Consider the following 72,089-nt stretch of genomic DNA (forward strand, 5'->3'; position numbering starts at 1 on the left):
TCTTATGTTGCTAATGAAAGAAATTGTTAAAAGATCATATTAGAGGAGAGGATATACAAAGAAAAGGAAATTATGGGAAAGAAGATCATTCCGCAATATTTGGTGTGTTTTATTGTTTATTTAACTTTTTGGTGCCTTTATCTACCCGTGTACGTGCTAGAATCCCTAAGTTTTCAACTTTAAAACTTATAAATTTTAAATTTCTGTATATATTTTAGACTTTTTTTTATTGAAAAATTGATTGACTTAGTAATTTTCTATTTTTTTTAATTCTTTAGAATCAAGACTAAATTGATAGAATATGTAAAGTTGAGGGCTATATTTGTTGATGTTTTTAGATTAAGACTAGATTGATAGAATCTGTAAACACTGGAGGGAAAAATGTGTTATTATGCAAATGAAAAGGCCACATCAATGTTTGGTTAATGACTCAATGAATGAGTGACAAAAATACTAAATGTTGATAACATTGGTGATTAAATAAGAATTTTTTAAAGTTAGATGACCACAATAAAAACATGCTAATAATTGAATGAGTTTTGGTGTAGTTTTCCCTTTTCTTTTCTTTTTATGAAAAGGTGCCTATGAATCACTCATTGGATTGGAGAGTATAAAAGCATTGTTTTTAGAATTGGATTGAATTGGCTCATTGGACTAGTTTGATAAAAAATCGATCGTAGTATCGGTCCATAATAAGGATTAATCGAATTCGTTGAACCGACTGGTCAAACCAGTTGAATTGGTTTTCGATATATTTTTAAATATTTCAAAAAATACTTGAGTTTTTAATAATTTATTCAATTGAACTAAACAAATTGATCGAACTAGTTAAATCGAAAATTGGTGGATTAATCGAAACAACCATGGGTCTAATTTTGAAAATCTTGGTAAAAACTGTGCTCCACATTCATTGATGGAATTAATATCAAGAAAGCTAGTAATGTAACACCCCAAACCCGGTCTAGAAGTTTAAGCCGAATTTGGACGAGTTACACCAACGTGTGGAAAACTAATTTCTTTTCGAAATTCTAACTTTGAAAACTAGAAATTCATTTTAGTCGACTTAGGTGGTTTTGTACTTTCGTGTTAGAAATTGACGGATACTGACGAGATTATCAAAAGAAAAGTAAGGTAAGTCCAAAAGCAAATTACAAACCCAAAACATCAAATCATAGTTATATCAATACAAGACAATCTAAGCTTCCGTACGCCGTTTGGTCCTAAGTCAGATGTCTACCTGAACAGATAAAAGTAGGACAAAGGGTGAGCTGCCAAGCACCGCGTATAACTGAACTCAAATACAATTAAATAGATATTAATGTATAAATCAAAGTAACGCAAGAACTAAATAACAATTTTATAACTAGTATGGAACAGATCTAGAGTATCACGAATATTTCAGTGACAGTAGTACAACAAAACCGAACAAAAGCGAACGGATCAGAACAAAACCAAATAGAGCAGAGCAAAACAGAACAGAGCAAAGCAGAGGATGTGTTATGCATATGTTGTATTTTTCAAATGGCTCAGAATGTAGATTTATCAGAAAACATCCTACCCAAACTCTGCTACACACCAAAATAGAGTTCCCCCAGAACTTGTCCAACCCAATCACACCAACAGATAGCTGTGGATGTTGCCACCAGAATTTTACAGTTAAGACTGCCAGATTGGTTACATATGGTTAAACCACTATAGTACAGCTAAGCTGTTGGAACAGAATTGTGGATAAACCATTAGATAATGCATACCATTAACTGCTAGAAACTTCCTCCTTTCACATCAACCCAAATTCCATGCAACGTGTCATGACAAACATATGCAGAACTAGAGTGATGAGCATGTAAGTCATGTTATCTTTCAAAAACAGAACTAGGAGACATGAGAGTCCATGTTTTGTAAAACAGATTTATCAAACCCCAACAGACCATATCAGATTTGCCATGAAGTCACAGGCACAGTTATAAATTAGAATCAATAACAATCAGTCTAACCTATTCAGATATTGTGTATTCCTCATCAACAAAGTAACGTAAAGGGTTATAAATCAGAATCAGTAACAATCAATCTAACATAATCAGATGTCACATATTCTTCATTAATAGAGTAACGTAGAGGCGTACCAACAAACTTAACATAATATAGATTGTACTTGGATAATTCGCACATATCAAACAATAGCACATTACGTTCTGGCAGATCCTACTTACTTAGGTTCAAACATAGCAAATATACGTATAGATCACAAGTTGTTTGTAACACCCCTAACCCATATCCGTCGTCAAATTAAGGTTTCAGAGCATTACCATACAAACAAAAACATTTAAACTTAGTATTATTCAATAATATACTCACACTGTAAACCAATCATGTACATACATATCGTCCCTAATTTGAGCCCTCGAGGCCCTAAAAATAACTTAAAAAGCAATTCGGGACTAATTTGAAACAATTTGGAATGTTGAGGAAAAAGTCACAAAAATTTAGAAACAGGGGTCACATGGTTGAGAGACACGCTTGTGTCTCAGGTCGTGTAAGTATCGAACTACGGACACATGATCGTGTCCCAGCCCGTATAACTCTCTGAGTAGGGTCACACGGCCAAGTCATATGCCCGTGTGCCAGGTAGTGTAACTCTTTGAGTTGGCCCACACGTCCGTGTGCCAGGCCGTGTAACTCACTGACTTGCAACCTAAGAAATCACCAGATTACACACGGCCATGTGTCCCACACGGCTGAGTCACATGCTCGTGTCTCAGGTTGTGTGGACCTAAATTTACCTAAAATCAAACCATTTCCAAAACCATTTCATACATGACTTTTCCACCAAGCTATACACACTTTATATGAGCCCAAACATCTTCAAAACACACATTAATATACCACTTCAAAGTCCCAAATCAATCAACCAATATGCCATACAAGGCACCTCAATATATATACCAAAATATAACATACCACACAAGCCAAATTTACCATATTTCTATCATCATAACCTAGTTCAATACTTACCAAAATATACCACATACTTGACAATATACATGCCAGGTTATACACACTTTATATGAGCCCAAACATCTTCAAAACACACATTAATAGTTTGATCCATTTACATTATAAGTAACATAATAATATTCAATTTGAATAACATAAACAGGATAAATTTTCATACGACCTTACCTCGACAACTAGAGAGTAGAAATGAAGTCGAGCTAATCTAAGACTTTTGCTTTTCCCCGATCTAGGTTCGTACGTAGTTTATCTTGATCTAAATAGATAATTATATTCAATTAAGTAATTCAATTAACCTCAATCATTCAATTCAATCCATAATTCAAATTATGCATAATTATCATTTCGCCTGTAACATTTTACCTTTTCACAATTTAGTCCTTAAGCTTATAACTTAAAATCTAACCATTTTAATCAAATTCCATGTTAAACAAACATGCAAGGGACCTTGAAACTATTCATATTTATCATCTTTTCATAATAAAACCTTATAATTTATACTTTTAACAATTCAATCCCTAATCCCAAAATTCATCAAAAATCACTTAACAAAACTTGTTTATTTTTCAACAAGAGTTCATAATCTAACATTTAACATCAAAACCATTTAAGAATCATTCATGGAATAACCCTCAACCCTTAATAGTTTTACAAATTAACCTCGGGCTTGCTAGATTAATCTAAAACGAACTTAAAACATAAAAATCATTAAAAACTAACCTAAAAAATACTAACATACAAGAACAATGTTAGCCGAACCTTCAAAGCAATTAGAAAGATGATACCATCTTTACTTTGTTTTAGTTTTATTTTATTTATCAAATTACTAAATTAACCTTTGGTATTAACATTATAATTCACTTAAACTATGTCTATATTTGTCCACTAACCATAAGAATGGTACAATTACCATTTAAGTCCATTTACTTTAAAGTTTCATAGCCATTTGTCCCTTTTAACTAATAGAACTCAACTTTTTACACCTTTTATAATTTAGTCTTTTTTACTAATTAACCGTTCAAACGTCAAAATTTCTTAATGAAACTTTTGTACAACCTTAATAATATCCCGTGGACACTAAAATAATAAAAATAATAATTTACTCATTGAATTTGTGTTCCCGAAACTATTATTCCGATATCACAGAAAAATGGCCACTGTCTTGAAACCACTGGCCCGTGTGAACCCTGCACAATTCATAACCACACATGGTCTGGGAACATGCCCGTTTGCCTCCAATTTTTGTGAACAGTAAGTTACACGGCCTGGCATGCGGCCGTACGAGCCATATAGCCTGGCACACGGCTATGTTGCATCGATAATCCTATTTTTTAATGACTAAAATTTGAAGAAAAAGGGGTTTTCGATACCTACTTATACAGACTCAATGCAGGAGCAACAAGGATGAATTCCCATCTCTAAACGACAAGTAATTGCCTAATAAATGATTAATCCGCTGTCAAATCGCTAAGAAATAACATTCCAAAATTGAATTTACGTTAAAGAACTTTCACCAAAACTTTAAATCGAACTTATCGACCAGCGAATTAACTAGAAGGAGAAGTCATACCCTGTATAGTACTGGTGTAACGTAACATAACAAAAAGAACGATCACTTGAAAGTAAGAACCAAAATGAAGAAACTGAAGAACGAAACAAAATGACAGAAAACGTAGTAGAGAAGAAAAGAAAAAAATGAAAATAAAAGCACTAGAGGTTTCTGGAAGGTTTTAAATAACCAATCGAAACTAACTACCTTATAACAGAATTCAAAATTGAACCATCCTCGATTGCTTTTGCCAAGATTTGAACACAAGACCAAAGATTATACAGAAGCTTAACCATTGAACCATCAGGCTCATTCTTGACATAAATTGACTGAACTTAACTTATAAGCCAAATGTTCAAGGGTAAGGGTTTAAGCAAAATAAAAAAAATTCCAGAAACAGGATCCGAACCTAGAACCTCAGAAACATACACAGAATACTTGACCACTAAACCGAATCAATTTCCTTGTCAAAATTTCCAAGATCTAAACTCATAATCGAGGGATGACCACTCTTGGTTTCAAAACCCCTTTTCTTCTAACCCAATTTTTAGGATGTTACAAGTAATCAATACAACCAAGTGGTTGTTTCCACCAGATAAAGAAGTGTTTTACACTTGAGATACAAAATATGCAACATGATGGACTAGATTATATTTTGTCCTTTGTAATACTTGGTTCAAGTAGATAGTAGTAAAACTGTTCATTTACCATGTTACTCTTGTCATTTACTAAGTTTCTCAAGCTACATAAGTGTTTTTGAAACAATAAGTTAATACACTGATAAATTTTTAGTTCAAAATGTTACAATTGAACTATGGTTCCCTAAAATAATTTGTTGGCTTCGTCCTTAGTTCGTTACCTACAAGAAACTTAATAAGAAGAGTATCACTTTCTACCTTAAAATAGGCTACATGAATTTTTAAGAGCCATTTAATTCCATGAAGTATATGCCTCTAACCTCATATTTCACCCAAATCCCTAACTACAATAAAGTTACCTCTAATGTTGCCACACCCTAAAATTGGGCCTAAAAGTTTTTAGGGTAAATTAGGAATATTGGCTTGGTATAGGTTTAGAAATTTTGAAGTGTGGTAACCCAAAATTTCCCATATATTTTAAAGTAAATAAACTAAGTTTTAAAAATCAACCTATATTTTCCCCTTTCACCCTATCTTTTCCTTGCACCAATGCATCTACATCGCGACCACAAGAATAAGAACGCCACAATTTTGCGAGTCAATGTTATGACCATCAAGGTTCTCGCGTCGCGACAGAAGTCACCATCTGCCATCTCCTTCAATCCTTGAACAATCAACAATGCACCTTTGATTAAGTGACATCGCGACGTTCTAGTTCTCCAACTCCTCAACCATCATAGTGAGTTGAGTCACAACCTTGTGCAGATTGACATCACAATGTTGTTCATGCACTCTCCTTTAACACTCAAATAGTAAGTTAAGTCCCAAATTCAACCATTAAAACATCACAACTTTGTCCTAGTTGACCGAGAAGCTTCCAAGTCTATATTTTTCACCTACGTCCTAGCTCTTCTAAATAAGTAATGAAGCACCAAATAAGTTCCTTTTGATTCATAACGCTATGATAACACCAGAAATACTAAAAATGACACTAAAACAAAATTTCATACTAAATTCAAAGCATTTAACTACTAACACCTAGTAGACCTAATTTCACTAAAAAACAAGCTCAAAGGAGCATGAAAATGACTTAATTGTACATATCAAATTATGGCACATCACCTTTCATCTTGTTATGACATAAAACTGCAAAACATGTCCTAGTTTATGTAACATCCCAAACTCGGCCTAAACATTAGGCCGAATCTGGTGATGTCACATTGTAACACCCCTTACCCGTATTCTATGCTGGAATAGGGAACGAGGCATTACCAGAATAAATATACTTATAAACATATTAAACCGAGTTATAAAATTCATTCAAATTAAAAACTTCAAATTTTTAACATGCTTTTATAAATCTTCACGTTATAACTTCAAAAAACTATATTTGTAACAAATAGGGCTTCTAAGACCCAATACATACTCATGCAATTCAATACTTCATTTCCATTTCACTTAATTGATGATTCTCATGTTCACGATTCAATTCAATTTCTCAATCCAATATACATTTCAATACCACAATAATTCATTTAATTCAAATCAAATCATTTGCAATTTCCATTTAATTCACGTACAGTTCAATTTCATTAAGTTCAATACTAATACATATTTATCGTTTAACTTAACGTCCCTTTTTGCGTCATTTTACACTTCAAGCATGAACTTAGTATTTCATTTCCTTTCCACTCCAGTTTCCTATGCATATACACAAGATATAAACATTACACTCAACCATAGTCGCAAGCTAGTGCATTTAATTCATATACCATTCATGGCCTTCATACCAAATCATATACCAAATATATCATACATACATACTATGAAACTTTATTTTCCAATATGAGCTTAAACCATGATCAATAATATACAAATGTAAGCATCATTTCTATTTCCACGTTTATCGATTATAGTCGATCATATAACCAATTATACATAAATCATTCATATATATATTTAATTGTCCCCCTCCTCCTCTCTATTCCACATCCTTAGTGTACTTAACACTCTTAGAAATAACATTTTCTATAGTTTCTTTATTCACCCTTATGTATATTCAAAGCTATCTATCCGAGTAGTATCACTAAATTATTTTTATCTAGAGCTACAGAACTCCAAATTAAGAACCATTAATTTTCCCTGAAACTAGACTCACATATCCTCTTACCATAAAATTTTCAAAATTTTTGGTTTAGCCAAATAATACAGTTTATTCTTTAAATTTTACCCTGTTACGCAATCTAATAGTTCTGACCACTCTTCACTAAAAATGAATTATCTCATTGTACAGAATTCAAATGGTATTTCTATTTATTTCTTTTGAAAATAGACTCATTAAGAATTCTAAGAATATAAATTATAACTCATAATTATTTTTTACAATTTTTAATTATTTTCCAAAGTTAGAATAGGGGATTCCAAAATCAATCCGACCCTGCCTCACTAAAATTCAAATATCTCAAAATATATAACTCTTTTGCTTGCAATGTTTCTTTTATGTAAAAATAGACTCATTAAGATTTCATTTCATATCTTATTCACTCTCTGATTCAATTTCCACCATTTTTTTGATTTTTCAAAGGCACACTATTGTTACTATCCAAAACTGTTTTGTTGCTAATTTTACTTTTTCATAATTTCACTTTTTCACTTTTAATCATTATTCAATTCAATTCCACACATATATTCATCATTCAATCACACTTAATCGACATGATCTCATTTATTTTCACTTAGTCAATTTCTCGATGAACACTTCGGAATAATAACAGATACACGGTGGATTCAGCACACAACAACCACCCTTTGTAATCAATGATATTCGGTGGGATCAGCACATAGCAACCACCTTATAATTAATGATACCAGTTCACATACTAGCCTGCACATAGTACTACACACGTGATCGAAGCTATCCGGTACGCATAGTAGCATGCACATAGTACTACACATGCGACCTATCATTCTGGTACACGTAGTAGCCTGCACATAGTACTACACACGTGACCATCACTTTCACTTTCACATAGTGGCCTACACACAGTCCGTGCCACACAAGTGATCATTTCTGTCACTTCATTTGTATCCCTGTTTATTCCGAAGGTTCAACTGGGAATTTCTCACTTTTTCTCACTTTTCTTTTTCACTAATCAAAGTCAATTATTTGTCTTTCTTGACTTATAATGACACATTTAACTTATTTAACACTCACATTCATCAAAACAGTCGTTGACTCGAACTTTGGAAAAATTACGATTACGCCCCTAAACTTTTGCATATTTACACTTTTCCCCAAAGCTCGGAAATTAAACTTCATCTCTTATTCTTATGTTTTTTGACATGCTGAACATTTTTCCCTTCTATGGCAACACCAAATTCCCACTCTAACACTTACTTATGAACATTAGGTATTTTTACCGATTATGTCGTTTTACTCGTTTTCACTTAAAATCGCTTAGTAAAAGTTGTTTAACATAATTTCTAGCTACATATTCTACCATAAAACATCAAAATAAACACATTTCACCTATGGGTATTTTTCCAAATATAAACCCTAGGTTAAATTATTGCTAGAATAAGCTAAATCCAGTTACCGGGACTCCAAAAACATAAAGAACATTAAAATGGGATCAGAACGGACTTACAATCGAGCTTGGAAGCTTGAAAACCCTAAACATGGCTTCCCTTTTGCTAATTTCAGCCATGAGGTTGAAGATGATGATTTTTGGCCTATTTTGTCTTTTTAATACTTTTTAATTACCATATAACCAAAATGCCCCTAACTTAAAAATTTCCTATTTCACTTATCTCATGTCCATTTTTGTCCACAATTTAACCAATGGTCTAATTACTATTTAAGGACCTCCAATTTAAAATTTCATAACAATTGGACAATTCTAACATGTAGAACTCAACTTTTTCACTTTTTACAATTTACTCCTTTTGGCTAAATTGAGTGCCCAAACGTCGAAACTTTCGAACAAAATTTTTACGAAATTATTTTGTGAAATCGTAGACCATAAAAACATAATAAAAATAAATTTTTTCTCGTCGAATATGTGGTCTCGAAACCACTGTTCTGACTAGCCCCAAATTCGAGCTATTATAGTTTATGTGACACTACCTCTTAAATATGGCTTTACAATTATCAAACTAGTTATGACAAATAAGGTTGAACATTAAATCAAAGAAAGTTTCTTTGACTTTATACTAAAACGAAAAAACATGGATTGCCTCCTCTACATCTTACCCACAAAGGTCATAAACAAGGATAACATAGAGTTTCTTTTCAATAAGTTATCTATTATAAGTACTAAGTTGTAGAGTAAATGCTACCAAAAGAACCCAAATCTTACAAGAAAGCTTTACTTTCTGTCAAGATTTTAACACTCAAACAATCAAGGTGTGACCTTCAGTATCATTCAAACCTCTCACCTTGAGTTTCTTTGAATGAGCCACCCTGCAGGTTGACTTCACTCTACATGTGACCACTTGCGCGCATGAGCAAAAAACAAAAAATTTTATAAAAGAATTTTAAAAGTGCAGTTTTAACTGCAAGCCTATAGTGTCAGTTGTAATATTTATAGTGTCCAATGGAACACCAGAGTATTCCAAGGGTCGAACCCAAATGAGTCACCAGTTAAGTCATTTCTACACTACGAACATATAATTAAAAGAAACTAGCTGACTAATCAGTAACCAATTATATTATGTCAAGTCATACAATAGGTTAATTACTCTAATTAATTATATAGGAACGAAAAAGGAGTAAAATGTAACTCTAGAAAAGTATGAATCTAAAAAATACGATAATAGACAACGGTTGGTTGACTTCCATGTGGTTGGTTAACCTTTGAATTAGGGATCTAAATTGCTAATACTCCTAAGTAGGTTCAATTGTAGCGATTTAGAAAAATTAGTCTAATTTCTCTCTCGACCTCACCGAACTAACTCAGGACCATCAAATTGGTGCTCGATAAGATCTCCTCTCCGTCTCACTTATCTTAATTTTCTTTTAGGGCGTCAATCCTAAGTTTTGAATTCTATTAAATTTTTCCAGATTTTATGATTTAACCCCTAAACCCAAAAATCAATTTTCCCACATTTCCATCAACCAACCACCTATGATTTAGCTACTCATGCTTGTCTTTAAACACATTAGCAATAGATAATCAATCACAAATTGCATTAACTTAACCACAAAGGAAGAGAATAAAAATCTACGCTTTCTTTCAAAAGCTTGGAGAAGACAACAATGACAACAAATTAGATGAACAAAAACACTAAAAAAATTATTTACAACTGGTGAAATAAAACAAAGTTGAATAAGATTAAATCAAAGGATTAAAGTGTAACTACAACAAAAGTTGAAGTACTAAAAGATAATTCACACCTAGCTATAATAAACTTAACTAACTAACGAACTAACTTAGCATTAAACTAGAAAAGAAAGAGTTTGAATCCTAAAAAGATGAGAAAAAGACTAAACCTTAAGTTAAAAATATGAATATTTTAAAAGGTCTCTATTCTTTTTTAGCCAAAAGAAGGCTTTTTAATTTGATTACAACCCAAAAAAAGTTGGGGGACATGTTGGTCAAGGACTACCCCTATAGTCATTTTTTGTCTCCTTCGATAGTATTATCGCGACACCCATGTTCCAGTATCACGATATCCTTGTCTGTCTTGAAATGAGGGTCTTTTGGGAGCTTGGCTATCGTGATACCCTATGGCCGGTATCGCGATACCACTATCAGGTGGTGTTCTCATGCTGTTCGGGCCACCGTGGACTCCTTGCATCACTCACCAACCTTGTTAGATTCCCAAGGTGCCAATTGGCCATCTTGAGTCTCAAAATAGCACAAAAATGCCTTAATAACTTATTAATGCAAATAACTAAAACTAACAAAAAACACGACAAAGACCTCTAAATTGCTCGAAAACAAGCTTGTTAAGTGTAATATGGAGCCTAATTTGACATATCAAATTACGAAAGATAAAACTCCCCCACACTTAATTATTTTCTAGTCCTTAAGCAAACACACAAACATGCATAAAAGATGACTTTTTAACAATGAATAGATTTAACAATCAATGAATGGATATGTATAGTGCAATAAGCTCTTCTACTATACAAATTAAGAATGATAGATTTTAAATTCAAAAATTTGAGAGCAAATAAATTTAGTTCACAAGTTACAAGTTAAACAAAAATAGAGGCAATATATCGAAAGTCATTTTCCATATTATTCCATCAAAATAAGATATGTAGCTATGATGTATTTATAAATGAAAGAATCTAACTTATTCATTTCTTATTGAGTCTCACAAGATTTTGGTTTCATAATGCTAACGTCACATAGATTTTTTTGGGTTGGAATGATTGCGAAGAAAAGATCAGCTCAAATTGGTTCTAGCACTATGAACAGTATAGCACATGACATTGTTTCCGATTCCCCCATACGTAATCATTAAGATTAGCATATTATTTCTCCTCTCTCTCTCTCTCTCTATTGCCTCTATTTTTTCTCCAACAATGTGGAAGAAACGTTTCGATATTGGCTAGTATAAACAACTTAGCGAGTACTTGTGCACTATAAACTCTAATTTATATAGAGTTTTTATAGATGTTTTTGGCGCCTTTTGACTTAAAAAATAATGTTAATCCTGGGTATTTGATAGTTAATTGGGTGAATTTTGTTCATGTTATGATAATGGGCATTATTTAATAAAATACACAATTTTATGGTTTTTGTATTAATTTTAGGCATAATTTAATTAATTCATGCTACATATTAATATTATCTATCTTTGTTGCGGCGGGGCCATGAAGTTGATCATGCATGAGGCTCATTTTAATTCTTGCATGGACATGCGATTATTTCTACCCTAGTTGGACGGCAAAAACATGCATATTAGGTCATGAAGATGTCTCTTTGATCCACTTAAAGATGGTTTACATGGTGGGCAAGTCTGACAACTATTGGGGTATAAAACCGTCTAAACAAGGAGGAGAGAAGCCCAATTCAGCAAGGGTATATGAACAGCCCAAAATCAGCTTTTAGGAGATTTAATTGGAGGTCCCTACACTTGGAAATGAATTAAAAATCAACACATCATTTTCACCCTTGAAACTATCCACCATTTTGCTTGATTCAAGCATGATTTTATGCAAGAATCAAGCAACTAAATAATCCCCTATCTCCATAATTTATGGCCAGCCATGGGAAAGAGAAACCTAAGGGATTTTAAGCTATTTTTAGCAACCCTTTTAACCATCCATCCGCTATAAATACCAACCCTCACTTCTCATCCCTCATCTCTCACTTAACATTCATTCTTCATTTCTAATTCTCATCTCATTTCCTTCCTTTCACGCATAGCCATCCCCATTTTCCCTCTCCATTAATTAGTAAATCCTTGATAAAATACTCTCTTGGTGGCCACCATGAGTAGCACTTTGTGAAGGAGCAACACGAGGATTGAAGGAAGTCACTACGATTAGATTGTAGAGGACTGGCATAGCAATCAGAGTTTATTCTTCCTTATCATTGTTTACTTTTAAATTTAATCGTGCTCACAATTTGTTTTGTGATTTTTCACATCAATTAAATAAATTTCATTTAAATCATGTTTATGATGTTCTGTGCCTTAGTCATTCATGCTTTTAATTAAACTCAAGCATGTACTTCATTCATGAAAATATAATTGAATGCATTAGAATTAGTTGATCAATCCTAACCAGGTGGCGATTAATGGACGCAATAATGAAAAAGTGCATGCTTAATATAGATCCTAACAAAATTAAATTAAAGGTTCGTAATAACTCGAGAGAGCTCTATTACCTGGCATATCTTTTAAGTTTGTGTGATTAAATTGTTTCAAACATACCCCGTCCCTGTTACTTCACATAAATTCTAAGAAACCCTTTGTTAAATTCCATAGTATGCATGTTTTTCTAAGTAAAACATTGCGAAAAGACTTTAAACTGGTTTCAAGCTCATGAAAGATCTAGTTACCATGGAATATTTTTTGGAACATTGTTAAGCATGGTGAAAATGAATTAAGTTGAATGATGTGATTATTCTAGCCTATTCATGCTATTGATTGTTGAAGTTTGTGAATTTGCTGCTAAAACCATCTCATTCATTCTATTGCATACATTGCATTTAGATAATTTGGATTAGGGATCACTTTGCATTTAGTTAATTTAATTTAATTTAACAATCAACCACCTCCAAAATATTGTGTTCTCTTACCCATTGTTAGTATTAATTATACAATTAATTAAGCAACATACATAGCCCTTGTGGAGATAATAACTCTTTTACTTACTCATTACTTGAAACGACTATGTACACTTGCACAAACCACGCATTACATGCACTATGATATTGAAAAGCTAATTTTTATGCTTCTTAATTGATTTCTCATTTTGAGCATATTTTTAAATTTTCTCTTTTCACTCACAATGTTTTTAGCCCTAACCATGCTTTTTATTTGCCTGCTTTGCTTTTAACCCTCACAATGCTTTTATTCGCTCAGATTTTTTAACTTACGCACAGTTTTGGTAGAGTCTATACATGTCATATCGAATCATCTCTTTACTATTCACTCAATTCATTTTTAAGAACTCCGAAATGTTTCTACCTAACCCTCAATGTCCGTGGCTTGACATCCACTTATAGTTAATTTCAAGATTAAGGACTATGAAGGGTTTAGTTTTGAACTCAATTTAGGCTCGAAGTCTAGAAAGAAGTAGGATCATTAATAAAAGATAATTAAGGGCTCAAGTCACGAGAACTAGGCTACACAAACAATACCTTAAGTCATCCCTTAACTTTGCAACGATCACGAAACCAAATATACTTCTACTTATTTCCATGAATAATGTTAAATCATAATGCATGTATCCCCACATTTATCTTCATACTTATTCATCATTTGGGAAAAACAATTCACATATATTTTTTACTACCTCTATTCTATTAGGCAATGTAATTAATTGGACTAAAAAAATTATTCTCAAAGAATAGAATTCATCAAGCATCATTCAAAATTTGTACACTTAAAGAATTTTTTGCACAATAACATACTACAATTCACCAATTATCAATCAAATCATGTTCAAGTACCATGCAAAAACAAGAAAATCAAAGGAATAAAAGAAAGAAGGTTACTTGACTAAAAATAAGATAATGTGCATCCCTTACACACTTAAAACACACATTGCTCTTAATGTGTAAGCCTAAAATAAAGAAAGCAGTTTAGTGGACTTCTCTAGTGGCATGATTGCTCAATGTGGTATGGTTGGGTCATCCACCTTCATATTAATGCTCAAAGTTGTAGTGTAGTTCTCAGGTGAGTAGTTGTATAGAAAATAAACAAAGAAACAAAAGAAAAAAAATGCAAATAATAGAAGAAAGCAAAAACTAAAACAAGTCTGAATCCATTCAAAATAATTCAATGTATAATTATTACATGTCGCATAAAAATAAATGAAAATACAAAGACATGCCCTAGTCATCATCTTTCGAATCCATATCCATTGCAACTATCCCCTTCTCTTTTCCTTTGACAACAATCCTCTTGCAAGTGTGTTGAGGTGGTCGGTATCACGAGTCTTCCTCGCTTGGGCTACGAAAAACTATTCATTTGGTTAAGGGGCGCCCGAGAGCAAAAATCGCTTCAAAATCACCTAGGTCATTGGGTTGCTCATCATTTTCTTTTTCCATTCCTTCGTCTTTTCTCCCTCCTTTTTCTTGAATGGGTGCAGCTCCCTAGTTCATCAGGCAACACGAGTCCGCCAGCCCATGCTTCACTCTATAATGGTCGATGTATGGTTTAATGATTTCCATCATTAGTGTATTATATTTCATCGCCTATAGAAGTTCATCTTGCTGTGATTGTGTGCCATCCAAAGCCTTTATCGAAATAGGCTTCTTCGGAAAGGTGCTTGGCACTCCTATCTTGTGTTTGAAACAATGGGTCCACTCCTAAATTTGCTGTCGTTGTAGCTCTTGGAATTGTTGGAGCGTCAAATCACACCTGCCTTACGGCATAAATCCACCTTCACACTAGAGTTGGCTTAGATTGGGATCAGGTTCGTTTTTTTTGCTTCAATGGCATTTTGTAACGTATCTTGACTTAATCAAGCAACAATGTTAAGGGAAAAATTCTAACCATCTAGCCCACAACAATGCAAAAGTATTTATCAACAAGTCCACAACTATTCCCCAGCTTGCAACAAACTATTAGGCAAGAATAACAAAAATTTTCAAGAATCAACAAAACTTGGAAATTTTAACCTTGGTTGTTGTTGTTAAAGGAAAATGGGTTAGTTGTGTTGTGTTTTCATCGTCCCTAAGCACACAGAAGAGAGCTGAAAGAAGAATGAAGAAAACATCCAAAAAACAAAAGAGATTACCAACGGATAAAGAGATTATGAACAAAATTTAAAGAAAAATTAATGGTGAAGAAGTTGTAAGGGATTTATGGTTTAGAATTGAATGAAATTTGGGAATTTTAAAGGGTTTTAGAGGTTTAACCTTAAAAATGCGCGGGTCACGATACCCAAAACGGGTTATTTCTGAAACCCAACAGGGTATTGCAGTACTGAGGGTTGGGTATCGTGATATGCCTATAATTTTGGACCCCCAATTTTGAAACTATTTTGGGTAAATTGATGCTAAGGGTCCAATATTGCGATACCATTATGTATTGGCCAAAATTTTAATTTTTGAAATTGCCCGAGATATCACGATACAACGGGAGCCGTTTTGCGATACCCAAAATATTTTTTGCCTCCCATTGAAACTATCAAGGTATTGTAATATCCATCATTGGGTATCGCGATACCATTGTATAGTTCTCAAAATTTTCCAAATTAGTCATCCTAACTCCCTTTAAGCACAAAACAGGACTGTTAAAGCCCTAAAATTCAACATAAAAGGAATATCAAGCCCAACTAAATAGGAAAATTAAATGGACTCTATTCTCAAACGCGAAAATTATTTACAAATAAAATTTGGGAAAGGGTTAAACATCATTGATGACTTGACACACCTTTTCAGGGCCAACGTCATCATCCACCTCTTGATCACTTGTCTCGCCATGGCATGCTTCAAAATTGGGATATTGGACCTTCTTGAATGTGTTATTTGTGCCTCCTAAATACAACTTCACTCACTGCCCATTTACCAAGAATAATTGGCCATCCTTGGTTACCAGTTCAACGACTCCATTATCTAACACCTGAGTAATTGTGTACGATCTCGACCAGTGAGATCTTAATTTTCTGAGGAATAATTTCAGGCGAGAATTGAACAACAACATTTGTTGACCCAGCACGAAATCCTTTTGTTTGATCATTGCATCATGATGAATTTTACTCTTTCCTTTTACAATTTAGTGTTATCGTAGGCTAAGAATTGAAACACTTCTAATTCATGCAATTGAAATAGATGAGCCTCTTTCGTAAAACCAAGGTCCAAATTTAGCCCATTAATTACCCAATATGCCCGCTTTTCTAACTCAATAGGGAGTTGAAAATTTTTTCATAGACCAATCAATACAGAGACATCCCTAAATGTGTCTTGTTCGTTGTCTAATATGCCAACAAAGCATCATCTAAGTGAATCGACCAGTCCTTCCAAGTTGGATTTCCTGTCTTTTAAAGAATTTGTTTGATCTCTTGGTTCAACACTTCAACTTGGCTGCTAGCTTGAGGGTGGTAGGCCATGGTAATTGGTGCCTCAAATTATACTTCGTGAAGGCGCTTTCTAGTTGCCTACTATAAAAGTGTGATCCATCATCATTAATAAACGTCCAAGGTGTTCTGAATCTTGAAAAGATTTTTTTAAAGGAACTTCACCATTGCCTTCGTGTCATTCGTTGGTAAAGCTACCAATTCTTTCTACTTGGATACATAAAGCCATAGTCAAAAGAATTTACCGATTCCCGAAAATGTTTGGAAAGGGTCCCATGACGTCGATCCCCCAAACATAAACAACCTGCACTTCTAGAATCCCTTTTCAGGGAATCTCATCCCTTTTGGAAATATTCCCCATTTGTTGGAATCAGTCACATTTTCTCGAGAATTTATAGGCATCTGGGATCATGGTTGGCCAATAAAACTCGGGTTGTAGAATGTGTGCTGTGTTCTTTCCTCTGAAATGTCCTCCACAAAAAGAAGTATGACAACCAACAAGTATATCCTCCATTTCTTATTCAGCCACACACCTTTGAATGAGCTAGTCGATAAACTATTAAAAGGCATACGGTTATTCCCAAATGCAGTCCTTCATGCCATGACCAATCTTCTTCTTTTGTTGACTAGAAGCTTTTGCTAGAAAAAACACCTTTCATAAGATAATTTACAATTTCGACATACTGAGGTGTGGAAGGTATTTTGTCTCAAATTTTCCAACAACTCAAACTAAATAACTGCTCATCCATAAAGGTTTTATTTATAGCTGGAGTCCCATCTCAATTTTCATCTAGCTTTAACCTAGAAAAATGATCGACGATCTGATTCTTTGTCCCTATTCTATCCAAAATCCATAGATCAAATTCTTGGAGAAGTAACACCTATCTTGGAAACCTAGATTTAGTTTATTTCTTTTTCATCACATATTTCAATGTCGAATGATCCTTGTATACATAAACCCAGTTTGCCATCAAATATGGTTGGAATTTCTTACATGGAAAGATGGTGACTAACATCTCTTTCTTAGTAGTGGTATAATTACATTGGGAAGGATTCAGTGTTTTGCTTGCATACTGAATCACGTGGAAAACCCTAGCTTTCTTCTGAGCCAATACTACTCCCACCGCATAATCATAGATGGCTCCTTCCAATCAGGTCTAACAATGATAGGGGTAGTGATTAATCTTTCTTTTAAGGTGTTGAAGGCGTGAAGGCACTCTTCATCAAATATGAAGAGAACACTTTTTTTAGGAGTCGACTTAGTGGTTTCAAGATATGAGAGAAATCCTTGATGAAACGTTGATAGAATCCGACATGCCTTAGGATGTTTCAAATTCCTCGTACAAAAGAAGGAGGCGGTAGTTTCTCAATAACTTTTATTTCCAAATTTCCCTAGCATTTGGAAAAAAATATCCCTATAAACCGAGAAACCATCCATGAAGACATCCAAACCCTCTTCAATCATATTTGAAAAGGTAGAAGTCATACATCACATAAAAGTGGCAGGAGCATTACATAGCCAAAGAGGCATCCTACATAAAGCATAAGTACCAAAAGGACAAGTGAAGGTGGTCTTCTTTTGATCATCCAGATGGATCAAAATCTAATGATACTTAGAATACCCATCAAGGAAGCAGTAAAATTATTTATGTTGGCTATAGTCCACCCAATGGATTTCTTATGAGCCTTTAACACTTGAAGAAAAGCCAATTCTCTTGCCAAAGTTAAGCATGCCGAGATGATAACTGACAATAAATTGTTCTTTCCTAAATATCCGTATTTCAATCCCTTGCGAAAGGATTTCTATTCCTTAGGATGTTTCAAATTCCTCGTACAAAAGAAGGAGGCGGTAGTTTCTCAATAACTTTTATTTCCAAATTTCCCTAGCATTTGGAAAAAATATCCCTATAAACCGAGAAACCATCCATGAAGACATCCAAACCCTCTTCAATCATATTTGAAAAGGTAGAAGTCATACATCACATAAAAGTGGCAGGAGCATTACATAGCCAAAGAGGCATCCTACATAAAGCATAAGTACCAAAAGGACAAGTGAAGGTGGTCTTCTTTTGATCATCCAGATGGATCAAAATCTAATGATACTTAGAATACCCATCAAGGAAGCAGTAAAATTATTTATGTTGGCTATAGTCCACCCAATGGATTTCTTATGAGCCTTTAACACTTGAAGAAAAGCCAATTCTCTTGCCAAAGTTAAGCATGCCGAGATGATAACTGACAATAAATTGTTCTTTCCTAAATATCCGTATTTCAATCCCTTGCGAAAGGATTTCTATTCTAACTCTGGCTTCTTTACTTGCCCCATTCCTTGACTCAATGCTTCTCCCACATTTCTACTCGAATCTTCTCGGATAGATGAATGGTTTTAGTTCCAGGTGGATTCATTGCCGCTAACATTCTCAAGTAGGATAATTTTTTCCCATGCGATTTTTGTCCAAATGTTCCCCCTAGAAATAATATCAGACTATGATCTATTATCCTAATCCAACCCAGTATAAAAGTATTGCAACTGAACTACACTCTTAACATATCCAACTATTCCCTTGTTTTTCCTCTGAGTGCAAATGAAATTAAAAGTAACTGGATTGACTTATTTGAAACCCCTTCGTAACTAACAGTGTTACAAATATGTTCTAACCTACAGAGAAAACCCCTTAAATCTTCATTTTCACCTTCACTGAATTGGAGATTTAATATAACCCAAGATGTTAGAGACAGATTAAGCTCGAAGTGCATAATGCCAATATATGGTGTAATTGCACCAGGCCGTAGCCAAATCCAATCATACCACATTGTTTCAAGTAGAGATGTAAATCTCGCCCTAATCGAAGATTTCTTCCTCCTCAAGAAAGCTTAATTTCCTACAACAAATAAAAGAATAGAATTAAATAAACAAATCGGGTGAATCCTCTAATCAAGACAATGAATATTCAATTATGAGAAAGAAGGAAAAGTGTCGTAACTATAAACTTAGTTTTTTATCAATTATCTTCCTATATAACATGCACATAATCAAAAATCACTTAATCTAGCACTGACGCCAATAACTTGACCGCTTGCATGCATGCACAGAAAACAAACAATTTTATAAAATAATTTTAAAAGTGTGGTTTTAACTGCAAACCTATAGTGTCAGTTGTAATATTTATATTATCCAATAGAATACCAGAGTATTCCAAGGGTTGAACCTAAAGGAGTCAATAATTAAGCGGTTTCTAAACTACGAACATGCAATTAAAAGATTCTAGCTATCTAATCACTAACCAAATATATTATGTCAAGTCATACAAGAGGTTAATTGCTCTAATTAATTATCTAGGAACGAAAAGGGACTAAATTGTAACTCTAGAAAAGTATGAATCTAACAATTATGATAACAAGTAGTTGGTTGATTTCCATGTGGTTGGCTAACCTTTGACTTAGAGATCTAAATCGCCAATACCCTTAAATTGGTTCAATTTTACCTCTTGATCTCAATTTGACTGATTTAGACAAATTAGTCTAATTTTTCCCTCGACCTCACCAAACTAACACGAGACTATCAAAGTGTTGCCTAATAAGATCTCTTCTCAATGTCACTTATCTTAACTTTCCCTTAAGGGAATCGATCTTAAGTTATGAAGTCTATTTGATTTAGTCCAGATTTTACGATTTAGTCTTTAAACCTAAAAATCAACTTCCCCTCATTTCCATCAACCAACCACCTATGATTTAGTTACTCATGCTTGTCTCTCAAAACATTAACAACAGATAATCAATCATAAAGCAAGACAATAAAATCCAAGCTTTCTTTCAACAGCTTGGAGAAGACAAAAATTACAATAAAATAGATGAACAAAAACACTAAAGAAATTATTTTTAATAAGTGGAATGAAAGACAACTGAATAATATTAAATCATAGGGTTAAAGTGTAACTACAATGAAAGTTGATCTATTAAAAGATAATTAACACCTAGCTACAATAAACTTAACTAACTAACTAACTAACTAACCTAGCATTAAACCATAAAAGAAAGAGTTTGAATCTTAACAAGATGAGAAAAACACTAAACCCTAAGCTAAAAAGATGAAAAGATGAATATTCTAAAATATCTTTGCTCTTTCTTAGCCAAAAGAAGGATTTGTTATCTGATTACAACCCAAAAAAGTGACCATATTGCCTTTGATTGTCTAATTTTGGTTGAGGGACATGTTGGACAAGGATTACCCCTTTAGTCATTTTTTGTCTCCCTTGTTTCAGTCTATAAATAGGGGCTTTTGGGAGCTCGAGTATCGCGATACCAGTTTTGGCGGCTGAATATTCTTTATTTTCAACACTATTAAGGGTATCACGACTTTCATGCTTCGATATCTTAATACCCCCTTCTAGGTGATGTTCTCGTGCCATTTGGGCCATTGTGGACTCCTCACTTCACTCACCAACCCTGTTAGATTCCCCAAGTTCCAATTAGTCATCTTGGGTCTCAAAATAGCACAAAAATTATCTTAATCACTTATTAATTCAAATAACTACAACTAACTGGAAGCACAACAAAGATGTAACACCCCTTACCTATCTCTGTTGCCAGATTAAGGTTACTAGATGCTACCACACATAATAGAATAGAATCATGCTATATCAATGCAAAATTTGTCTAAATGATCATTAATCATCAAACATATAATCAAAAACATGTTTTTCAAATATTATCAGGACTAAATTAAGCCTATGGAAGCTCTAAAATAATTTAAAATAAACTAGGGACTCATTTGGAACATTTCAAAAAATGAGACAAAATACAAAATAGGGGTCACACGGCTGTGTGACAGGCTGAGGTCATGTGGAACTAAACCACACATTCATGTCCTTAAACCATGCCACAAACTGATGTCATGTAATCCAAGGTCACATGGTCATTTTGCCAAGCCGTGTAACTAACAGTGGCCGTGTTGGACTAAATTGTAAATTATGCAAACTTTCATACGGTCGTGTGGCTAAGCTGTTAAACTCACTGTGGTCGTGTATACCAAATGGCACCTAAATCAAATAGACCACATGGCCGTGCAATATGCCCATGTGTGGCACAAACCAGCCCATGTGTGGCACAAACCAACCCGTGTGTTCCTAAAAGGTCCGTTTTCAACAACTCGCCTATTCCTAGTTCACTTAGGTCATAAGCTACATTATGCACTCATTCAAAACTGTTAAAAAATCATCAAAACATACCTAAAATAACACTTATTTCATTCATCCTAAGTGCCTAACAAATATGCCACATTTGGCACCTCAATTCAAACATTTGCAATCTAACATTAATCACCATTTAAGCATCATTATCATACCATACACATTTGCACAAATTCAACTTCTCATACCAAAACAAACTTAAGCAAAGTTAACCAAATGACCAAATCATGTTTGTCACTTTATCTCAAAACATAACAATAACTAGAGCTTAACATTACATGCCATTTCAAAACACAAACTTATACTTACACACTTGTAACCAAAATACCTATTTTCATGCCACTTATAACCTATCACAAAATGATAAAAAATCTACCGAGTTTTGGATTGGATAATGTGAGCTCTAACTTGAGTTCTAACTGACTATAATATTTTCGATGATCTACAAAGAATCAAACAAAACAAACATAAGCAACACTGTTTTTAGTAAGTTCGTACAGAAATTAAAACATAACTCATCGATTTTAGTATAACTTAAGCATAGATCACATATATATATACAATTTCAAAACATGGCATTCTTTGTCCTATGCATATAACAACTGAACAAGGTTAGTATATTCACAACCGTAACATAAATATCAAGTTATGCTTTCATACCAAATACACCACATACATTCATTTTTCATAACCATTCTATTGTACTTAAATCGACTGTTATTTCCATTACAAATAACCAATTTCCGTTTCATCTAACCATTTTCCATTTCATATATCCAGTTTCCACCCGATGAACTACAACAAAATAACATTAGATACGTGGGATAACAATGCTCACACGAGCTGTGGGTCAGGATGATAAGGCTACACGATGCTACTCACACAAGCTATGAAGAATCCGTAACAAATGCAAGACCTTAGCCATCGTTAGGAAATCCAATACCAACACCCGAAACATTAATAACCCTAATGACATGTCATTTGTATCCTAGCCATTCACTAAGTTCATACGAGCCTCGATTCATAACTATACCATTTACTTATTTAAACATTATCACATTCACATGAAATCAACCATATAATTACCATTTCCATTCATATACATCAATTATGCTATATATCACACTTTAGTCCATATAATAATCCAAATTGTTATTCAATAATCATACATTATAATGTATCGAATGATCCATTTCTTGATCTATAGTATAATTTAATTCAATTAACCATTCCAAATACATTATAATGTTTAATTACATGCACATGACCCTTTAGTAACATTTTACATTACTTCTCTAAACTTTTACCATTTATTTAATTTAATCCCTAAACTCGAAGCTTACATATTTTTCATAATTTACCCTAATTATTTTAATTTGATTCCCATGCCATCCTTTGAAATCTCTCATTCAACTAACTTTTTATAAACTTCATATCAATTTCAACATTTTAAAATTTTAGTCCCAAAATTCAAAACTATCTAAATTCACTTTACAAATTAGTCCTATTTCTTAACATAATTTCATGCTCTACCATTTAGCATAAAAAGATCTAAAAATCATTAATGGCAAGCTTCATAACATTTAACAGTTTTACGAAATAATCCTCGAGTTGCTAGATTAAGTTACAACGATCCAAGAAACATAAAATTTACTAAAAGCGGAAGTAAAATTCACTTACATGCAAGATGAATGCTGGTCGAATCTCTTAAAGTCTTCTAATGGTGTTTTTCGGTTTGGAAAGTTCAAATGGAGAAGATGATAGTGTAACATTCCAAATTTTTTGTTTAAAGTTTGTTAAATTATTTCACGAATGGGTAATTGGCTTAATGTTAAGAAAAAATAAGGAGAGAGTGTAGTTGGCTTAGGGACCCGAGTTTGATTCCTTTCCCTTGCAAAATGACTAAATATTTGCTAATTTTACCCTCTAATTTTTGTGCCAAAACCTAGTTAACCTAGGTATAAATGTAACATTTTCAACTGTTGTTCAGCCTTTTGTCATCTTTTTTTTTTGTAGCCATCCAACCCCTTTCCCCCTCTCAAATTCTCTCATTTTTGCTTCCTTTCCCCTTCACTATGTCGCTCATTCTTTTCTTCGTGTAAGTGTCGTTCTTCCTCTCCTTTCTTTTATTCTTTTTGTTGTCGATTTTAAGCTATTGTTTTATTGAGATCTCATTTTTTTTTCATGTTCAAATTAGTCCCATTTAGCCCCTAAACACCTATTTTAAACCACCCCAAAGTAGCCCTAGAGTAGCTTCCATTGACGGTGTTTGTCGCCTCCTAGATCCCCTCTGTTAGTTATCATTTTAAGCCTTTAATTGTTGTTTTGTGCTGTTGATTCCAAACTTACTTTCCTTTTTTTCAAGCCTAAAAATATTCCCTAAGCAGCCCTTAATTCCCCTTTTGGTGCCGAACAAAAATAACCCCTTATTGTGCCAATTGTGGTGGGTGTCGTCCCTTAAATCACCATGATGAGGCTGCCATTTTTCTTCCATATTGCCACTCCTCTATATCAAGTTTAATGTCATTATTCCTCTATTCTAATCAACCTTCAATCTTGTCCATTATAGGTGTGTTCGATCTCATTCATTTAGCAACTTGGATCTAGTAAAACAGAAAGCATTATTGCGATTGTTGCGAATAACTACATAATATTATTTTCGTTAAGAGGGGATGCTATGGATGAATGTTTTAGCTCTCTTAATTGGTTTTAAGTTACTGAATTTCTATTATATTTTGGTTGTAGAAACTGATTTGAATGTCTCGGATCAGCAGTGAAGTCAGATTTTGTTCGCGCCCTCGTTTCGCATCAAATCAGTGTATGCTTCCTAACCGAATTGACTTTGAAAATTTGTTGGTGTAACATTGATTTGGCCAAAACCTTAGGATGGTGTTTCAAGGTTGGTTTAACTATATTTTAACGTGTTAAGTTCTGTAATTTTGTTTTAGGCCCATTTAAGGTTTAGGTAAGAAACGTGGGCTTTGCGGATTAGTGTTGGGGACTTGTTATTTTAAGGTGTGGTTCCTAACTTTGTTTGATCGATTGTAAATTCTTAGTATAATGTATAAATTGGTATTAAACACTTGCTAATTGAGCATGGATGAATGGCCTAATAAATGAATTGAAAGATGCTGAGCAAGGTACATTACGAGCCTTATTGAATTCGCATGGATGAAAAGTTGACATGTCTGATTGATTGACTACATGCTTGATATTGTTAAGCTTTGTAATGACATGATATGAACTGTTAATGTTTGATTGAGTGCTTGTATAGCATGCAACTCATTGTGTTCTTGTTTGATTGTATAATAAGTATGTTTGGTTGTGATGCCATTGTATCGACTGATTGAATGCTTGCAATCCATGTACCGAATATGTTATCGTAAGCATGTTAAACATGCCATTGAATTGATTAAGTTATTGTAAGCATGTTAGACATGCCATTGTACTAAAACCAAACTGAAAGCATTATTTTGCTCAATGATTGTATGTCATAATGCTTATGCATGGGGTGGGTTATTGTGGTTGACGGAGGAGCTTCGATGAGTACTGGTGATAGTTAAAGTCTGCATTATTATTGTTAGTGCACTGCATCAGGAGTACCCAGAAGATTGGAGATTTTATCACATAATTGGTAGTTTAACTGCATTTACTATTATTGGTGGCTTGACCATGATATTGGCAGCTTTTGCATATTTATTTGCAGTATATCTGGACTATTATACTTAGTGGTTTATCCATATCGAGCTTCGGCTCACATTTTTTGGTGATTGACAGATGATTTCTAGGGAACTCGTGGTGTGTAGAGGATGATAGGTAGGAATATTTTTTCATTTTATCATGCTCATGACATGTTCCGTACTGTAATGAAAATGATGATTGTTGCCCATATGATTGATTGTATGATTATAATGTTACTGACTCACAATGATCTATTTTAATCTCACCCTAATCACAACTTCTCACATAATGATCGAGATAATGATCGGACCCGATATGTGGACGTAGCATAGACTTCAGACTATTTTACTGTTAATAATTTTTAAAAATTATTTATTTGGTTTTTGGACTGTAAAGTTTAATTTTGGACAGTGGTTTGTGGCTTTGGATTTGGGTTTATGCATGTATTATTCAACACAATGATTTTATAAGTTAACCGAAAAATACATGTTGCTTGACCTAATTAAAATCTGTCATAAATAGAGTTTTCCGCTACATTACTAGATAATGGAATTTTACAAAACAAAACGACAAATAACAAGCTTTTTATTTATAAAAAAAACGTCATCATTACCAATAAAAATGTGAGTTACGAATAGACAACTTAATAAAGGTATATTTTCCAAACTAACTCAAGTGAAACTGCATTCTTCCAAAGTGAGTTAAAATAGGGTTTTTACAGATCGTAGGGTTACTTAGTCATTTTGGTGACTAATGTAGCTTTGACTATTTGACCATAACATCTAGGCTGGGTTGAGGAGGTTTCGGATAGCTTGTTTTCTTTTTTTTCTTATATATAATTTTATTTACTTAAATACCATTTTACCCTGGTAATTTAATTAAAATTTCACCAAAAAGATGCATGAACCGTCCACCTACTTCTAAATATGGCTAATTTCCATTTAAAGCTATCCTATCATGCTTCTATAGTCATTTAGCACCTTTAAATTAATAGCAATTAACTTTTTTAGCTTTTACAATTTAATCCTTTTTACCTAATTAACCAACCAAACATCAAAATCATTGAACAAAAATTTAATACAACACTCTAATAGACTCATAAATGTTAAATAATTAACATCTACTGACTCACTAGTCAAAATTGTGGTCCCAAAACCACTATTTCTAACATCATTGAAAAATGGATTGTTACAAAAGTCCTCTAAATTGCTCGAAAACACACTTGTAAAGTGTAATGAGAAGCCTAATTTGACATATCAAATCACGACCGATCAATATGCTCTATCGAGATTAAGACCCTAATACATGATATCTTTTGACCTATGCAAAAGTCAAGGGTGCATCTATAACTAGCTTCCAACAAACTTCCTTTATTGTCATTAACCTTTTGTTCTCTTCCCAACTTGTTGGCCATTCAATAAACTTATCAATAGTGACCCCCTCTATTTTTATTCAATAATGGTTTAGATTAAATCAACCATCTCACTATCCCAACTTTTGATAAAAATTTTGACTTTTGAAACATCTAGTATGTGTCATTTAAGACTTGCTCTTACACTTTGAACCATTTCAACAAATGTTTCCAAACGGAAGAATCTGAAACTTTCTCATGGCAGCTTAAAACATCCCATTCATATCTTTCTTTAGTAATCTACGAAAAATGGATTGTGAATTTGACATTAGCTATCATACTTGTTTTGCAAAGAGAGCATCGTTAAAAGAGGATAAATCTCTAAAACCTATCCCACTATCTACTTTCAACATACTAATTCTTTTCTATGCTACCTAAAAAATTCAACTCTCACCCTTCTTCTCACTTCACCAAAATATATTAAGATATTAGGTTAATGTCTTCTCACAAACACCAATAAAGTATAAATAATCCCATTGCATTTATTGGAATCGTCTATTCCAAAAATTTAATTAATATTTCCTTACCTCTAATTTTAATGTTTTAATAGGCAATTAAATTAGACCAACCCATTCAATTTTGAATTGCCAAATTCACAATAATGTATAACATAAATCAATCAAGTCTCAATCTCTCTCCTATGCATAGTCTTTATATTATTACTAAAAAAAATGATGTTTTATCTATGTTATCTATTCTGCTAAAACTCAATATATATCCTTAGAATATCTTTCATTATGACCATTATAACGACTTGATTTTTAATGGTGCCAAAAAAATACAATTTCGTAAACCTATTTCGTAAATCGAGTACGTAAATATAAAATAATAATATTTATGAAGTTAATATAAAAATATATTGAAGATTGGTCAAACAATTTTTCCAATTATATAGTTAATTAAGGTTTAGGGACTAATTTCTAAAAGTCCAATCGCTATAGAATTTTAATTGACAAAAGACTTGGGGACTTGAATAGCAATTACCCAAAGGTCCAAAATGATAATTAAACCATATGTAAAGTAGTGGTAGTGAATGATGGTGGTAATCCCACTAAATGTGATTAAAAATTAAATTATATTAATTAAACCATGATTAATTTATTAAACTAAGTTAATTAACATCTAATTAAGGTATAGATAGGTAAGGATACTGGAATTCATCATCTTTATTCTTCCTTCAACTGTAAACCATAAAAAACCCTTGGAGAAAACTTCAAAGAAATCCTTCCTATCATTCGACCAATAATTAGGTAATGAAATCAAGTCATTCTCTTGTAATTTTTATAGATTTGGGGTCATGGGAGCTTTATTTAGATAGCCTATGTACCAATTTGATAAACTGTTGAAGTTTTATAAAGCTTTCTTTGTTGATTAATTGATGAATTAGGCTTGAAATTGATAGATTTTCAGCTTAGATTATGGAAATGGCTAGATTGTACAGTTAATTTAGCTTGTTTGTTAACTTTGTTACGTTAGGGACTAAATTGAATAAATGTAAAACATGTCATGAAATTATGTTAGAAATAGAAAATATAAGTTCCCTAATGAGAATATGTGAAATCAAATTTTAATCTAAAGCTAGGAATTGAAAGTTATGTCTATCTTGAGTTTAGGGACTAAATTGAATAAAATATAAAATATGGGGAAATTTGAAAACTTGACTTATATAGGATCATGCACCTCATGACATTGTATAAAAATGTTTTCTATTGATTTGTTAAATAAAATATTAATATAGATAAAGATTTGGATCAAAGTGGAGCTAATAAGGGAAAAACAAAAATTATGGATTAGTCCTTGAAAGATCTACTCGTTTTGTTTTTAAAAAGATAAGTTCACATGAAACTTACAACCTAATATTTAGTAATATGTTTCTTTATGTTTAATTTGATTTATATATATGCTTGAGTATGCTTTGAAAAACTAGTGAATTTGGCATATATAGCTCGTAATGGATTAAATTAAAATGTTATGTGATAATTGACTATTATGAGATAGTACAGGGTATAAATGTGAAAATCTGAATGATTATAAGCTATATAAAATGAAAAATGTGATCATTTATAGGGTGCGATATGTAAATATGGAATATTATAGGGTATGATCATATGGAAATGTTTGTTATAGGGAATGGAAATGCGTATATATATAATTGATGCTCATGCGAACTTAGATTTCATCGGGCGCAACATTATAATTGAAATATGAAACTTTAAAATGTAATGAAATGGATTTGATAAAATAATTTGATATAAAATTGGAGTGAATTGTAAAGAATTGGTATAATCTTATAGATTGATAATGGAATATGACAATGAAAATGAATTATGTAAAATTGGTATGCTCTTATGGATAATGATAGAATATGACATTGAGATAAGTTATGTGAAAGTGATATAAACCGGTACATTTTGAGCTTGCTTATAATATCTAATGAACATGGATACTTATGTTCACCTTGTTATTTAAGTGCTATGTATTAGCCAAAATTATGCCAAAATTGAGGTAGCTAACATGTTTGTGTATGAACAAGGTAAGCATAGTAGTTTCCATTAGAACTTACTAAGCATTTATATGTTTATTCTATTTTGTTTTCCCTACTTATAGATCATCACCTTGCAGAACTTGCCGAGCCGGATCAGTGTGAAGCACATACTATCAACAAGAAGGTAGAATTATGTTCATTTTGAGTCTAAATATCATGGCATGTATATAAGGGCACCTTTTAATGCTAATGGTCATTTATGAGTTGATAGTTATGTGTAAATGTGGCTATGGTTGAACTTGTCTGAAAAGCTTGACATATGACTTATTTAATGCATGGTCTTGGTCATGTTCAATGCTAGTATGTGTGATGATCTTAAACTTGGATGACTTTGGCATGTTAAAGGTTTCAAAGTGAAGTAGTTAGGATAGATAAGTTGATGAATAGTTTGGAAATGGTATGTTTGAATGTTAAGCATGAGATATAACTTAGTGTATGATTTGTTCGATTCATGTTTGGGTCATTTAAGTGCTTGGTTCCCAAATTACATAAGTATGATATGTTTGATTTCAAATGTTCACAGGCTTGAATTGGTATATAAGTGTTTGATTAAAGCATGAAATATGTATCAATGTGTTCATTGCCAAAACAAGGGCAACGTCGCAACATAGATCGATAGTGAGTGGCATTGCGACGTTGAGATGTCTGAATTGCGGCACAACTCACTGACTGATAATGTTATGACGTGGAAACTGTGATGTCACAACGTTTACTAAAAAATTTGAAAACTTTACAATTTGGTCCTAAATTGACCTTGGGTTAGCAAAAGAGATTTCATAAGCTCGTATGGGACTCAAAAATGATTTTTTAGCATAGTATGATTAAATATTATACTTATTTGCATGTTGGAAACACAAAATTATATATTTTTTCATGCCATTTTAACTCAAGTTCATACAGTTTCGGTGTAATTCTTGTCGAAAAATATAATATAATTATAAAATAATTAAATTTTACTTAAATTATTAACATATTAAATTTTAATTAATTTTATAATAAATTTTTATAAATTTTGATTTATTTTCAACAGATTTGCATAAAGGGTGAAAATTGGCTCAGTAGACACTACTAGAAGCGCAAAACCAAGAAGCGAGTTCTCAAACATTGAGGCGAATTAATTTCTCAGCTTAAGACGGTCCAAATGATGATTATTGATACATAATATAATTAATATTATTTTTAATCCAATTTATTTTGGGTTAAATAATTATTATTAAATAAATTATGAAAGGAGGCCTAATTGCACTAAACCGGGAGACTGATCCAATCGAGCAAATGGGCTGCCCAAAACCGTCCAACATGTTGACCCAATCAGCTCAAATTAGCTGATTACTTGACTTGCAAATCAGCCCTTGAAGTTTCCTTAAAATTGCATTCAAACCCCTCAACTTATCAAGCTTTTGTAGATTTGCTCCTAGCTAAATTTAGCAAGTTTAAAACCTTCAAACTTGCCATGTTTGTGGCCGGCCAAGGGGGTCTATGGCTACTGACTTTTTTCTATTTTTAGCAGCCAATCCCACCTTTTATTCTTCACTTTTCTCTCATTTTCTCTCTTCCAAACCTTCTTTTGCTTCCCATTTTTCCCTTCCATTCCCTTGCTGATTTCCCCTCTCGGAAAAGAGGCCTTCAACCATCATTGGTAGCAGCATTCAATTGCTTGTAGAAACCTCGGTTCAACAAGAAAGAGCAAAGAAGGAGGAGCGGAGCAAACTAGTTAGACTTCAGAGAAACATGGGATTTGGTTCTAGTTTCCTATCCTTTAACTTTTATTGTTGTTGTTTGAACATGTCTATGAATATTTCTTATGTTGTTATCCTTAATTTAATTAACATGGCTTAAATTTAGTGCGTGTTAGGTTGATTGCATTTCGTCCACTTAAGTTATTAAAATTATGTTTGTATTGTTATAGGTCTTGGTAAATTGTTTGATTAAGTAAAACCATGATTATGTTATTTTTGCATTACAATTGTAAGATAACTAATGAGTTAATTCTTAATTGTGTTGAAATTGTAATTAATTTACACAATACTTAATCAGTGCATGTTTAATCTTCGAAGGTAGCTAAGGGTTAAATTAGTGACGATATTAACGGTACATTAGCCTTGCATAACTTGCAAGATTATTGTGATTAAACTGTTTCAATGTAGGTATATATTGTTACTTCACTTAATCTTTTACTTGCTTATTTAAATTGATTAATTGTTTGAATTGACATAGTGATATGTTCAAGAGATTAATTACTTTAGTAAGTCTGTATCTGCTATAGTTAACAAGTTGTTGTGAATATATTCATAACAACATAAACATTGTTTTAGTAATATTAAGTTAAGAAATGTTATTAATCTAACACAATTATGTCATCTTGATTAAAACCATCTTTTGAAATCGTGTATTGGAACTTTCATTTTTATTTTATTTTATTTTTCTTAGTTAAATTTTAGTTCTTAATCACTTCCTCAAAATCAATATATTTTCAACCACCGAGGTGTTTTTAATTACGTTTCATAAATATTTCTTTGCACTGTCTCTGTGGGTACGATAACTCGACATTTACTTGTCACTTTATTACTTGTATGGTGTTTAATTGACTCTAGTTGCTTTGGACTCGGAGATTAGATAAGGAAAGGGGCATTTCAACCGCATCATCTCTCTTAGCATGAATAATAAGAGAGCATCATATAGTAAAAAATAAGTGAGATATATGAAGACTCTAGGATAATCTTAACACCATGAAGTAACTCTTCTTGAACAGCATCCGCTATAAATTTTGAAAAACCTTCATCATAGAGAAGAAAGAGGTACGAAAAAATTGAATCCCGCTATTCAAGTCCTTTAGTTGGCATAATGATTTTAGATGTATACCCATTTATCATAACTTTGTACTAAACAAAATTTAATCATGCCATTATCCAAGAAATCTACTTAGTAAAATTTATCAATATCATTACCTCATGAAGAAAGAACCACTGTCATATGCTTTGCACATATTAATTTTAACCACCATATAATTCCTTTTTTCCCACATTATCACCTCCTTAAAACATGTATTACCTCATAGGCTATAATCATGCTATCAGTAGTTAATTTCTCTAGGTTTTTGAGATAAACCCTGAAAGATAATCTTTCAATCTATTTTCCAATATCTTTGAAAGGATTTTGTAACTTACATTGCATATGCTTTTGGCATATTGTTAATATTCTTCATAATACCGCTCTTCTTCAAAATAAGAACAATATTTGTTTCATTAACCCCATGAAGTAAAGCACATTAATGTTCAAAAGATTGTTTTTCTATAAATGCTTTGTGAACCATGTAGAAATCCTTACCTACCACATCCTAATTATGTTTGTAAAATTCCCGCAAACGTCCTATTTGGCCTCGATGTTTTCATTGAATTCATCTCATAAAGGGCTTTCAACACTCTTTTTTCAAGATCTTGTGTCAAGCTCTTATTCACATCCTCATATTCCCTTTAAAAGATTTCCCTTGTAACTTTAGCTAGATTATTAGGATTATAAAAGGTAAACAAATTATGAAAATACATTAAAGCCAAAGCATCCTTATCCTTATGATCTTGCATTTTATTGCATCCTCCTACAATAATTTGATAAAATTTTATCTTTTTTCTTAGAGGCCACATTGTAAAATTAAGAGGAATTGTGATCTCTATGATATAGCCAATTCAAAATAAACCTTTATTTTCATAAAATCTCCTCATATTTAATGAGTAAATTGAGTTTCCTCTTTATTATTATAATCTTGTCATGATACAAATCACTCAAAACAAAACAAATAGTTTTTCTTATTAGTTTTTGCAAGCCATAACCTAATTCAAAATATGGCCTTAGGTATCAATGTTCCACTTCTAGAAACTCTCACTATATCTCATAATCTTCTAATTAATTGTAGAAAAATTTCATGTCTGTTGTGATCGTCCCCATCTCTCTTTGATAATTTCATATGCCCTTTAATCTCTCACCCAAAACATCTCATATTAAGATTACTTTTTTCCCTTGATACATATTGCTACTATAACCAAATATAGGCCATAAAAAGCAGCAATCAAAATTTGACATAGAGTTTGGGTCTGTGCAAATGATAATATTTTTGTAACACCACAAAATAGGGCCTAGGATTTTTAGGGGTATTTAAGAAATTATGGCCTTAAAGTGCTTGGAATTATGTTACATGGTATATCGGTGATGTTTACAATTATAGTTTTTAAAAGGTCAAATCAATTTTTGAGAAAGAGTTTTAGAAACCTTTAATTTTAGAAAAAAATATTGATTTCTAATAAAGTCAAAATTGTTATCTTTTAAGAGAAAATAGACCAACTTTTAAAATTGAACCTAAAAACCCCATTCCCAACTTATTTTCACGATAGTTTTCTCCTTTCTCCTTAGTGTTGGCGTCCATTGCTTTCCCTTGCTCTCCCAATGTATTTTTTATTTCCAAACTACATTACTTTGATTTCCATCATTCCCAAAGCCTTAAAACTTCATAAATCTTTGAGAAAACGTCCAAAAATCTCATTGAAATCGTCATCTTGCTCATGTGTGAGTTTTTTGGGTTTTCAAAAAAAGTCTATTTTTCTTCCGTCAAAGGTAACCAATCATCTACCCATTATATTTTTAATGTTACTGTGCCTTTGAAACTAAATTTTTAGCTTCTAAATCACATGTTTTGATTAAAAGCCAAAAATAAGGTCGTTAATGGTGAATTTTAGATTTTCGAGTAAAAATGTGATTTGAAAGTGTTAATCAATAGTTTTTGACATGATTAAGAGGTTCCTAAACTTTTTTTGAAGTTTCGTTAAAGATTTTTGGAGTTTTAATGAATTTTCGTAGAAATAGTCCAAACTTGTTGAAAAATGTTGATACCATGAATTGTGTAGTTTTGTGTAGTTTAAAGGTTGAGAATTAGTCATAGGTGAATTATAATATGAATGGAATTGGTTTTAGGCAAAAAGATTGAGTATACACCGAGATATTCAAATTTAAAGTTTGTTGTGTTAAAGGTTTTAGTTACATAAGGACATAGCTTAGGCTTACATTTTTGGTTGCTTGTGGTGGGCCCTTAGCTGATTTCTGAATGTGTTACTGTTGTGTGAATTTTTGTGTTGAAGTTCTGGATTCGCTAGGACCATCTACAAGCTAGGAAAGGCTAGTTTGAGCTTTCAACATTTCAGCGAAAGCAAATTGGTGAGTGTTTAGATTACTTACTTGTTGACACAATTCAATGTGTTGTTAGGGAATTTAGTTGTAGCCTAAACACCTACTCTAAATTCTAAGTGTAAGTTCTCTTGTGCTCATGTTTAACTTGTGTATCATGTGCTCGTTGAATTGTGAAAATGTTATTAAGATGATATGCCATTGTATGTGTTATGTGATCATGATTATTATTATGGAATTCTATATGTGAACATGTCAAACAAGCTAAGTGTTAGTGATAATATTGTTCTTATGATGAAAATATGCAGTGGTAATGAGCAGAAAATCAGTAAGCAATATATGTTTTTAATAACGAATATTTTGGCCTTGTGACACTTGAGACCATTGGATATAATTGGCATGCTATAGGATTGTGAGTACTTACCTATATGAACAATGATTTGGGGCGTTGAGGCCCTGAGACATGTTGGAGGGATGAGAAAATGTGACCTAAGCTCCATTCAACGGGACATGTGAGGAGAAATAATGAGAGTGTTAGCTTATATGCTTCACTAATGAGACATGTTTGACTCTATGAGTCTATGTAGTGTGTTGGAGATCCATGTATCCAATGAGTGGTGATAGTGCCCACTTTTATGTTTCATAGCTCAAGTGTCAAATTATCTTAAATTGTAAATATGTTTGTATGTATTGTGATGTTTGCATGAATGTGTATGAGTTAACTCTGTAATTAGGCTATTGAATATGCAAAAGATGTAAAATGTGTCAACTAAGTTGAGGCTGTTATAATTTTGTTACTTATATGCTTCACCAATGCTTGATGATCTGTTTGCATAGTAGTTGTTCTACACATTCACTGAGCTTGTTAAACTCACCCACTCCCTTCATTAACCACTGTAGATTAGTTGTGTGTCGGTGTGAGTGGTGTGGTTCTTAAGGAGTCAAGCAAGTCTTTGTGTTACTTCGTAGGTGTTTATTATGTATTCATTTATGTTTTGGGAATAAGGCAATGTGGTAGACTATATGTTGGTTTTTGCTATGACTTTTAAGTTGTTTACATGATTATTTTGCCTTAGGACTTATAGACTTTACATTTGAATTATTGGTTTCTTGCTTTGTCATGATTATGAAGTTTTGGACTGATATTTCAGACATTTTGGTGCCCATTTGATGAAGTGAAAGATGCATGATGATTAGACACTAATTGGTATGAGTTACATGTTTAAAATTGATGTATTTTTTATGTCTAAAGTAGAGGTATCGATATCTGGGTTTTAATATCGATACCTCCATGATTTTTTAAAGTGCAGGAAGTTAGTAGTGTAATTTGGTATCAATACTCGGGGTAAAATAATTGATACTTTTTGAAAGGTATCGAGACTTTGACTTTTTGTGTGAGAAATAGAATGCAAGTTTGGTATCTATTTTCCAAGCGGTATCGATACCACTTGGGAGAAATATCGATACCACTCCTTAAGTATCAATACCCATGTGACAGTTTTAGAATTTTTGCTTAATGGTCCCAATGCATGATTAACTATTATTATAAGGCTATTTGATGTGTGAATAGCATGTAACAATGATAACTAAGGAGTAAGATTGACTTAAAACCTACACGAATATTAAAATGGAAGGCGTTTTGTAAGAATGACATTTTACTTGTTGTATATGGCATGAGACGGTGGTGTGGCATCCTAATATTCGGGCTTGGCGACCGACCAGGTATAGGATATTACAATTTTCTTCTCTTATTCTATTATTTTTCCATTTCCTAGGCCTTTCTACAAACCTTAAGTCTTTAAGAGTTAAATTATCAACCACTTCCTTGGACAATATTTGTAACAACCTGTTTTTTAGTGGTGTAAAAAATGGTGGTTTCGAAACCTCATTTTTTTATAATCAAGTTTGTATGTGGGCATAAATGTTAATTAAAGTCTAGTCTATTAAATTTTTACTTGAATAGTTAATTAAGGTATAAGAACTAAATTGTGAAAGTTGTAAATGTTCAAACGCTATAGATTTTTAAGTTGTTAAAGGATCAAAATGGCAAATAAACCATTTTATAATGAATGTTGGTGGATGATGAAGGCATCCTCCACTAGGATGGCTTAATGATAGATTAGATTAAGTTAATCAAGCTTAAATTAATTAAACTAATTTAATTAAGGTTAAACTAAGTATATAAGCTAAAAAATTAAGAAAAAATAAAATAGCTCCTTTCATCATATTTTTCAACCGAACCTTAAGAGAAGAAGAGGGTTTCTAATTTCTTTGCATTCAATCCTTTGATTTCTAAGGTAATTTATGTCCTTTTCTTGTAATTTTTGTATTTTTAAGGTCCTAGGAGCTTAAGTTAGCTAGCTAATACACCAATTTGTAAAACTGCTAAAGTTTTCAAAAGTTTCCATTGTTGAATACTTGATGAAATTGGGTTAATTGTTAGATTTTAAGCTTAGAAGTGAAAAAAGGACTAGTTTGTAAAGTTTAATTGTTGGTTTTTTAACATAGGGACTAAAGCGTAAATATTTTGGAATTGGTATGAACTTTTTGTAATTATGGACAGTAGAGAACCTTCGAAGGATGTAATTGAGATCGAATTCAAAATTGAGGCTCAAATTTGAAAGTTATGGTAATTTCATTTTTATGGACTATATTAAATAAAATGTGAAACTTTAGGTAACTTTTAAAAAATGAAATTGAACTATTACATGCATATAATAGAATATTATAAACTGTTTGAAATTGATAAATTAAATTGAATTATAATTTAGATCAAGAATTGAACCAAAACGAGGATAATTGGAGAAAAGATAAAATTACGGATTAATCCTTACAATTCAACTTGTGTGTTAATCTAATCAGGTAAGTTCATATGGTGTATTATGTTTAATTTTCTTATGTATTTAAATTGTATGAATATATATATATGTGTTTAGTTGAAAGTTGAATTGTTACGATTTAGTACAAAATGTGATATTTGGATTAAATTGTAAAGAAATGAATGTGGACATATATGTTGAAATTACCTTAATGAACTTAGTAAATTTCTTCTACAAATGGATACGAATTGATTACCGGTGATTACCGAGATCTAGCATTTCTTGCAGACTATAAGATACATGTGACACGGGTTTAGCTCGAACGAGTAACCTGACACGATTATATGTCCAGCTCAGACAAGCAACAGATGTGATTAGTACCAGTGTAATTGAGTTCATTTACTAAGTTTCATCAAGTAATACAGATAATATAAAATCAAATAACGAAAAGATACAAAACTTTAATTGACATTAAAATATCGTATTAGTGTATGATTTGAATATATGTAACTTGGATATACGTTTCGGTTTACTTGAGTGACATGTATTGATATGTTATAAATTGGTACATGTAACGTGTGTTTTGTGCAAGTGTACATAGTCGTTTCAAGTAATAAGCAAGTAAAAGAGTTATCGTCTCTATAGGGACTATGTATGTTAATAAATTAATTGTAAAATTAATACTAACAATTTGGTAAGAGAACACAATATTTTGGAGATGGTTGGTTGTTAGATTAAATTAAATAAACTAAATGCTAAGTGATCTTTAATGCAAATTAATCCAAGTGCAATGTATGCAATAAAATGAATGAGATGGGTTTAGCAGCAAATTCACAAACTTCAACAATCAATAACATAAATAGGCTAGAATAATCACATCGTTCAACTTAATTCATTTTCATCATGCTTAATAATGTTCCAGAAAATATTCCATGGCAACTTGATCTTTTATGAGCTTGAAACCAATTTAAAGTCCATTCGAAATCTTTTACTTTGAAAAACATGCATACTACCATGATCATATTTAACTAAGGGTTTCTTAGAATTTATGTGAAGTATCATGGACGGATTAGGTTTGAAACAATTTAATCACATAAATCTAAAAGCTATGCAAGGTAATAGAGCTCTCTTGAGTTATTATGAACCTTTAATTTAATTGGATTAGGATCTAAATTAAGCATGCACCTTTTAATTATTGTGTCCATTAATCGCCATCTGGTTAGGATTGATCAACTAATTCTAATGCAATCAATCATATTTTCATTAATGAAATACATGCTTGAGTTTAATGGAAAACATGAACGACTGAGGCACAGAACATCATAAACATGATTTAAATGAACTTTATTTAATTGATGCGATCATTCTAGCTAAACAAATTTAAGCTATCATTGTTGATGAAAAATAACAAAACAAATTGCGAACATGATTAATATTAAAAGTAAAACAACGATAAGGAAGAATAAACTCTGATTGATTCAACAGTCCTCTAGAATTTTATCGTAGCGGCTTCCTCCAATCCTGGTGTTGCTCTTTTGCAAAGTGCTCCTTAAGGTGGCCAGCCAATAGAGTATTTTCTCAAGGATTTTCTAGCTGATGGAGAGGGAAAATGGGGATGGTTATGCATGAAAGGAAGGAAATGTGATGAAAACGAGAAACGAAGAATGAATGTTAAGTGAGGAATGAGAAGTAAGGGTTTGTATTTATATTGGATGGATGACTAAAAGAGTTGCTAAAAATAGCTTAAAATCCCTTAGGTTTCTCTTTCCCATGGTCGACCATAAATTATGGAGATAAGGAGTTCTTTAGTTGCTTGATTCATGCATGAAATCACGCTAGAATCAAGCAAGGTGATGCACAATTTCATTGGTGAAAGTGGTGTGCCAATTTTTAATTCATTTCCAAGTGTAGGGACCTCCAATTAAATCTCCCAAATGCTAATTTTGTGCTACTCAGATGCCCTTGTCGAATTGGGATTCTCTCCCTTTTGTTGTGCCAAATTTACTATCCAACTAGGGTAGAAATAATCTCATGTCCATGTAAGAATTAAAATGAGCCTCATGCATGATCAACTCCATGGTCCCACTACAACAAAAATAGAGAAAATTAATATGTAGCATTAATTAATTAAATTATGCCCAAAATTAATACAAAAAACCATAAAATTACATATTTTATTAAATCGTGCCCATTATCATAATGTGAACAAAAGGTATACGAGTACTCGGGATTAACATTATTTTTAAGTCAAAAAGTGTCAAAAATAACTATTAAAACTCTATATAAGTTAGAGTTTACAGTGCACAAGTACTCGCTAAGTTGTTTATAATAGCCAATATTGAGATTTTTCTTCCACAATTTTGGAGAGAAAATAGAGGCAAGAGAGAGAGATAGGAGAAATAATGTGGTGAGGTTAATGATTACATATGGGAGAATTGGAAATAATGTCATGTGCTATACTATTTGTAGTGCTGGAACCATTTTGAGCTGATTTTTTCTTTGCAATCATTCCAACCCAAGCCTTGATCAAAGCATTAATCCTAGACGAATAAAAAATGTACAAGCAAATATTAGCTCATTGATTGTCTAAGTTCAAACTAATGATAAGTCGCACTGTAAGAATGTTTGCATTGCAAGAAAGACAACTTACTTCAGTAGATAATCTAAATGAGTCCATAATCCTGTAAAACAATTAAAGAGAGCATTTGGTTCAAATACTTAGAAGGATTACTATGTCTTCTACAATACCAATTCGGGAGATGGCTAGTCTTGGCTATTGGAGTAGTTGACTCCATGTGTAAAGACATAGATGTTTTCATTGGAAGACTGATACATTGGACTGGATCCAAGATGAATTAATTTTGAATCCATTTATGAAATAATTCACATGTGATGTTCATTGTGTGATTTACCTAAATCCTGAGTTAGTCACTGACAATGCGTATGTAGCTCATGTGCTTTGATATAAGTGGATGCTTATGCTCTAACAATGATCGAGCCTATAGCTGGTATGTTGGGTACATAACTTATGTATAGCATGGGTTTACTAGCAATAATGAAATTCATAAAAGTTAAGAATATCCTCTCATGGGCATTGTGTGGATTGATAAATATGGAACGTGGCCACGAGTTCCTTGTACTCGAACAAGCAATTTATCACAGCCATTTGTTAACTGTGATCATATTAATCATTAAGAAGACACAATGGTGACAATAAGATAAATTAGGATTGTACTGAGTGAACGAATTTAACTCAAAGGAATCAAGGATAGCATATAAGGGTAACACACACATGACGAGGTCATTGGACAAAGTAGTTGGATGAATTGCTTTTGTAAAGAGTACACAATAAGGAGCTTTCATTTGTGGTACTTCTTGTGGATTGAATCAATGATTAACTAACTGCGAATTATCGGAACAATGCTTCTGGATATAATTGCAATTACTAGAGCCTAATTGTATATATCTGATTAGCCCCTCCGCTAGCTCAACAAAAGCTTGATCGGACTGCTTCAGAGTTAGAAGAAAATTCTACGACTTTGGAAATAAGTCAATTCAATTGATTTATTTGATGTGGAATTAAATTGGGTAGTCGTTAGAATTGTTCAACTAGAGAATTTGATTAAATAATATTCTTGAAAAATAATTTGGAAAATCTAAGTGATTTTTGGGAAAAATTAATGTTGATCAAGCAAGATTAAATTAATCAAATTAATTAAAATTAATTTGATATTTTTGGAAATTAATTTTCAAGTCAAACAATTGGCCCAATGGGTAGTTGAACTTTAAAATTGGACCTGAGATCGTAAATTGGGTCCGCTAGCCCAAAATCGAGACAAAGACCGAAAAACTGGTTGAATCGAGCTTGATATATGAAATTGAGCCAACGGTCCAACCGATGGTTGGATAAGACCGGTCAGGCTGTCACTAGCTCAGACCGAACCAACAGAAATCGAGCTAGCTCTAGGTGCCGACGACTGCGACTGTAACACCCTAAACCCGGCCTGGACATTATGGCCGAATCTGGCGATGTCACATGGTAGTGTGTTTGAAAACCATAGGTTGGGTTGGAAAACCGTAACTTAGCTTAAATTATTTTCCACTTAAAAACTTTTCATTATTACTTGTTAATTCTAAAGTTGTGTTAATTAATCAGTCGAAAGGTTTCAAAACATTTATTCTATGCAGAAGCTTTTAAATCAGTTTACATATTTGAGCGTATTTTGTTAAAACGTTTGTTTCGTTTTGAAAACTCAAATATTCCTACTAATAGCAGTTGTAATTCGAACAATAGAAACCCCAAATTAAAGTAAAAATCCAAAGAGGCCATAATTACAATAAAATACCCCCAAAATAGAATAAAAATTTTAATTAAGTGCTAAATCGAATTAAATTGGTCATGTGACCACTGCTGAGTCCTCCGTCGCACCGATCCACCTATGTCTAGGCATTACCTGTACAGCCATATCAGAAGGGTGAGTTTACGAAAACTTAGTATGTAATCACATAATAAGCAAATAGACAAAAAGTAGTCATAGTCTGGGCCTAAGCCCTTTTCAGTATTAGTGACAATAACAGTTTGGGCTTTATCCCATCTCAGCGCAGAAGCAATCATGTGTTTGGGTCTTGGCCCATTACAGTAACAATAATCAGTATAGTAACAGACTATACAGTAAACAAGTCCTACTCAACCAGCCTCTACACTCCATCTCCGTCCAACATTACACTCCATATGGGGATATAATCAACCCACCCATCCCTACACTCCAAAGTAGTACCAAATGCGACACTAGACAGTAGTTGCAGCTGAGCTGCTAGTAAGTTAGGCTCGAGGCCTTTCAGTACACTTCCTCCAATCAATATAAATCCCCAACCTAATGCAATGCATCATACAGTCATGCCATGTTATCATGTATAAACAGTATAGATTATATAGCATGCTCAAAGTACAAATATACATATCTATCTCATATAGGCATATAACAGTCTTTCAGTCATTTCAGTTCATTAGGGTCTAGGTAAACTTACCGACCCTTCAGTAGGTTCACAGTCGACTTGGGCGACCTGTGCAACCTTAGCAGTCAAACAGTGCAAATGGGCCCACAGGCCCATGTTGTATGTCCATGTGGGCTCACACACTCGTGTGGCCTGAAATGGCATTGGCCGTGTGGCCTAATATTCTCACACACCCCTATGGTTTACCCGTGTGGGGCCCAAGCGCTCGTGTGGCCCACACGGCCCAATTCGGCCCGGCCCATGAATCACACATGGCCAACCATGACGACCACACGCCCATGCTTGATCACACGACCTACCACACGGTGGTTGCACACCCATGTGGCGTCGACATTGACATTTTTTGGCTTTTCGTCGATTTTCGCTTTTAGAGTTGTGTTTACACACCTGATTCCGATTCTTTATAAAAGCACTCCTGAACACCCAAGACCTATCAATTGACCAGTATAACACTGTATTATACACCACAATCAACAACCAATTAACTAAAACCGAAAATCATACTTCTAACACCTTAACTGAACTCTTACCTTATGAACACCGAAAGTTTCTCTCTATAATTTGGCACCAGCATAGCCCTTCGCTCTAGAATTTTGGGTGTCATCACAATTAACAAAGATTCCCCAATTAAAAACTTAAAAATCGAATATTAAAACACCTTTATTAGTCGTAAAACAATTATTTAATCAAGACCCTAATACTGATGGTGGTTCAATAAGAATAATCCACTTACCAACGACAACTCTATCCTTAACTCTCCAACCTCAGCAGTAATACAAACCGCTCACTACCTTTCGCCTACCATAAGTAACAGCAATCTCTTTAGTCACCAACCAAGAATCAATTAACAAAAGGCAAAAACAGTACTTACCAAACGCACAAAAGCACAACGGAGAAGACAAGTTGCGGCACGCAAGAGAGTTTAGAGAAAGACTAGATTAATGGAGAACCCAAGGCAATAGAAGAAGGAAGTTTTTCACCAAGCAATCGACAATAAATAAAAGGAGAAGAAAAGAAAAACTAGAAGAGCAAATCAACAGCAGTGAAGCAGAAAACGAATGGTAGAGAAAATGGATTCAAAATGTCAAAAAAAATAAAAAGGCCAAAATTTGGGAAAAGTATGAGAAGCTGAAATTTGAAAAAAAAAGATAACAAGAAAATAAAAATAAAATTCCATAATCTCCTCCTAAAAACTGGCCACCACATTTCTCAACAACCAAATTTGAAAACCACTGAAACACTTCAGTGTTTCGACTAAACCAAAACACCTACACAGCACAATAAGTCCTTTGTTTGCACCAAGAATCGAACTCCAGACCTTCTACCTATTTGTACTTCACTTAGCCACCAGACCAACAGGCCCATTCTGACATATTTCACCAATATTTATGTATAAGCCTACTGATTAGAGATAGGGGTTTATTCATTTAAAAACAAAAATTTGCCCAAGATAAGGCTTGAACTTGGGACCTCTCAAACACTTCCTAGAACATTTAACCACTAAATCAGACATATATTTGTTTCACAAACACAAAAAAATAAATATAAGAGATTTTTGGGGCATTACAACTCTACCCCCTAAAAGAAAATTTTCGGCCTCGAAATTTTACCTGATCAGAACAGATGAGGACACTGTTGTCGCATCGCATCCTCAGGCTCCCACGTGGCCTCCTCAGAGCTATGATTACTCTAAAGAACCTTAACCAGTGGGATGGATTTTCTTCTCAAAACCTTTACATCTCGCTCCAATATCTGAACTGGCTCATCAATCTCTTTAACAAGAACAATATGCATGAGAACAGAGCGGTAGCGCCTAAACATTGAGACGTGAAAAACATCGTGTATCCGATCCAACTCTGGAGGTAATTCCAACTAATATGCCACTGACCCCACTCGTTTCAAAATGTGATAAGGCCCAATAAATCTAGGGCTTAGCTTGCCCTTGCGACCAAACCTCAATACTTTCTTCTATGGTGAGACCTTGAGAAAAATGAAGTCCCCCATAGAATACTCTATCTCTCGACGCTTCAGGTCTGCATACGACTTTTACCTATCAGATGCTGCTTTTAGTTGATCTCAAATCAATCTAACTTTATCTGCGGTATCAGAAACTACTTCAGGGCCCAGAACACGTCGCTCGCCTAACTTAATCCAACATGAAGGTGTGCGACACCTACGACCATATAATGCCTCGTAGTGTGCCATTGGAATGTTAGACTGATAGCTGTTGTTATACGCAAATTCTGCTAGCAGCAGGTAATCCTCCCAACTGCCTCAAAAGTCAATCACACAACTTCTCAACATATCCTCCAATATCTGTATCACCCTCTCTGACTGACCGACTGTCTGAGGATGGAACACAGTACTAAAGTCCAATCTTGTACCTAAAGCTTCATGTAGCTTCTTCCAGAACCGAGAAGTGAAACGTCGATCCCTATCAGATATTATTGAAACCGGTACCCCATGCAGTCTCACTATCTCAGACACATACAATTTAGCCAGCTTCTGCAGAGAGTAGTTAGTACGAACCGCTATGAAGTGGGTGGATTTGATCAATCGATCCACGATGACCCATACAGAATCCTTCTTGTTAGGTGTGAGGGGTAACCCATGCAGTCTCACTATCTCAGACACATACAATTTAGCCAGCTTCTGCAGAGAGTAGTTAGTACGAACCGGTACGAAGTAGGTGGATTTGGTCAATCGATCCACGATGACCCATACAGAATCCTTCTTGGTAGGTGTGAGGGGTAACCCACCAACGAAGTCCATAGTCACTCTCTCCCACTTCCAAAGCTGAATCTTAACTGGCTGCAACAATCCCAAAGGTAACTGATGATTAGCCTTAACCTGCTGGCATGTCAAACACTTGGCCACGAATTCAGTAACCTCTCGTTTAAGACCTGGCCACCAGTATAACTCATGAAGGTCTCAGTACATCTTGTTTCTACCAGGATGCATAGCATAAGGTCTACTATGTGTCTCTCTCAGTATAGACTTCCTTAATTCAGTATCTTTTGGTACACAAATTCTCTCACGAAAATAGAGCACCCCTTTGTTATTCAGTCCAAAATCATCAATATTCCCACTCTCAACCTGTCAGAAACGAAGACCCAATGACTCATCCTCTATCTATTTACCCTTAATCTGCTCTATCCACATTGGTTTAACTTTAAGTTCGGCCAACAAACTACCATCATCAAATAAATTGAGGCGAGCAAACATTGCCCTTAGGTCAGTCATAGCTCTACGACTTAGTGCGCTAGCCACTACATTAGCCTTACCAGGGTGGTACTCAATAGTACAGTCGTAGTCCTTAAGCAGTTCAATCCATCTACGCTACCTAAGATTCAGCTCTTTCTAAGTGAGGAGGTACTTGAGGCTCTTGTAATCAATGTAAATGATACACATCTCATCATACAAGTAACGCCTCTAGGTTTTCAGTGCGAACACCACTACGGCCAACTCCAAGTATGTGTCAGATAATTCACTTTATGAGTCTTAAGCTGAAGAGATATGTACACTACCACCTTACCCTCTTGCATCAACATATATCCTAAACCGACATGTGATGCGTTGTTGTAAACAGTAAACTCCTTTCCAAACTATGGTTATATTAGAATAGGGGCCTCCATCAGTGCAGTCTTGAGCTTTTCAAATCTTTTTTGTTGTGCGTCAGTCCAGTTAAATGGCACACCCTTACGTAGCAGATTAGTCAAGGGTACGGCAGTCAGAGAAAACCCCTCCACAAAACGTCGATAATACCCTATCAGTCCTAGAAAGCTGCGGATCTCAAATACAGTCTTAGGCTGCTTCCAATCCGAGACAGCCTCAATCTTTCGAGGATCAACTCTTATCCCCTCAGTAGAAACCACATGTCCCAGAAACATTACTTCTTGTAATCAGAACTCACATTTACTGAACTTGGCGTATAGTTGTATCTCCCACAAAATCTGTAGAACCACTCTGAGGTGTTCATCATGTTGATCCTCAATTTTCGAATACACCAGTATATCAGTTATAAATACCACTATAAACCGATGACAATAGGGGGCTGGAACACTCAATTCATCAGATCCATAAAAGCTGTCGGTGCATTCATTAGTCCAAATGGCATCACTAGGAACTCGTAGTGACCATAGCGAGTCTTAAATGTCATCTTATGCACGTCAGCCTCTTTAACTCTCAACTGGTGATACCCTGACCATAGATCAATCTTAGAGAAAACTGAAACACCTCGAAATTGATCTAACAGATCGTCCATCCTTGATAAGGGGTACTTATTCTTTATGGTCAACTTGTTCAGTTGCTGGTACTCAATATACATACACATGGATCCATCCTTCTTTTTCACAAACAGAACTTGTGCTCCCCACGAAGACACAATAGGACGAATGAACCTACGACCCAGTAACTCTTGAATCTGGGCCTTAAGCTCTACAAGTTCTTTTGGTGCCATTCTATAAGGAGCGATGGATATCGGAGCTATACTAGGAAAGAGCTCAATCCTAAACTCTAATTCACGATTCAAAAGTAACCCAGATAACTCTTCAGGAAAAACATCCTGAAACTGCTTAACCATTCTAATATCCATTACTGAAAAATCTCTAGAATTCGAAACACTGATGTAAGCCAGGTACGCCTCACATCCCTTATGAACTAACTTTTTGGCCCTCAATGCAGAAATCACATTCGATAAGTAGTTCTAACGTTCCCCAATTACAACTACCTCATTGTCCTCCTCAGTTCTCAGTACAACCCGTTTAGTGGCACAATCCAAGATCATTTGGTGTTTAACTAGCCAGTCTATGCCTAATATCAGATCAAATTCTCTAAACGACAGTTCCATAACATCATTCAGAAAGATAACCCCTTGTACCTCTAAAGGGACATATCTAAATAACTTGTTAACCCGGATGGACTGCCCCAATGGACTCAATACAGTCATTTCACTCGATGTATTCTCAACCAAAATCCCAAAATTTTTAGTAACAGAACAGGCAACATAAGAATGAGTAGATCCTATATCTATCAATGCAGTATAAGGTACATTATGGATAAAGAACGTACCCGTGATGACATCCGGAGCATCTCCGTCCTCTCGACAACGTGCACCATAAACTAAAGTCGGCTGCCTTGCCTCAGTCTGATTAGCACCTCTGCCCGGTGCTCTCTGACCACAACCCAAACCATTACCACCTCTAACCTGACCACAGCCTCTCGGTGGCTGCTTTACTACTCTCGGTGGTGAAATACCCATACCAGAAGCTTTCATCTGATCGGACCTCCGCGAGCAATCTCTAATACGGTGCTCTAAAGAACCACACCACAAACAAGCCCCAATTCTTTTCCAACACTCGCCCTGATGGCGTCTACCGCAGTTAGTACACAGCGATTGTCCAGTAGCAGCAATACGGGCCCCAACTCTAATTGACCCATCAACTCTGGCCTTTTTCTTATGCCTCTGAACGGAACTCAATGGCTCAAAATCCATCTTATTCCTACTTCTCTCACTGTTCTGACGCTCAGCGCGCTTCACTTCCTCAGTGATCTTCGCATTATCAACCAGTGCTGCAAAGTCTCGCTCCCTCTGTAGAGCTATCAGTACCCTTAGATTATCCCTGAGGCCATCCTCGAACCGAACGTATCTATCATACTCAGTCGCCACCATACCACGCGCATAGCGGCTTAATCGTAAAAATTTGGCCTCATACTCGTCCACTGATCTATCACCCTAGGACAAATTCAAAAACTCTCTCCTACAGGCATCCACGTAACTGGCCCCCACATATTTCCCCCGGAAGGTGATATTAAAGAACTTCCAGGTCAGTTGGTCAGGCTGAGTGCCTTCCTTCACAGTGAGCCACCACTGATATGCCTCATCACGTAGCAGCGATACAGCCCCTTTAATTTTTGCTCAGAGGTGTAGTCCAGGTCATCCATCACTCTCTCTGTGGCCTCTATCCAGTACTCAGTCATATTAGGGGCAACTCCATTGATACCCCTAAAAATCTCAGCTTCATTGGCCCGGAGTCGTTTCGTAACCGACCCTCGGCCCTCAGGTCCATTATTGGCCCCAGCGACCTTCTCTAGAATTCTTAACATGGCTTAGGACAGTGCGTCGTCCCCAGCCGCACGATCTTCTGACCCATTCTCAGTGACGAGCGACACCGTCGTCTCGCTAGTGTCTAGATTTAGCACACTACCCAGTAAAGAGGACTCAGCTCGAGCCCCTCTACAGCCTCTCCCTTGGCCTCTAGTACCCCGTCCGCGAGTACCTCATGCGCTCATTGCCTACTCATGTTTATCTATATTAAAAGTTTTATGAATCAGTTTACAGTTTAATAGTTATTAGCAGATGTTTTATGGAAACAGTTTCAGTACTTCAGAGTTTGTTTTCGTACGACGCAGTGTCTATCAATGTCTATCAGTTTTACTACAACATTCATATACACTAATTTAAGTGTTTTTAGTATAATCTACTTATAGTAGTCTCAGTTTGTACTATTTATAGTAGTTTCAGTATCAAATTAGATTCAATTTAAAATACATAAAGGCTTCAGAGAACTTACAAGATCGGCGTTGGAGACTCGGTGTACCACACATTCAATAAAAAATATTTTAAATCATTCAAAAATCAATGCTATTAAAAACCAAGTTTTAAAACCCAAATCCACAGCAGAGTTTTGCAACCTGGCTCTGATGCCACTAAATGTGACACTCCAAACCTGGCCTAGACATTATGGCCGAATCTGGTGATGTCGCATGGTAATGTGTTTGAAAACTATAGTTTGGGTTAGAAAACCGTAACTTTGCTTAAAACATTTTCCACTTAGAAACTTTTCATTATTACTTGTTAATTTTAAAGTCGTGTTAATTAATCAGTCGAAAGTTTTTAAAACATTTATTCTATACGGAAGCTTTTAAATCAGTTTATATTTGAGCATATTTTGTTAAAATGTTTGTTTCGTTTTGAAAACTCAAATATTCCTACAACTAGAAGTTGTAATTAAAACAATAGAAACCTCAAATTAAAGTAAAAATCCAAATAGGCCATAATTACAATAAAATAACCCCAAAATAGAATAAAAATTTTAATTAAGTGCTAAATCAAATTAAATAGGTCGTGTGACCACCGCTGAGTCCTCCATCGCATCGATCCGCCTATGTCTAGGGATTACTTGTACAGTCAAATCAGAAGGGTGAATTTACGAAAACTCAGTGTGTAATCCCATAATAAGCAAACAGACAAAAAGCAGTCATAGTCTGGCCCTATGCCCTTTTTAGTATCAGTGACAATAACAGTTTGGGCTTTAGCCCATCTCAGCGCAAAAGCAATCATGTGTTTGGGGCTTGGCCCATTATAGTAACAATAATCAGTACAGTAACAGATTATACAGTAGACAGGTCCTACCCAACCAGCCTCTATACTCCATCTCCGTCCAACCCTACACTCCATGTGGGGATATAATTAACCCACCCATCCCTACACTCTAAAGTAGTACCAAATGCGACACTAGACAGTAGTTTCAGCTAAGCTGCCAGTAAGTTAGGCTCTACCTATATAATATTTATCTTGATAAATATTGTATTAATTTAATATTAAAGTTATTAAGTTTAATTATAATTGAACTCTCTAAACTTTACCTATATAAAGAGAGTCTTGGGTCATTATTTACACACACTTAAATTCAAGAGAAAGTTGTAAAGAAAAAATTCTTAAAAGAAATTATTTCAGAAAATTTCTAAATATATTTTTCTTATTTACAATTTGGCTCAAAAGTTTAGAGAAATTATGAAATTATCCCACTGGTAATTTTTGTGAAAAAAATTCAATTCAAAGTGAGGTCACACTTAATAGACGTGAGCTTGAGGATAGAAAAGAAAACTATCCGGTCGAAGCATTCATCTTAGACGAATAAAAATTGTATAATTTTGATTAAGTGTTTATAACTTTAGATATCACAACTAAGTTCTTGTTTTGGAACTTTTTTTTAAACACTGGTTTTTCCCTAAAAAAATTTTGTTGCATTTTCCAAACCCGATTTTCCAACAGGAAGGACAGCCAGAGTAGGCTCCCTCTCGAAATTGATTGGTTTCTCACCTTGTCTACAGTGGACTAGCCTACTTCCACGGCTTTTCTCAGTACTTTGAGAGCCTCTTTCAATCCTTAGCCTCTTACGGTTGTAACCACTCGTTTGTACCCTTGTATCAGCAGTATCAACTAACCTTTGTACCCTCTACATGAGCACATCCACATCTAGACTGGTAGAAGTTTGAGACGGACTGGAAGATTAGGCGAAACCTGTAAAAGAATACTTAGGTCAGCCACATGAGGAAACAAATGACTATCAAAGAACTCACCAATGGCTAGTGGTGGTGGAATAGACCAGCAACACAGGTGTTACCTACAATATGTGTAAAAGAAGTGAGGGGTTCCTCTTTCCTCTTCACTAAAACAGTGACTAAGTCATTTTTCGGAGGGGTGTGCAACCCAAGAAATAGCCTCAGTAGTAGTATCCAAAGAGGGAAGAGAAGGGTTGGGGTTGGTTTAGTGTCGAAGTGTGAGGACTGACGGGCTAAGGTGTTGCGATTGGAAGAGGAAAAGGAGAAAGAAGGAAGAATGAATGAGACAGGGGAAAAGGGAAGGGCTAGGACGATGGTGGGAAAAAAAGGCATTCGGACGGTGGCCGGAATGGTGAGAGGAGGTTTTGGGTAAGTGGCAGCTAGGTTGAGGAGAGGAAGAAGACAAAGTGAAAGAATGTAATGCCCTGAATATTGGGGTTAAAATTTTTGAGATTTGTAGGTAGGGTCAGTGGCTAGATCGGGCATTTGAGTTTGTTTCACGTTCTATTGTCAAAATAAGCCTACTGGTCAAGTGTTTGGTTATGTATTAGTTTTCCTCTGGGTTCTGGGTTCGAGTCCTCATGTATGCTTTGAGGAATTATTTTCTTTACACCTTCTAATTATTTTGAGTTAAAAATATTTATTAATTTTTAAATTTATTTTTGCATTTTTTTCTTTTTTGGGAAAAATTGGCTCGTTCTCTTCCTCTTTTACTCTACATGTCCTCTCTCCGTCCATTGGGTTGTTTTTTCAATCGAGAGATTTTTTCTTCTTTTCTTTTCCTATACTGATTCTCAAATTAATTTTGAGTTTACCGTTTTTGACCGATGGATCTTTGAATTGGCTTGGGGAGCAAATCGAATGATTTGGTTGCTTATCTCGCAAATCAGATGTGGGTTTCAAATCTATTTTCTTCTATTTTTCATTTTTTAATTCAATTATGTAGTATTCGATAATTTCGAATGTGTACTAAAATGTGTAATTGGTACCAAATTGCAGTAAAATTCAGCAATTTCTGTGTGTGTTCTAAGCTACTTATATTCAACATGAAATTGTTGTTGAATTTGGAGGATTTCTATAAGGGTTAACGACTGGGGTTCGTTTTGATGTCACAAAACTGAGATTTTAGCCAGTTTCTGTGTGCTTTTGTGACCACACGGGTGGCTACACGGGCGTGTGCCCCCACATGGGTAGTTCATACGGCCGTGTGTATTTGGAATTTTGGGTTTTCAGGTAAATTTTGGGCCCACATAGTCGTAGGCCAATTTGGGGATTTTAGTCCACTTCCACATAGCCATGTCCTTTCTTCATATGGGCATGTGTATTTGGGAAATAGGGTTATGTGGTTTGATACCACACGACCTAGCCACACGGTCGTGTGGCCAATCTGGGGATTTAAGGATCTCACGCAGGCGTGTGAGACCCTCACATGGCTGTGTTTGCCCTGAACCCTATTTTAGCACAAACGGACAGAGAGTTACACGGCCGGATCACACGACAATATCCCAAGGTTACACAGGCGTGTGCCTTAGCCACACAGCCGTGTGCCTCCTTTCACACGGGCGTGTGCCTCTCCACATGGGTGTGTTGACCCCCCACACGGTAGAAGCACTTCCATACAGCAGGAGCACATGACCGTGTGGCCCTGTTTCGCAAATATTTGTTCTGTAACATTAGTTATTTGTTATGTTTCTTGTGTCGTTCAACTGTTGTTGGGGCCTCTGTATAAGAATTAAGGACTTTGATACTACTTAGGGTCGTGTGATTAACTGCAAGCGTGGTGCTAAACATTCTATTTGATAGTTCGTGTTTGTAATGTGCTTTGTGAAACGAAACTGTGTCTGATAACTATGAAGAAATTTGACATTAAGTTTGTATGTGTAAGAGCATTCTGATTTTGTACTCTGATTCGGTGTGTCTGATTCCAAAGAGTGTGTACTTTTGTACAATCGCACATAATTCTGTATTTGACTAACTATTTATGACCTTTTTTGTCTGTGTGACTATTCACTTTTGGTGTACATTATTGTGTTTGTATCATGATTTGGGGTTTGGTTGTGAAGAGAAGGAAGACTGATTCTGATCTGATCTGGTAGTTTAACTGCAACATATCTGTACAGCGATTTACCATAATACACTGTACTGAATATACGTCAGCTTTACTGCGTAGCATTATCTCAGTGGCTTAGTCCACATACATGGTGTGTAGGGTTGGATGGGCCTTTCAAGGTCCTATGTAGTGTGTCTAGTTGGATGAGCTTAAACAATTCTATTAGGGTGTGATCGGAGGACGGAAAGGTGTTTTGGCTGGATGGGTGGGTTTTCACTACTTGACTGCATTCATAAGTATCTGATAAAGTGATTGGGTGTAAGTCTGTTTGTCTGCATTCTGTCTGTTTGACTTATCATTTTTTACTGTTCTTGCGTGTAATGGCGTTTTGTAACACTGTGTGTGATGATAAGTGCTTTGCTTGAGTACATTTGTTTGGGATGTTCCCTTCGTGTATACATTTTGGTTCTGTATATCTCTGTAAGTATGTTTCACTGTTGTACTTTTATCCAGAATTCCAGTCTGTAATTCTATTGTTAGTCATGTCTCGAACTCCTACTGAGCTCATGTATCTCACCCCTTAGTGTTTCCCCTTTCAGGTATATTTTCGAATTCTGATGCTAGACTCGGCACACCGGAGATCTCGAAGTTACGCGTTGTAAATAATTAGTTAAAGTACTATTTTGAAAACTATGGTATGAACTTTTGTATTAAATACATGTAAGCGTACTTTGGATTGAGGTTTTTTTGTAACACTAGGATTTTACATCTAAGAGTTTTTACGGAACTTAAATACTGTAATGTTTTTCGGTTTTTTAAACTAAAATTTCCCATGGTCACTTCGGTGATCAATGTGACCTCCGAAATTCAGTCTAAACTCCTAGGCTGGGTATTGGGATGCTACAAAGAGAAAAAATTAGGGTTTGGGTTAAAAAGGGGGACATTGTCATGTTTAGGCTTGTGTAGGGCCAACGGTCGTGTCATTTGCTCGTATGGGGCTCCCTCAGCCCGTATGATTCGAAATTCAAAGCTCAGTGTTCACATGACCTCAAACACGTCCATGTGTTCTGATTTGTGGCACATACCACCATGTGTGCTATGCCTTCGCTTCTCCCACACTTGTGTGAGAGGTCGTGTCTCGCACACAGCCATGTCTATAGCCCGTGTAAATCTCTATCTTGTAATTAAATTTGAAAAATAACTCCAGTGCTCACATGGCCTTGGACACATCCATCTATCCAGGTCGTGTGAGCCACACAGCCGTGTGAGACACCTTAGGCCGAGTAACAATTGAGTTTTGGAAACATTAAGTCCCAGGACTCACACGGCCAATGACACGCCTGTATGTGGCCATATGGGTCAAAAACATATTCTTCTCAATTTAAAAATTAATTTAATTAATTTTAAAAATAACATGCAATAAAATCAAAAGAATTAGCAGAATGGTAAACACTCGGGTTACCTCTTGAGAAGTGCTTATCTAGAGTCTAAGCTCGACTTACCTTGTATGTGCACGGTTACTGTGGTTCTCGGAGCCAAAGCTCCTCTTCCTCATTATCAATTTTTATACCAAGATAAGGTTTGAGTCGACTACTGTTTACCTTCAATGTGCCAAACTTAGAATGAGTTACCTCGACTGTATCGTATGGGAAGACATCAGTACCGTGAATGGGTTTGACCTATTTGACTCAAGTCCCGAAGGGGAAATTCATGGATCCGTTTTATCTAGCTATACTTTGTCCCCCACCTTAAATTGGTTTGTTCTCATCACATGCTCGTCATAGCGTCGCTTTGACTCTTCATCGTGTTCTTTCGGTTTCTCCTTAACATGTACTTGTCATTTATCCAGTTCATCGAGTTGTAACATTCTCTCTTCGAATGTTGTTTGGTTTCTATCACCTTGATGGTAACATTGTTCCATCTTGTTTTCTCAAGGGATTTCCTACAAATAAGGTTGAGCCACATGGTTACTCACATTAACAGAATATTTAAAATCATCCCGATCACTAGAGACACTCACAGAATCACGTGCTTGGAGAATAATCTTTTCGTCACCTACACGAAGCACTAGTTCACCCGTACCAATATTGATAATAGTCCTAGTTGTGGTACCTCACTACTCTCATCCATGTCCAACACAACAAAGTCAACGGGGAATATGAATTTACCTATTTTAACAAACATATACTCAATAACACCCCTAGGATATCTGATGATTCTATCCGCTAATTGAATAATCATCCAAGTGTGTTTAGATTTTCGAAGACCTAGTTGTTTAAACATTTTTTAGGGCATGACATTAATACTGGCCCCTAAATCAGCTAAGGCATTATCAATATTTAAACTACCAATGAGATAAGGAATAGTAAAACTCTCTAAATCTTTTATTTTATTGGGTAGTTTATTTTGGAGGATCGCCGAGCAAACTACATTGAGCTCCATAGTCGATGAATCGTCTAACTTCCTCTTGTTTTCTAACAGATCCTTTAAAAATTTGACATAATTTGGCATCTGCGAAAGAGCTTTAACAAACGGTAAGTTAATATGTAATTTTTTTAAGAGTTTGAGAAATTTACCAAATTGTTCGTTTGTGTGGTCTTTCTTTGTCACTTTAGGATATGGCACAAGTTTTATATTATTTACCAACCGACTTTTACTCTTTCCTATCTTCCACAGCCTCATCATTGTTCACAATAATTTCTTATCTCAGTTCTTGTTCAGATTCAACTAACCCTTCTTCGTCTCGAATAGTAATTGCATGAAGCTACTCTCTTGGGTTAGTTTCAGTCTTACTAGGCAAGCTACCTTGTGGTCTTTCCGAAATTAACTTAGCAACCTGACCTATTTGGTTCTTGAGCCCTTAAATCGGTGCTTGTTGATTTTTCAGTGCTGCCTCAGTTTTTTAGAAATGAGTTTCTCACACCGAGATAAACTTTGTCAACATCTCCTCAAGGTTCAGCTTCTTCTCTTGCTGATAAGGTGGTTGTTGGAAGCTTGGAAGGAGTTGTGCTATCTGATTTCCTTGACCACCCCAAGAGAAATTTGGATGTTTCCTCCAACATGCATTGTAGTTATTACTATAAGGGTTATTTTGAGGCCTAAATTATTACCCCTATAATTGATTTGATCGTTCTCTATGCTTGGATCGAAGGGTAAACATTCTGAATTATTCATTCTACCTCTATTTGTATCGCATTGCATCACCGGATTTACCTGTATAGAAGGATATAAATCATCAATTTTCTTATTTAGTAATTCTACTTGGTTTGATAACATGGTGACTACATCTACATTAAAAACATTGGCTGCTTTGTTCTAATGACTTGCCATTGATAATTATTCAGTGTCATCTCCTCTATAAACTCATAATTTGCTTCGGGTGTTTTATTGTTTAGTGTTCCACTGGCTGCTACGTCGATTAACTGCCGAGTTGAGGGATTCAAACCATTGTAGAAGGTTTGAACTTGTAACCATAGAGGTAACCCATGATGAGGGCACTGTCTCAATAGATCCTTGCATCTTTCCCATGCATCATATAAAGTCTCTAAATTGATCTGAACAAAGGAAGAGATTTCATTCCTCAACTTGAATTTTTTAGCCGGTGGGAAATACTTTAGCAGAAATTTCTCGGTCATTTGAGCCCATGTAGTGATGAAACCTCGTGGTAAAGAGTTCAACCACTATTTTTCTTTGTTCTTCAATGAGAAATGGAATAACCGTAAGCGAATGGCGTCATCAGTGGCGCCATTAATTTTGAAAGTGCCATAAATTTCCAAAAAATTGGCCAAATGAGTATTTGGATCTTCGTCTTGCAAACCATCGAACTGAACATATTGTTGTACCATCTGAATTGTATTCAACTTCAGTTCAAAATTATTTGCAGCAATGGTCGGTCGCACAATACTCGATTCAGCCCTAGTCAGAGTGGGTTTGGTATAATTGTACATAGTATAAGGAATAGGGCCTGTAGCAACTGCAGGAGGTAGCTGAATATTCTGATTATCACCTATCTCCTCGGTAATGATGTTGTCCTCTTGTTCACCTACTATAATTTTTCGACCTTGCCTTGCTTCTCTCTGATTTCTGCAAGCAATACTTTCAATTTTACTATCGAAAAGCAATGGTCCCGAGGAGTTCCTTCTAGTCATAAACCCAAAGAACCTACCAGAAGAAAATAAAAGAAAAATTAGAATGTAAAAATTAAACTAAAAACAAAATTATAAAAATAAAATAAAATGGCTAAATTAATAAAAATCAAGTGCTCCTAATACTTTAGTCCCTAACAATGGCGCCATAAACTTGATGTGTATGTTTTACATAATTAAACTAAAATACGACTAAGGCAAGCGCATCTATCGAACAATAGTTTAGCTACGGTGAGTAGAGATATCATTTCCACTAGGACTAAAAGTATTAATAATTATTGTTTTCCTGCTATTTAGCCAACAAATTGGAGTGATGTGTTCTTAAGCTAAAATTACTAAACTAATTTAACTAAGAACTTAACAAAGAATAAATCGGGAAAAATAAATGAATAATAACCAAGGAGAGAAATAATACCCAGGAAATAATCCACCTAGACTTCATCTTATTATGAACTTGATTTAAATGATTTATTCACTTGGTATCTTGATCCATAGAAATCCTTAAATTATGTTAATATCTCTTTCGAGAGTAAGAGCAACTGACTCTAGGTTCATTAACTGAAACTTCTTTTTATTAAAACCCCTATTGTGATATTAACTCGATCTATGGATTTCCCTATTAGATTTGACTCTATTTCGATAGATTTATGTCGTCTTCTTTCTAGGATTGCATGCAACTCCACTCAATTATGCTAGATCTACTCTTAAACAGGGACTTTTACTCCTCTGATTAAACACATTGAACATGAATATTAACCGAAAATATTAAAACAAGAAATAAGCACACATAATTTAGAATAAGATTTAAGTATTTATCACGTAAAACAAAATTTAAATAACATAATTCATCATAGGTTTCATCCTCCCTAGGTATCTAGGGAATTAGTTCATAATTGTGTATAAAAACATCTCAAAGTTAGAAAAACCACAAATAATAAAGAAACTCATAAAAACTTCAAGAAAAATTAAAAGACCTTCAATCTTGATGGAAATCCGCTTTAGAGTTGGCTCCTAACGGTGTTCTTCGAGTTTTTTCTTCGATCTTCTCTGATGGCTCCCTCCTCTCTTCTTCTAATTGGTATTTATAAACTTCAAGCCTAAAATTTGTGTTTTTCCGTGCATTTGGAATTCAAGTTGCGAAATGGACACGGTCTAGTACATGGTTGTGTGTCCAACCCATGTGGTTCACACGGGCATGTATCTTGCCCGTGTGGAAAGGCCCAGGCAATATGCTCTTGAAAATAACTCTATTTGTCCGATTTTGGCTCATTTTTCACTCCTTTCGCTCCCAAATACTCTCCTAAGTATAGAAACATGAATTTAAAGGATTAAGAGCATCAAATTCACTAATTTCATAATTAATCATCCAAAAACGCATTAAGAACGAGATTAAAATATGTTTCTTTTATCACTTATCAGGTTTCCATTAGGGTACTTACCCCACGGTTGTTGGGTTTAACCCCATCACCTTTTTTGTCACTCCTACGATCCCTCTTACTATCACTGTCACGAAGGTTACTACTCTTGCAATAACTGTGTTTGATTATAACCATTTTAGAGGGATGATGAAAGAAACAAAAAAGACTTAAGAAATTAGTTGGAAAACTTGCTTAGAAGTGGTTAAAGGAAGAAAGGAAAGGAACTCGGACAAGGACATTGGAGACAGCTAAGAGAGAAACTAGGGATTCAGAAGGAAACTTAGTCAATAAGGAGTTGAAGAATAATTACAGATGAAAGTCCTCCCTCCCCTGCTTCCTGATTTAAATAGTCGAGCGTCTAAAGGAAGTTTTATTAATTTGAAGTAAACAATTCAAATTCTTAAATATGTATTTGACACTTGTCTAGTCAAAGAGATTTTTCTTGAACCCTTCGATAACTTCAAAACTAGGAATGTCCAGCAAAGCTAGTCATTTATCGAGTACCCATCAGATGACCCATGTTAATCTAAAACTCCCCCGCTATTTTTGTGTGAAGCAAAATGTCGGGTTGATGGTGTAAGTAAGAATCTGCCAGAATGATTGTGAAATAATCCTTGTGTAGTTGACTACCCTACATAGAGTAAGGATAGAGTTGTCGTTTGAACAAAATAAGTTCAAGATGAATTTATAAGTGCGAGTGTCGCGTTGTGAAAATTGGAGATAGTAGAGGTGTCTGCCCCTAGGCATGTAGACAATTATCTGAGATAAGGGAAAACTAGTTTGGAGCCCGCCTCGAACATTTAGGTAGGAGACGAAATTTATAGGACAAAATTTTCTTTAAGGGTTAGGGGCTATCACACTCGGATTCTTAAATGAACTCTAGTTTAGGGAGATTTGGGGACAAAATTGAGCTCGTGGAAAATTGGCAGACTTTACCTAGAATTTTGGGAAAAATTATGACTGATAAGTAAATAATTGGATTTTAATTCTAGTTTAGTTAGGATGGAACCGAGTGATTCCATTATGGGAGACAATAATTAAAGATGAATAATTGTATTGATCGATGAAAATCGTGCCAAAGGAATATATATATGGGCATGCGTGGAGACAGAATTTTCTCAACTCTTTTTATTAGTTTTTCTCTCTAAAGCATCATTTTCTTTAATCGTTCTGAAGAATGAGAAGATGTAATTGAAGAAAGCTCTGCTGTTGAGGTTGTCGTCTGATTTGAAGTCTGAAAGTAGAGAAAATTAAGAACTAGTAAGTTTCCTTGGCTCTCGGTGCTTGTGGATTGAAGGAAGAAGTAGAGTAAAGATTCTTAAAAACTTTTGTACAATTAATGATTACGAGTTTTTAAGGACTTACCGCCTCTAGTTTAACCGGTAAGTGGCTGTCATGCTTAGCTGTCAGAACGAAAAGGGACTCTGCCGATTGGACAAGCTAAGCTGACAAGAATAAGGGAAATTTAGGTGAGTTTCTATACCCCATTTATGGGATGTCGAATGGTTGATAAGAATTTATATTGAGTCCAAAATGAAGTCTGTGATGATATAGGATCTCTATTGTTAAAAATGTTATGTATACACAAGGTTGAATAGGTAATTGAGTATCCGCATGTGTGTCGGAATGCATAGAATGAGTGCGATAATACATATCTAAGATTGGTGTGCTCCATGTTATTATGTTTATATGATCATATGTATGTGCATGTGTGCTTATAAATTGTGGAGTACGGAGGAAAATTATTGACGAGTTAGATGGAGTTAGGATTTGTGAAATAGTGCTTTCATATGCCACCATATAGTATTGTTGGGTGCAAACCATGATGTATGAAGCCTCGGGCCTTACGAAGGGGACATTTCAGTGTTCGAGCATCAAGGTAGTTATGGCAAGCTAGATGTATGGGCAGATGAATAGAGAAATGAAATTCCATTAAGATTTCGCCACACGTTGGCTGTAAACCATGATGTGCGAAGCTCCGAGTCTTGCGAAGGGGACATTGCGGTGTTTGAGAACCAAGGTTAAAAAGAAATAGAATGATATTGATTGGCTTCTAGAGCGACCCTGTGATACAATTATTAGGTTCCATGGAGCAACATCATGATAGTGATCAGCAGGCTCTATGAAGTGACACCGCAATGGTGGTAAGGTCCTTCAAGGCATCACTTTAAATGAGGTTTAATGTGTAAGACTATGGTTTGGCTATGATAGCATATAGAGCCCATCGGGACAATAAACATGAGGTTGTCCTCCAGAACATTAAACATAGGGAATAATGTGTAAGACCATGGTTCAGCTATGGCAACATATGGAGTCCATCGGGACAATAAGTACGGGGTAGTCTACCTGGACATTAAACATGGGGAATAATATGTAAGACCATGTCTCGACTATGGCAGCATATAGAGTCCTCTGGGATACTAAACACGGGGTAGTTCGCCAGGACAATTAACATCGAGAAGTCCTCCAAGACATAAAACATGAGGTTACACTGGGGAAGTCCGGGGATCATTATACTAGGAGAGACGCTGAGATTTAAAGTTGAGTTCGTGGTGTGATTGGTGCTGTAAGTCACAAGAAAAAATGAGTTTGGTGCATTTAAGGAACACAAACCACTGTGATAATGAGATAATTCACCAAAGGCAATGATAAGTGGGGCAAAAGAAATGTCTCAGCCTAGTTAGGGTGAAAAGAGAAAGAGACTCATTAGATAATGATGTATACATAATGTACGTCAAAACGAGTCTACTAGGGAAGTCGCAGATCCTACATGGTTTAAGCAGACACAGAATAGGCTATAAAAGGATACAATCATAATTTGCCAGTCAACAAAAAGTTAGCCGAAAGATTGGGTAGGTCGATAAGAGTTTTCATGGAAGGAAATGTCTGCTCAAGGCCAAATGACCAATAAAGTGCATCAGAGTATAGTGGAAAGTGGAAGTCTGTCAGGACCATGAGAAAAAAACAGAACAACGGTAAAATTCTTGCTGATCTACTAAAGGCAGGAAACGCATGTCTCATAAAGCCTATTCAAGGAATAGACTAAAAGAGTGGGTACTAGGGTTCTACATTGTGGGCACTAGTTCTCCAAAGAATGTAAAGGTATTGTATTCTAGTAAAAACCGCAGTAATGGCAATCAATTGAGCAAACACAAAGCGTCTCCAGTTAGAAGCAATGGATACAAGCATCAGGGAGGTGCAACATTGATAATTGAGGTGAGACCCAAAAGAGCACATGGTCAGGATCAAACTAGGGTCTAAGTCTGCCAATAAATGGCTCAGAATGCATAAGGCATGGATCTTGTCAATGAAGTTTGCGAATTCTCCTACAAAATTCAAGGAGTTTAATCTTGAACTAGAAATCTCAACTTCTTAAGATTTATGCAGTCTTATATGCATTTTGTACAAGTCTCGAGTTCTTCCGAACTTATAAAATTTCTACTTGAATGCAAGTTAGATAAAGACTCAGAAAAATCAAAAGGGACCAATCTAGATTCTACCAGAGTAAGTGGGCATAGCAGCTTTTCATGTATATAGAAGGGTACCCACAGAGGCCACGCCTCCGGATTGAAGTTGAATAAGCCTACTCAGAGTCAAATTGTAAATTGTAAATAGATGTTGAATCATTAAACGAGTCAGGTTGTAAAAAAATTAGAACTAATATGATGTGTGTATAAATGTCAGAAAGAAAATTTGAAGGTTTAAGTTGCCCAAGTATGTTTTGAATCTGAAATAAGAATGGCTTAAGTTATTCAGGTTAGTGTACCATCCAATATTCGGACCCGACGGTCGAGTCGAGTATAGGGTGTTACAAGGTGAAATTGAATAGGTTGATCAAGTATGTTGGGTGCCAAATGATGGCATTTTGGTTTGAATGTTGTGAATTGAGTAAGATGAAATGTTTAGATATGGTTTGGACTAGTTTTTATGTAGGTTTAAGGTGTATTTATGCACCATTTGGATTAGTTAAAGAGTTGGCTTGAAATAGGTACTAAAATGCTTTTTTTTTTTTTGACTTCATTGTCTTGAGGTATAGATATCTCATAAATGAGTATCAGTACTTTACCAATTTTTTTCTTAAATTTTTGAAACTTTGAACCCCAAAATGGAATCGATACCAAAATAAAGTATCAATACTCTATATTTGGGTACCGATGCTTTACGAGAGTATCGGTACATATGTTTTTGTTTGATTTTTTTGCAAAACACCGAACCGTAAAATAGTATCCATACTGGAATAGGTATCGATACTTTGTAAAATAGGTATTGGTACCTTATGACAGATATTGGTACTTGATATTTTGTTAAGATTTTTCTAAACATCTTAGCTAAAAATGGTATTGGTACCTATGTGGGGTATCGATAACTATTATAGAAATTTTGAAAATATTGCAATTTAGTCCATTTGCAAGCTCGGGTTTGTAAATGAGCTTTCTTAAGCTCGAGTAAGTTGTGGAAAAGATTGTATAACATAATTATGAAATGTCTTGATTATAAATGCTTGAATTATGGTGTAATTTGATTATTAAATGTATGTAATTGTTTCGATATCATCTGTAGCATCCTGTAACTCGGACCCAACGATCAGATCAGAAGAAGGGTATTACAATATTCTTTTTCTTTCAAGACTTGCATTTTAATTTAAGAGCTCCCTGACTTCTATAAACTCACTACAATCCCCAATACAAAGTCATGATCCTCTTGACTAATTCTTCAAGTGGTGTAAAAAACATACTAGTATTAGTACCTATCGTATTTAAAATTATAACATAAATATGACTTTTAGAATATGAAAGCATAGAAATATCAAAATCATTATCCATAATAACGATAAACCACCCTTCTACCAACATTATCAATTAAAAAAAAATAACACATCTTCAAATCCCTTGTTATTTACTTTACTTGTTTTTATTTTGTTTTTTATAAGAAAATAAATTATGCAAAATCTCATGACCTAAACTCAAAGTTTGGCTTTTGCTTGTTATACATTTTTTCTGTACATCTCAATCTAGCACTACTGATATTCGAACACTCTCTCATTGAATGATGATTCTTCAAATTATTAGTGCATAATTTCCTTCCATAATCTTAATATAAAAAATTAAATATTAAATATATTAAAATAGATTATGCAAATTAAAATTAAAATTTATGAACTAAAAATAAGAAAAATAATTTAAAATAATAAAATAAGATTAAGAAAAAAAAACTTTAAACTACCAATGGTATGATTTATAATTCTTTGTTGCGTTTCATCATATCTTCAAAACTCCTGTTTATATGTCTTCATATATACATAGAATAGAAGGAAGAATGGTGAACTTTGAATTCGGGTTTTATTTTATATAAATTATTCCTTAATTATTATAATTCTTTTCTCGTAATTTTCAGCTTAATTTTTATAATTAATATTAAGGAATTTTCCATTGACATTATATGTTTTCTTTAATATATTTACTACCTATTATTATATTAATTAATCAATTTAGTTATAAATTGTATTAGTAATAAATTACAACAATAATGCAAATGCAAAAAATTTTATTGAGTAGTTATTAAAATGTTTAATAATTTAGAATTTGTAATTCATATATAAAACATCATTAAAGGAAGAATATCATGTTAAAAACTTAATTTTAAATACAGGACCCATTTTAAACATTATTAAAAAAGAAATTATTTTGGAATTCAAAAAACTAACTTAGAATTCAAAATTTTCTAAAATAGTCGTGTTAATGAGTGAATTACTAAAATTGTTGATTTTAATCATAATTATCAGATTAGGCCCATTTTGGGGAAATGCATTGAGCTGGATGCGTTTTTAGCGGAATGACAGGAAAACACTTTCAATTAAATATTCTTTCAACTTTGGCCAAATGGTTAAATGTTAGTATTTTTATCCTTGAGGCTCGAGTTCGATTTCTCTCTTACTCACATTTGTAATTTTTATTTCATGTTGCTTCAAGCTTTTTAAATTTTAATTAATTTTTTTAACATGTTAGTTTTTTGGTTGGATGGTTAGATAGTTGCAACTTCATCTTTGAGTTCGTGTTCGATTCTTCTCATACTCATATTTATAATTTTTATTTCATGTTGCTTCAAGCTTTTAAAATTTTTAATTAATGTTGTTTAACATTTTAGTTCTTTCACTAGATGGTTAGATAGTTAGATAGATGTAATTACGTCCTTAAATCTCGAGTTTGATTCCTCTCCGTCACATTTGTATTCTTTATTTCATGTTGCTTCAAGCTTTTATTTATTTTTAATTCATAGTTTTAACATATCAACTTCTTTCGTTAGATGGTTAGATAATTGCGATTACATTCTTGAGTCTGAGGTTCCATTATTTTTATAATCATATTAATGTATTTTTTATTTTATATTGTTTCAAGCTTTTTTTATTTTTAATTAATAGTTTGATGATATTTTTTAATTATTTTTATTTTTAATAATGTATTTTTTTTATTTTTAACTCTTTTATTCATAAAATCAAATAATTATTGCAAATATCATTAATTGAAAGAAAAATAATAATGTGGTTATAAAAATAATTAAAAATAAAAAAATACATTAGTTAAAAATAAAAATAATTAAAAATATCATCAAAAAATTAATTAAAAAAAGCTTAAAATAATAAGCAATAAAAAATACATTTATATGCTTATAAAAATAATACAACCTCATACTCAAGGATGTAATCACGATTATCTGACCACCTAAAGAAATGAGCTAATATGTTAAAAATATTAATTAAAAAAAACTTGAAGCAACATGAAATAAAAAAAATATAAATCTAAGTAGTACAGGAATCAAACTCGAGACCTAAGGATGTAATTACAACTATCTAACCATCTAACGAAAGAACTAATATGTTAAAAAATATTAATTAAAATTTTAAAAAAAAACTTGAAGTAACATGAAATAAAAAATACAAATATGAGTAAGAGAAGAATCAAACTCAAAACTCAAAGATATAGTTGCAACTATCTAACCATCTAACCAAAGAACTAATATGTTAAAAAATTAATTAAAAATTTTAAAAACTTGAAGCAGCATGAAATAAAAAAAATACAAACGTGAGTAGGAGAGGAATCGAATGTGGGACTCAATGATAAAAGCACTAACATTTAACTATCTAGCCAAAGATAAAAGCACATCTAGATGAAAGCGTTTTCTTGTCATATCCACTAAAAACGTGTCTAGCTGGATACGTTTTCTCAAAATTGACCTAATTTGGTAAATTTTGCAAAAATCAGCCTAATCCAATAATTATGGTTAAGAATAGCATTTTTGAGTAATTCACTCCGTGTTACATTATAAGGTAAACTAAAAAATGGTCACTAAACTTCACCTTCTTCTATTTTAGTCACTAAACTATTAATTTTTTCGATTTAGTCACTAAACTTTTTGAAATCAAATATTTGGTCACTCAAAGCTTATTTGGGCTTTTTTATTATCTAATAACAAATTTAGCCCCCAGTGTTTACACATTATATCAATTTGATCCTAAATATAAAATATTCAATAAATTTAGCCCTCAATGTTTACAAAAGCTCTCATTTTAGTTCGAATTTTAAAAAATTCACATAATTTTATCTATAACTAAATAGTCCATTTTCCATAATTTCATCTTCTACTTTGAAGAAGCTGAAGTTGGCAACTTGAGCTCACTTTTTTTTTCTTTTTAATATATGGAATTTTTTTGTTGGTGATTTTTTTTTATATAAGTTGGTTGGTTGGTAGTTGCAGCCTCTACCAAATATTTGTAATCAACTTTGTTTCATCAATTGTAATGTTTTAAATATCATTACCGTATGGTGTTCTTTTCATTCCTTTTTTTTCCCTTTTTCATGTGTTGGGTTGGTAAATAAAGTGTGTAAAAATTATTTATGCCAAAGTCTGTTAGAAAATTTATATTAGAGTAGGATAAAAATTACAAATTTATGAAACCAGAAGCTAAGATTTTTGGGTTAAGAAGCTTAATTTATTAATTTTTGTAAAGGATGAAAAATTAATTTATTGAATTTTTAAAATTAGAACTAAATTGAAAAATTTGTAAATTTTGAGGGCTAAATTTATTAAATTTTTTAGAATTCACACTAAAATGACAAATTTTGTAAACACTAAGAGTTAAATTTATTGAATATTTTACATTTAGGATCAAATTGATATAATGTGTGAATATTGGAAGGCTAAATTTATTATTATACCAAGAAAAAAAACTCAAATCAAATTTGAATAACCAAAATGTTTATTTTCAAAAAATTTAATGGCTAATAAAACAAAAATAATAGTTTAGTCACCATTCTTACAGCTCACCTACTTTATATTATTTATATATACACACTATATGAAATGAAATATTTCATGTGCTATCATATTTGGTTCCATTACTATTTATAGGTGACGAAAGTTAAAAACCATGGAAAACATGATTTACCTAAGCTAATGTAATAAATTAATAATAATGGTATATTAACACATTAAAAATGATTCACTCATATTTCGTTTAGACTCTCAACTTGCAACTTATAATTACTTTCATTAATTGCTTTTACACGAATATATACTAAATCATAATAGATAGGGATAAATCTCAAAATTATACATAAATTTTGAGTTTACGAAATTCTATACATGAAAGTTTGATTTGATCCAATTCTTGTAAATTATTAACACAATTATTGATATAACTTTATTTTATGTTTATATATTGCATACATAAATAATTATATTTATCCAACATAAAAATAAATTGGTGTATTTATTTCTTTAAATGTGCATGATTAAATCAAAATTAAAGTTTCAAGTATATATTTAAACCACAATTAGAGTTTCATGTGTATAATTCCATCAAATTAAAATTCATGTATACAATTACACATTAAATTAAAGTTCGTATATAACTTTGAAATTTATCCCTAATAAATATGAAAAAGAAAACACTCCATCCAAAATACAAGTGTTTTACTTTAATAAATAAGAAAAATTCATATATAAGAATTTATTAAATTAAACTCTCTGTTGTATAATTTTTCACCCATCAATTATTCGTTTATTTTTGTTGTGGAGGCCGAATTATTTGTTTAAATAGCAGTCAGTTAGGTTTGGACACAGTTTTTTTTTTCTAATTTGAATTGGTTAAATCTGAATTATTGTTGTAATAAAAATATTTTTATTTAAATTTAAAATATATAAATAAGAAAAGTATTATTTTAAATAATAAAATAAATTGTCAAGCTAATTGAATAGTATAATAAAAAGGAAATTTGGGTCAGGTCTTGTAATAATGCCTAGAATGATAACATTGGGTGGGAGATGTTTTTTTTATTGATACTTTTTGCTGATTTTAGTGGGGTTGGTTCATTGGGCTGGAGACTAAAATTAAAAATAGAAGGGGGGAGATGGGAACCATCGAATTTTTGTCCCAATTTTCAATATAAAAAGGTGGTGGTGGTAGACATAATTAATATTGATGATAATAATTGTTGAAAATAATTTATCACCATTTTTCTTTTCAACTCACCGTTTTTTATTCTTATTCCCATGAACACGTTTTGTCAACTTTTTGCAATTGATATTTTTTATTATTACTACCTTGTTTGCCGCACGATGTTGCGTGATCTATATTTTTTCAAACCAATTTTATTTTTAAATTTTTTTAGTAATATTATTATAGGTTTTGATTATATTTATTTCTTTTTTACACAATGACTGCAACTATCCATAGTCCTCCTAACCCATAAGTAGGAGGATAATACGCTTTATCGTACTTGAACCTGCATCCTCTTGCATTGACAACAATGCTCATACCAATCGAATTAAGATTCAATCGATTTAAAATTAAATTGATAAAATATTGTGTTTAAGATATTTTAAATTTTTTGATAACTTGAAAGAGGAAAAAACAATCCCCGCACAAATAGATGACAGTTAATAAAAAAATATAGGGAAATTTTTTAAATAATATTGAATACAACTTTAAAAAAAAATGTTGGGTCTAAATTGATATTTGAATGCAAAAATAAGTAGTGTCAAGATCAGTTCCAACTGTTTTAGTCACAATAAATTCAAGATAATAAATGTTTATGTAGTTTAATTTCCCTACAACTATGTGGATTTGCCCAGAGAGAATATTCACTATCTTAACATATTATACAACAAGTAAACTCAAGCTCTAACATTCACTAATTTAGACTACTTTTGCACGTAAGATCTAAGCATTTCCCCTCTAAGTTAGACTCTTAACCAAGCAACACACTTGATTATTATAGAAGTAATGCATGTAATATTTTTTAAGTCCATTATTGAGGACCAAATCTTATCTATTCATTTGGTTACTTGATGGACGTATCAAATTAAAAGTTGATAATTATAAATTGATCCTCTCTCTACTTATTAGGGTTAGACACAAATGCACATAAAAATTATAGCCAACATCACTCAGAGTTTGTGTAATTAAAAAAAGAGGTTAAGAGAAAGAAAGAAATTTATGGGGATTCTTTTTTATGTTCTTCCTTGTCAAGATTAATACTTAAATAAAAAAAATTACCTTATAATGTCATGAGCTTGGATTAAATAATATTTCATTTTCATTTAATTTTATGAAATATTACCTTTTTTTCTCTCTTTCTCGTCAATTTTATGATTGATTCATTAAATAATTTATTTTCTATTAAAATTATGATTAATTTTAGGACTGATTAATATCTAAATTCAGTCGTAGGAGCCTATAATCGTTTATTTGGTTCGCAGGACACACATGAGTTTTCTCTAATCGGAAGTACATAATTTTCATGCTTTACCTTTCATGCTTCTTATAATGTAACTCTTATATCCTTTAGAAAAGTTTAGTATATATATAGGCGCATGAGTGCGTAATGATTTATATTTTTTATTTCGTTGTTAACAATAATAATAATTGTAATAGGCCAATTTTATCCGGCCCAATAGAAACAAATAAACCAAACAATAAATAAATAAAAATAACTATAAAGCCCAAATACAAAAACCTTAAAAGCTCAACACCTTAAAAAATCAGAAACCCTAGCCCCTTTTCGCGCCGCAGCCTCACCACGTCAGCAGGCATGCCATTGACTTTGCCTCTCTACCACCACCACCTGCAAAATAATAGAGAAACAAAAGCAAAGGATAGAAGCAGAAACAGAAGAAAGAAAAGACAAAACAAATAATATATTGTATTATATTTCGGCTAAAAAGGCCGAAAACAGTTTGTAACAAAAAAAAAAGGGAATAGAACAGAGAATACCAAAAAAAAGTTCTTGAAAAAAGGTGGTTCTTTTATATCCTTTATTTTTTCGAAGCAAATATAAAAAACACAAAGGGAGTTCTTTTTTTTTTCTTTTTTACCTATTTCATCCCGCCTCTATTGTAGGGGTGCCCCTTCTCCCACTTGAGAGGGCTCCGAATCCCTTGGGATTCGTCGAAGCCAGATGCGAGACAAAAGAAAAAGGAATTGAAAAGAAGCAAGAAAGGAGAGCACAACTAAGTGGGGGAGAGATCAAGTGGGAACCGATGATCTTTCCCCATATATCTGAAATGTTCGTGTTAGGATAAATCATCTATCTTGAACAAAAAATGATAAAAAAAAAAGAACCTACTAACCAAGATCACAAGAGGAATGTTGGGAAATTGAGCATCAATGCCATATCTGAAGAAGGAACTGGGGAAGAAAACCTATCGGGAATTTGTCCTTATATCCTCGAAAGTGTTCTGAACAATTGGACTACGAAAGAAATCCCTATAATTTTTAGGACTATTTCAAAGTAATGTTCAAAACAGACCTATTGCTTTACGCATGGGGGAAATAGGAGTCATTTTGTGAAAAAGACACATGTCCACTATTTTTATTTTAATAAAAAACAATGCATCTTTGTGTCCCACTTGGAAAATATTCTTCTATTTTTTTCATTTCATTCATACTCATAGCACACAGATAATTATTCTTAAATTTATTTGTTCTTTGGGTCTTCTTTTATTCCTATAACAGGTCTTCAGATATCAATGATACGAGTGACGCTACTGCTAACTCAAAGTCTTCTTTTGAGCAGGATATGTGTCCAAAGGAACCTCAAGACTTTGAATATGATCGAGATTGTAATTTATCTCCTGATTTGCAAAGGATGGTAAAGCAAGATGAGAAAAAAAATCTTACCTCATAAAGAGTCAGTGGAAATTGTGAGCATAGGGGATGAACAGAAAAAGAAAGAGGTGAAAATCGGAACTTGCATCACTGCATAGACAAGGCAAAACCTCATTGAATTACTCCAATAATTCAAAGATGTCTTCACATAATCGTATCAAGACATGCTTGATCTAAGTACTAATATCGTGGTACGCAGACTTCCCATAAAGGAAGAATGCAAGCCAGTTTAGCAGAAACTTCGAAGGATGAGGCCAGACGTACTGTTAAAAATAAAAGAATAGGTCAAGAAACAATTTGATGTTGATTTCCTACAAGTGGTCAAATATTCAGAGTGGGTAGCCAATATAGTCCCCGTCCCTAAGAAAGATGGGAAAGTACGAATGTGTGTAGATTATAGGGATTTAAACAAGGCCAGCCTGAAGCACAATTTCTCGTTGCCTCACATCGATACCCTAGTGGACAACACGGCAGGTCATTCACTATTTTCCTTTATTAATGGTTTCTTCGTATACAACTAGATAAAGATGCATCCTAAAGATATGGAGAAGACCACATTCATAACAATGTGGGGAACATTTTGTTATAAAGTGATGCCATTCAGACTAAAAGATTGCAGGAGCAACATATCAAAGAGTCATGGTAACTTTGTTTCATGATATGATGCATAAAGAAATTAAGGTTTATGTCGATGATATGATCGCAAAATCTCGAACAGAAAAAGAGCATGTGAAAGTCTTGAGGAAACTGTTTTTGAGGTTGATAAAATTCCAGCTAAAGCTGAATCTAACAAAATGCACTTTCAGGGCCACGTTGGGTAAATTGCTAGGAATTGTAGTCAGCGAGAAAGGGATCGAGATTGACCCGGATAAAGTCTCCACCTTTCCACCAACGCACTTAAAAGTGTTGGGTCCAACTTAAATCTCCTACCTACAAGGGTCACATGCAAAAAACCGACATCTCTCAAGTAGGGTTTGATTAAGGGTGATGGAGGAGCAGATAGATTACAAATATAGGTCTCCAAAATTTGATCTTCCGCCTATTTAGTAAAAAATATACAAAATATTAAATTCAAATATAACAAGAAAACAGAAAAATTAAACAACATTAAAATATAATAAAAAAATTCTTACCATTTGCCATTGATTGACAGAAATGTGGTTGTCATCAAAACGAAATAGAGATCTTGTCATTGCTAATTTCGAAAACCACCGAATAATTTCTA

At 33.8% G+C, this 72,089-nt stretch overlaps 1 protein-coding gene and 1 non-coding gene across 2 annotated transcripts; one reads left to right on the plus strand and one right to left on the minus strand.

The window, feature by feature from the left end:
• Positions 1-47,444: 47,444 nt before the first annotated feature.
• LOC107915428 (uncharacterized) lies at positions 47,445-48,410 on the minus strand. The gene is made up of 3 exons (XM_016844588.1): positions 47,946-48,410; positions 47,810-47,912; positions 47,445-47,761 (listed from the first exon to the last, which is right to left on the minus strand). The coding sequence occupies exons 1-3, from the start codon at positions 48,408-48,410 to the stop codon at positions 47,445-47,447; spliced, it is 885 nt and encodes a 294-aa protein (XP_016700077.1).
• Positions 48,411-56,615: 8,205 nt separating this feature from the next.
• Positions 56,616-56,722, plus strand: LOC121222694 (small nucleolar RNA R71). Its single transcript, XR_005920056.1, has one exon. It is a non-coding gene; the product is annotated as a small nucleolar RNA R71 (small nucleolar RNA).
• Positions 56,723-72,089: the final 15,367 nt, after the last annotated feature.

The sequence above is a fragment of the Gossypium hirsutum genome, chromosome D10 (assembly GCF_007990345.1).
Source record: "Gossypium hirsutum isolate 1008001.06 chromosome D10, Gossypium_hirsutum_v2.1, whole genome shotgun sequence".
NCBI lineage: Eukaryota > Viridiplantae > Streptophyta > Magnoliopsida > Malvales > Malvaceae > Gossypium > Gossypium hirsutum.

Excerpts from the sequence above, each read along its gene's own strand:
- LOC107915428 (XM_016844588.1), bottom strand. The coding sequence starts at position 48,410 with ATGGTGGCGACTGAGTATGATAGATACGTTCGGTTCGAGGATGGCCTC. Across the intron at positions 47,913-47,945 it reads CACCGAGAGGCTGTGGTCAG|AGAGCACCGGGCAGAGGTGC; the intron begins GTTAGAGGTGGT and ends GGTTGTGGTCAG. Across the intron at positions 47,762-47,809 it reads TGCTCCGGATGTCATCACGG|GATCTACTCATTCTTATGTT; the intron begins GTACGTTCTTTA and ends TGATAGATATAG.